Raw genomic sequence first — 72089 nt, 5'->3', positions numbered from 1 at the left:
CCATGGTGCCTTGCCCTCTGCCAGTCCCGCAGCTCTTGCTGCCACCGCTGTCCTGACACCGCTTTCCCAATGTCAGCACCACTGCTGCCACCGCCGCTGCTGCTGCCGCAACAGTTGTGCTCAAGCACTGACTGCTCGCTCCTTGTGCTGCTGTGCAACCACGGGGCTCTGGCACCTCTGTGACCTCAGAGCCTGCTGTGACCTCATGGCCAGGGTGGAGTTGTGTGGGGAGTGGGATCTGCCTTCTTTGGCAGGGAGCTCATCCTGCCCAGCTGCCCTGTCCAAGGGCTGTGACACAGTCCCAGCCCAGCTGATCTCACAGGCTGGGCCATGAAGGGATGGAGAGCAGCCCTGCCAAGATGGACTTGGGGGTGCTGCAAGATGAGAGGCAGAACATGAGCCAGCCATGTGCATCCAAAGGAGAGTGCCCAGCAGCTTGAAGGAGGTGATTCCACCCCTCTGCTCTGGTGAGACCCCACCTGGAGTACAGTGGAAGAGGTTTTACAGTGACCTCTGTGAGCCACTGAGAACTTTGACAAGAGGATCCATGTTTACCCCTGAAAGAATTTCCTACCAAGGTTGTTGACAAAGAAACCAAGAAAGAAAGAAGGATAAATAAGATAAATCTGCAACTGCCTACTCCATGAAGCATTTTGCTTGTCTCTCGTGACCAGTGAGTAAAGTGTAAACCTATGAGCTTTGTAAGAATGTAGAACGAGCATGCATGCTAGAATAAAAACAGTGTTTGAAGCCTTCTGGAAATGTGTGTTGCTTTGTACTATCTTTGTCTGTACCACGACAGAGTACTGCATCCATCTCTGGGCTCCCCACACAGGAAGGCCATGGTCCTGTTGGATCTAGTCCAGAGGAGGGACAAATTGCTCTGAGGGCTGGAGCCCTTCTGCTTTGGAGACAGGCTGGGAGAGCTGGTGGCATTCAGTCTGGAAGAGAGCAGACTCCAGGGAGACCTGATTGCTGCCTTTCAGTACCTTAAGGGGGCTTGTAAAAGAGATGGGACAGCACTTTTAGTAGAGCCTTTTGTGAGCAGACCGAGAGGGAATGCTTTCAATCTAAAAGATGGTCAATTCAGACTGGACCCCATTTTTTACACTAGGTCTGGAAGGCCTGGCACAGGTTGCCCAGAGAGGTGGACATCCATCCCTGCAGACATTCAAGCTCATGCTCTCAGCAACCTGACCTACTTAAAGGTGTCCCTGCTCACTGCAGGGTATTGGACTAGATATCCTTTAAATGTCCCTTCCTAGCCAAGCCATTCTGTGTTCCTGGGCACCATCAAAGCAGTGCTGGATTAGTGCTGGGGTGATTATGTGGCACCTGCATTTTGGTAGTTGTGTCCTTTAGCAATTGGCCCTGAGAGCATTCATGGGCTGGGCAGTGAAGTCTGCAAATAACAGACATTGTGCTCCAGGAGAAACAGGGGAGGAACACTGCTTCCATATCAGATAAATTTTGCTACCCATTCCTAGTTAAGAAATAAAGGAATGCCCTGAAGATCCCTTCATGTGGGCGCATTATTGGCCGTATCAGTACTTGTGTTCTGTATATCATGTAAGTTGTTAATGCTTCTTGCCTCATTTATCACTGCATGAAACACAATTACTGCATTGCTCCTTGTCTACTTGCTTCCAAGTCAAGGCAAATTTTGGTCATGATTGAGTGGGACGTATTCATCTGTTCACAAACAAACTCTTCTTTCCATTCACACAGCGGCAAGATTGCTTTGTGGATTTGCTAATCGGACTGGAATTAAGGTCTACCTCTCACTAGAATTAAAGCTGATGCATTAGGATGTAAAGTTTTGAGTAATTTGTCCTGGTGTCTGGCACTGTAGAGAGTTGTTCTGGAATTAAATGACACTTGAAGACATGTGTAGTCTACCATACTTCTGGCATACTAGAAGTGAAAAAACAGCCTTTGAAACACAATTTTATCCTTTCTTCCTCCTCGTCCCAGGAATTTCAATGTCTGAGGTCTAAGCTCTTCAGCTGCCTCACAAACATTGTTTTAATTCAGACAGGCATCCACGCCTTGAGCCACAAATCTGGCCTGTGGCTGTGAAGCTTGAAGCAATGTAGGTTTATAGCACTAAAAGTAATAATCCATTCCCAGGTTAAACCAATCATTTCCCAAGTAAGCCTACCTATGCTCAGGGATGTTTCAAAAAGGATCATTATAAAAGCTAGGAATGGGCAGAAAGTGTGTCATCAAAATTAAAAAGACAGCTTTCTGAGATTTTTATATTCCGATAGAAAGTGAACAATTTTGAATCTTATATGGAGCATTGACTAAGAAGTGAATGACAGGTTGTCAAAGTAATTGGGGAACAATATACCATAAATAAAAATAAGTTTACATGTAGATAATAGGTAAACCACCTTGCTAAGAAAAAAACCAGACCTGCCAATACTAAAATCACTAAGGCTGTTTCATCTGTCTAAGTACAAAAAAATTGCTGAAAAGTGTCAGAGATCCTTAAGAGCATTACTATATACAGGAAATTCCAGGTATTGGGAAAAATGAAGAAAATTTTAGTATGCAATTCCCAGAGGTAACCTGGAATTTATTGGTGGATTTGTTGCCAAATTTCTGAGAGCAGACTGGAAAAGCATAGGGGCTGGTCAGCCCATGTGTGGGCATTTAGAGCAGTGTGAGGGATGTTTCTGGGATCAACCGCAGTGAAGAAGAGCAGCAGACAATTACTGTGACAATCTCTTTGCTGGCTGTAGAGTTTGTGTCAGTCAGTTCCCTGGGGCGTGGGGAGCTGTCACGGGGCAGGGAGGGCCAGGGCTGGCAGTGGCTGCTCAGGGATGGCTTTGGCCCGTGTCCCTCCAAGCAGCCACTGCCCAAGCAGCTGCGCTGTCCCCGGGCTCTCCTCCCGGCCTGCTGGGCTTTGTTGGGTGGCACAGCCTGTGCCAAGGGGCGGCAAGGTGCCTGCAGGCCCCAGCTCTGGGGGAAACGGAGAACGTCCTGCCCGCATCCACCGTGCTGCCAGCTCAGCAGTGCAGCACAGCACGGGTTTACGCTCCACATTGCTCCCACAGGTGCATCCGGCCCCACCACAAGTGTTCCTGATTCCCAGAAGAGGTGTGAAAAATGGCAATCCCTTGTTTGTAAAGTTTTAAAATTTTATTAATAATAAAATGTTTATAAAAATAGCAATATCATTAGAGTGATAAAAATTTTGGACAATTTTGATTAGGAGAATAGGAGACAATAGAAACAAAGAGTTACGGACATCTGGGTACCTATTTTCTGGGCAACAGAAGTCCAGAAAGGAACACATCTTAACGGAGGATTAACCCTTAAAATCAATAAGCTGTTGCATGTTCATACATCTCATACATGATGCATACATTCCATTCAAACACAGGATTTTGTCTGGTCCTTGTCAACTTCTCCCTCTCAATCCTAACTGGCTTCCTGAGGGCTGAGCGAGGCAGGAGGAAGTTAGTTTCTTCTGATAGGAGAGCAATAAATTCTTTTTCTCTGAAAAATTTCAGTGTTCTATGGCTGCTACGTCGCTATGAGCCCTTGCTTTCAAACAAGTATCTTACATTGTGTAGTTTATATTCTAACATTCTGTTATAACCTAAAATTATATTTATAAGACTACTTGATAAAATTAATACAACATTAGTTCTAAGATAACACATATAATATTCATTTTAATATTTGCAAAAAGCCAATCATAAAACAACCATGTTTCCCAGGGGTTTGGAAGTGATGGCTGTTGGGGAACACTCTTGTTTACTTCTGATAAGGGCAAGTTTGAGCTTCTATTGATGCCAGGAAAGTATCTGGAAGTGCTCAACAGAGCCCTGAGTGAGAGTTTCCCTGTTGTGGTGCATGTTTTTGATTTTAATTCGGTGCTACTGGTAAGTTTTATAACACCCTCTTATTTGATATTGTTATACCATATTTTTTTGCCAATGGGTTGTTCCTTTCCCCTCTGTGTTGTTGGCTTTGCCCTAGTTGTCCATCTCCCCAAAGTCCTGCCCTTTTGTTCCCTGTTCTTGCTCCCATTCAATGCCAATCCCTCCCCAAGCCTGCCCCTTTCTCTAGATACTTCCCTATCCATTTGGTATCCTTTGAAATCCTATTGGTTTGTTTAAGTTGTCCTCCTCCTCTGTAATCCCCTATTGGTTTAAACAATGCATTCCCCGCCTTGTGTTCCACCCTCAGTTTGTCCCAATTGGACTGTGTCCTCCCCAGGGACCTCCCCAGTTTGGAAATCGGTGTATGGCTTTAATTCAGTGTCATTCTGTCGCCGAGTCGGCAGGGAACAAACATACAGAAGAGCTCTCCCTGTTCCGTGTCCCTACCCCAGCACAGTCCACCTGTGCTGTAAAGCAGCTGTGCCCTACAGCCAAACCCCAGAGCTGACAGTTTTCTGGGGGCAGCCCACTCTGGGTGGTGGTGTTGGCAGCTAGTCGGGCTGAAGAAATCGGGCACTGCAGCAGTTCCCAAGTGAGCTCTTCTCTTGCAATAAAGAGATGGAGCTGCCAGCCCAGTGTCCGGGTGGCAGCAGCAGCAGCAAAGCCCACCTGGCAGCAGCATGGGCTGAGCTCCATGGCAAGGAGCAGCCGTGGATGGCCACGGTGTGGGCAGGCAGGAGCCAGGCAGGGGCTGCTGTGACCAGCGGCGGGGCCCCGAGGGCTGGGGGAGCCCATGCTGAGCGTCCCTGGGCTGAGAGCACATTTCCTTCCCTGGCATCAGCTTGGCCTGGGCCTCGTCCAGTGGCATGCCCAGGGAAAGAGGGAAGCCATCGGGAGGTGCTTTCATTGAGAACAATGGAAAGAGGCTGGACTCTGAAGGAAGTCCTTCATAGCCTGAGGGATGAGCTCAGAGCCCGACAGACACTGGGCCTGTGGCAGCCCCAGATCTCTTATCAGCAGAGAGGGGATTTGCCCCCCAGGCCTCATCTGTTCACCCAGGGACACATGGTGAACACAAACAGACAGAAGATGGCTCAGCACTGGTGCTGCTCCCTGAGTGTTATGTTTGGGTCCCTCTAAAGGCATGCAGGGGCTTTGGGTCACCTCTGTCCTGTGCAGGGGACTGGGGACACCAAGAAATTGTGCAGGGAATTTAATGTATGCCCAAAGGTGTACAGGGGCTGAGGGACAGCTGTAAATTGAGCAGGGCTTTGGGGTCTCTTCTGGAGGCCACAGGGGATTTTAGGATGGCTGAGGACACCCATAAGATGTGGACGGGGTTTGGGTGTCCCCTAAAGCGTGCAGGTACCCTGATGTCCCGTGCTGCATAATTTTTGTCAGCTTTGGCATCAAGTTCTTCACTTTTTAAACACGAGCCAAATGGCCGCACAGCACAGAGCAGGGACTCGTTGTTAGCATGGCAGGGCTGCTGCTGCCTGCAATAGTGGGAATCACCAACATGAGTGGAATTTTGGATTTGGCATTGCTGTTGTATGTAGAACCATGGAAAGCCTCACTTGTCCAATGTTTTATAACTCACTTCCTGTGAAAAACAAAATGACATTGCAAATAGGTACCAGGAGGAACATCCTCTCCTCCCTGGAAGGGTACCTCTTGAGATCCATTCCAACAAAATCCTGCCCCAGCCATGAGGTCACAGCAAGCTCTGAGGTCACAGAGGTGCCAGAGCCCCGTGGTTGCACAGCAGCACAAGGAGCGAGCAGTCAGTCCTTGAGCACAACTGTTGCGGCAGCAGCAGCGGTGGTGGCAGCAGTGGTGCTGACATTGGGACAGCGGTGTCAGGACAGCGGTGGCAGCAAGAGCTGCGGGACTGGCAGAGGGCAAGGCAGCATGGCCCTTGCTCTGCGCCTCTTCCTCCTGCTCCTCCTGGCCGTGGCCCTGCCTGCCAGGGCTGCCCAGGCTGCTCCGCTGCAAGCGCGGGGAGCAGGTGAGCCGGCAGCCTGGCTCCCCTTTCCCGGGACAGCGCTCCCTGCTCCCCGGGAAGCGCTGGGGATGGTTTTCCCCAGGCCTTTAGGGAGGGTTTCCTCTGGGGGAGGGAGAGAGCCCCCACGGGCCCTGGGCTGGCCCTGTTTCCTCTCCCGGGATGTGTCCCAGGGCCTGCAAAGAGGGTGCAGAGTGACCAGGAGCCTGCCCAGAGCTCCCCAGGCCCCTGTGCAGCTTTGGCCTTGTCCATTGACATCTGGCCCCCACCGCCTTACCCGACCACCTTGCAGTACCCAGTTCCCGGGGGGAGAAGGGGATGCCAGTGCATCATGGAAATGGGTCTGGTCTTTGCTCCCTTCTAGATTTGGATCGCGACTTTGATGATTTAGAATTGTTGTTGAATGATATTTCGAATGTCTTGAAGAATGCTGGAGGTAAGCTCTCCTCCCGGCCTTCTGGGCTTTGTTGGGTGGCACAGCCTGTGCCAAGGGGCGGCAAGGTGCCTGCAGGCCCCAGCTCGGGGGGAAACGGAGAACGTCCTGCCCGCATCCACCGTGCTGCCAGCTCAGCAGTGCAGCACAGCACGGGCTGACGCTCCCCATTGCTCCCACAGGTGCAGCCAGCCCCACCACACGTGTTCCTGATTCCCAGAAGAGGGGTGAAAAATGTTAATCACTTGTTTTTAAAATTTTAAAATTTTATTAATAATAAAATGTTTATAAAAATAGCAATATCATTAGAGTGATAAAAATTTTGGACAATTTGGATTCGGAGAATAGGAGACAATAGAAAGATAGAGCTACAGACATCTGGGTACCTATTTTCGGGGCAGCATAAGCCCGATAAAGGACAGACTTGAATGGAGGATTAACCCTTGGAAACCATAACCTCTTGCATATTCATGCATCTCATACATGATGCATAAATTCCATTCAAGCACAGGATTCTGTCTGGTCATCGTCAACTTCTCCCTCTTAGTCCTAACCGGCTTCTTGTGGGCTGAGCGAGGCAGAAGAAGTCAGTTTCTTCTGATAGGAGAGCAATAAATTCTTTCTCTGTGAAAGATGTCGGTGTCCTGTGGCTGCTATATTTGCAAAAAGCCAATAATAAAATACACATTTCTCAGAGGACCTCAGAATGGGTTGCTGTTGGGGAACACTCTGTTTGCTTGGGATAAGGGCAAGTTTGACCTTCTGTTGATGCTGGAAAGGATTTGGAAGCGCTCACCAGAGCCCTGACTGAGAGCTTCCCTGTTGTGGTGCATGTTTTTGATTGTAATTCGGTCCTAGTAGTCAGTTTTATCACAACCCCTTATTTGGTATTGTTATACCATATTTTATTTCCAATGAGTTGCTCGATTCCCCCCTGTATTGCTGGTTTTTCCCTAGTTGTCCATCTCCCCAAAGACCGGCCCTTTTGTTTCCTGTTCCTCCTCCCATTCAATGTCAGCCCCTCCCCAAGTCTGCCCCTTTCTCTAGATGCTTCCCTATCAATTTTTTATCCTTTGAAACCCTACTGGTTTGTTTAAGTTGTCCTCCTCCCCTGTAATCCCCTATTGGTTTAAACATTGTATTCCCCGCCTTGTGTTCCGCCCTCAGTTTCTCCCAATTGGACTGTGTCCTCCCCAGTTTGGAAATCGGTGTATGGCTTTAATTCAGTGTCATTTTGTCACCGAGTCGGCAGGGAACAAACATACAAGAAGAGCTCTCCCTGTTCCGTGTCCCTACCCCAGCGCAGTCCACCTGTGCTGTAAAGCAGCTGTGCCCTACAGCCAAACCCCAGAGCTGACAGTTTTCTGGGGGCGGCCCACTCTGGGTGTTGGTGTTGGCAGCTAGTCGGGCTGAAGAAATCGGGCACTGCAGCAGTTCCCAAATGAGCTCTTCTCTTGCAATAAAGAGGTGGAGCTGCCAGCCCATGTCCGGGTGGCAGCAGCAGCAGCATAGCCCACCCGGCAGCAGCACAGGCTGAGCTCCGTGCCCAGGAGCAGCCGTGGATGCCCACGGTGTGGGCAGGCAGCAGCCAGGCCGGGGCTGCTGTGACCCGTGGCGGGATCCCGAGGGCTGGGGGAGCCCATGCTGAGCGTCCCTGGGCTGAGGACACATTGCCTTCTGGGGGATGATCTGGGCCTGAACCTCATGAGACACAATGTGATATTTTGGGGTCTGTGCTCAGAGGTGAAGGGGTCCCTCATGAGGCACAAAGTGATATTTTGGGGTCCCTGCTGAGGGGTTCAGGGATCCCTCATGAATCACAAAGGATTATTGATGGCCACTCCTAAGGTGTGCAGGGATCCCTCATGAGGTGTGCAGCGGGGTTACATTTGAGGGTGTTCTTTACTCTTTTCAGCACAGCGAAGGGTCACTTGGCCGAGGTTTTGCAAAGCTGGGAGAAAGCCTCTTGCAAAGCCTTGGGCCCGGCCTGCGGGCACAGCGGACAGGTGGAGCCCATCCCCTGGGGCCAGGCCGGGCTGCTCAGGCCGGGCCGGGCCGGGCCAGGCTCGGGCCCCGGCAGGGAAGGGCCGCGGCCCTGGGCTCTGATGAGGCTGCTGAGCTCCGCCCTGGCCCTGTGCTGCAGCCCAACACATTTACAGCCAGGGCCGTGCCCTGGCCCACAGGAGACACCCGGGGCTGCAACTGAGGCCGCACCTTCTCCCATTCAAGGGGGCTGGCTCTGTTCCTTTGGGGCACATTAGGAGCAACCGGAACCCTTGAGGGTGCTATACAATAGGACAAATCTTCCTCGACTGAAGGATACAAATTACGCTCCTTTCTTTCTTTACATCCCACACACTCCCTCTCATCATTCACTTCTAAAACCAAGATACCGCACTCCTTTTCCCATTCCTCTTTCTGGTATAAAACAAAAACAAATCCAAATATGGTATTTCATCCCATTTCTCATTTCTCCTTAAAAATTGCATCAAAGATTCCATTATCCCCAATTCCAGTGTACCATTCACTGGCCATCCCACTTCCCCAATCTCATATTCAGGCCACCAATGATTACAATAATCTATCATTTTGCTTTTATCCCATTCTTGATAATACCCCTCACTTTTCCATCGTTCAATATACAACCTAATGGCGTATTTTCAGGTATTTTACCATTGGCTTGCACTAAGGTTTTAAAAGTTTTAAAAAACATCATATTACAGCCTTTAATTCCACCTTTAATCCCAATAAACCAGTACACCTTAAACCAATATACCTTCTCGCCATCTTTCCCTAAAAAAAAAAAAACAGGAGGCGAGTTCCGGTCCTGCGTCCTTAGACGTCTTATGGCCAGAGCCTAGGCTTTTCTACCAACCACCAAATCCAAATCCAATTATCACCTTTTTCCAATATAAAGCACCTTCGGGCTTACCTTGGAAGTTTGTCCGACAGGCGCGGGGGGTCGGGCACGACCGATGACTCCCCGAGAAGTGCTCGGTGCCGGCTTGGAGTGGATCGAGACGTGAACCGCCCCGGCAACCCTCGGAGTCCTGCCGCAGTTGCTAGAAAACTGTTGCCCGATTGATAATGACACAAAACTCAGATAAGTTTTGTGGGTGCTTTATTAAGGGCCTGGGGAGCTGGTGGACTAACGTCCCAAGCCCGAGCCCCCAATTTCACGTATGGGTGCTTCCCTCTTATACATGCGATTCATAACAAAGTCTCCAAGAAACAGTTCCCCATTCCCCTTGCCTAGTCACAGACCCCTTGTGATACATTCCTTGGTTCACAAACAAGATCATTAATCTTCTGCTTATCTTATTCTAAGAGCATTGTAGGCTGCCTCCAGACAGGTTAGCATTCTTACTTTCCTGCACTAGTTTAAATATTTATTAAATCCCTAAGACTACCTGCTAGGTTACACACAAAACCCAACACACTTTCAACGGCTACAAACCTGCTTTTAACAAACCAATTCACACACAACTCACTACAATTAAACATTTTGCTAAATTTCATTTCTTTTCCAACACATTCAAACATGCAATACTTAATCATTTTCGTTTACTTTTTCCCCCTTCAGGATTCCCATTCCATCCCAAAACTGTATCATCGCCAGTGGGCTGTCCTGAGGAATGCTCCCTTCCTGAGAACCCCCCTCAAAGTTCCCAGATACCCTAAACTCCTGCGAATTTTTCACACAATCCGCAGCCCCTGGGTCTAAGGACTTACTTTTTCCCTGACCCATCTCTGGCGGCAACAAACTCAGAGATCCCCGGTACCAGGAGAGTCTTGGTTTTCCACACTCACCTCGTGGTTCAACTTCCTCACTTACTACTCTGTCTCACTGCCTTTTCAATCTACTTGTTCCACTCCTATTTCTCACTCTTTCTCAATCCATTAGCCATGTTCTCTCACCATCTAATCTCATACTAAATTGCCAGCTACCAAGCCCTCCAAGGAAATTGAACCTATTCAATCACTCTCCTTCTCATTCTCCCTACTGAGTCAATCCCTCCTGCTCAAGGACCTTCCCACAGGTGCTTGGACCAGGGACACCCTCCTTCCCCCATGGTCAAACCCTCCTGGGGTCTCCACTCGTTCACTTTTCTTTCACTTCCCTCCTTTACTGGCCAGTCTCCTTGCGGATATCTTGGAAACGCGGTACCGGGAGGCCTCACCCGCTTGAGGGGTGCAGGACTGCCCAGCCTCTGTCCCAGATACTCCACACACACTCACACATGCATACAGCCACCCCCCAGACCCAAAACCTGGTGATACTCACAGCCTCCTTTTCTCTTTGAGGGTCATTTTTGATGAAGGCCTCTCCTCTTCTTTGATGTCCCTAACTCACCCTTGGGTTACACATGTGCACCAAGCCAGTAGAATGTAAGGCAAAACTAACATATTACCACATTTAAGCATCAAAGCAATAAATCTTTTATAGCTGGCATTTTCCTGGGACCCATCCAGATTTTCCCTTCTTTCTGTTAATTTTAATAATTGTTATCTCTTGCTTTTTCATGTCCTTGAACATCTGCAGGAAAGAGGTGGGGGGTGGAAACCCTCCTCTCCCTTTCTTTCTTGGCATGACACGTTTTAACTGTTTTATTATTTCCAAATATTAATTACTGAATGAATATTGATTATTGTATAAATTTTGGCAGCAAAATTCATACCTATTTACCATAAAACAAATCCGGCTGATAGGTGAGGAAGGAGAATTCAAGTTCATTTAAAGCACTGCTCAATTCAGGGTTGGCTTTTTTTTGAGTGAATTGATGCTAAGAACTATTTTCTCACATATGGCGGCGTTTCTCTGCAAAGAGGCTTTGATGAGAAATTTCTGACCACATTTGCTTTTGCTCTTTAAGATAAGTCAAGAACATGAGTAGCTTTGTTGAGGAATGGAGAATTGTTTGTAGCTCAGGAGGAACCTTACATTTTAGCACAGGAGGAAGGTCAGGCACAGGTTTAAATGCTTTCTCCTCCTGGAGTGACACACTTTCAGAGGAGTCTGTGACGAGAAGTCCCCTCAGCCACTGCCAGGGCTGTCTGCCTCCTCTGCAGGCTCAGTATTCTGGGAGTTCCACGAGCCTCACCTGCAACTATATTTTCCTCTGAATATTTCTTGTTGTGCAGTACACAGGAAGAATGTTTGGTGCTAGATTCCCTATTTGGGCTTTGAGGTAAATCTCAGTAATGCTGGTGATTTTTATGTCCAGATCAACTTTTTATGGATAGTAAGGAAAAAGGAAGCAATACCATGGAAAATTAATTGCTGAAAATGTGAGCAGCCCAACCACACTAAAAATGAAATCAAAACTGAATTTTTTTTTTTTTTTTTTTCCCATTGACAGGTAAGGCAAAACATGCAGTGCTAATAAAGTCTTTAAGAGATGCAACCAGCTCCCAACTGTATGAAAAGAAAAGAGGTAAAGGATGAGAAAGGGCATGGGAAGAATCTTCAGCCCTTCCTGTTGAAGGTCCAAGAGTGTGAAAACTGACTCTGGCTGTTGCCCTTAGGTAACATATGCTCATTGTAGAGGAGGGCAGGTGGCCAAGCTGTTGGTGGCCCAAGCCCTGCGTGGCTGGCCCAGTTGCAGTCCTAGTTGGACCAGGGCGGTGGGCTCGGGAGGGGAGGAGGTGGGGGGATCTCGGGAGGCTTCCGCTTCAAGGCCGGGCTGGGGGGCCGTGGGGGAGGCACGGAGGGCTGGTGCTCTGCTTTCTTGGGCAACTGCTGCTGCCGAGGCCTCGTGTGAGAGCTGTCAAAGGCGACGGTCTCTGGGCTCTCTGGGGGCGAGGGAGAGGCACGCCTTCTTGGCCGGGTTGATGGAGCGGCAGCAGCGCGACTGTGGAGAGAGGAGGCGGCTGAGGCCCCAGCTGCCAGAGGCACACAGGGAGCCTCCTGCACAGCAGGGCCCAGAGCTGGCAAGGCTCCCCAGCACGGCTGGAGCTGCTGGCACAGCTTGGCCCAGCTGCACAGCTGCCCCTCAAGGCCCCGGCGAGCAGGGCACGGCTCTGGGCAGGCTCCCTGGCCAGGAGCGGGCCCCAGAGCGCCTCTGCCTTCCAAGGGAAATCTCGTCCCTGCTCTTTCTCCTTCCCGCCTTGCTCTGCCTCTGCCTTGAGCCCCTGGGACTGCTCTTGGCCAGGCAGCCTCAGTGGGAGTCAGCACTGGCTGCAGCCCCAGCGGGGCCCCAAGACAAGGCCCAGAAATGAGGAGGCCAATGAAAGCTCTGGGCAGCAGCAGAACCCTCAGCAGAGTTCTTTGGACAGCCATGGACTTGCCACACCGACACTGCAGCCTCTCTGTTCCCTGAATGTTCCCTGACTGTGTGCGGACTTTGAAGAATCTGGTGGGAAGAGATGAGCAACAACTTACCGTTTCTTTCCCTTCCACCACCGGAACCCAACATAGCACAGCACCATGGAAATTGGCACAGTGAACAGCGTCACTACCGTGCCTATCATGCAGGACCTGCGCACGTCCTGGGGGCAGATAATTCTTGGGTTTTTCCGTGGATTCTGGGCGTCAGTGTCTGACTTGCCAAGCACTTCTGTGGGAGCAATGGGGAGCGTCAGCCCGTGCTGTGCTGCACTGCTGAGCTGGCAGCACGGTGGATGTGGGCCGGACGGTCTCCGTTTCCCCCAGAGCTGGGGCCTGCAGGCACCTCGCCGCCCCTTGGCACAGGCTGTGCCACCCAACAAAGCCCAGCAGGCCGGGAGGAGAGCCCGGGGACAGCGCAGCTGCTTGGGCAGTGGCTGCTTGGAGGGACACGGGCCAAAGCCATCCCTGAGCAGCCACTGCCAGCCCTGGCCCTCCCTGCCCCGTGACAGCTCCCCCAGCCCCAGGGCACAGAGTCAGGCCCTGTCAGGACCCAGTGCAGCCCCTGCCCAGTCGGGAGCCAAGGCTGGCTCTGGCCCTGGGCTCGCGGCAGGGCTCCCGCTCGGGGCTGCTCCTGTGCCTTGGGCCTCTGGGCACTCAGGGCCAGCTCCGGAGCAGCTGCAGCGGGAGGGACAGTGGTGCACGGGTCCCCTTTCCCCGGGGCTGTGAACGAGCTCCAGAGGCCTCCAAGGCTCCAGAGGCTCCTCCAGCTTTGGCTGCTGCTGGGCCGGGCAAGGGCAGGCCCTGGGGGAAGAGCTGCTGCCACACAGCCCCGCCAAGGGCTGAGCCTAGCGGAGCAATTATCTCCTGTACCTGTGCCCATGTCTGGCATCTCCTCCTTTCCTGCATCAGTGGCTGGCACAAAGCCATTGCTTCCTACAGGATATGGCCCCATCTGCATGGACTTTTGCTCCATCGCTTGAGAAAGGAAAAAGCACAGCTCTATCCAATGGAATCATTGCAGGAGGTGGCAACTTCAGGAGACAATACTTGTCAAGTCATGGATAAGGATCAGTAAAATAGCCAGGTTATTGGGGCTGGGCCAGGGCCCTCCCTGACCGAAAAAGCCCCTACACCTGATTTGACTGGAGATTAGGAAATTGCAGGGGATCTCAGGGCATGTATGGCCCGTGGTGCAGTTTGGGCTGCCTGTGAACTGATGCCAAATGCCTTCCTGCAGAGGCTGGGGAGAAGCTGCAGCCAGGCCAGGCTGGCAAACAGCCCTGCAGGGCGTGGAAGCAGCAGTGGGGCAGCGAGGCTGCCATGGATCCCTTCCTGCTGTGCCGGGCACGGCGTGTCCAGATGTGCAGCCAAAGCCCCCGGCTGCTGAGCCCCAGGACAAGGCTGAGGGAAATGCACCCACCACGGCGCCTCTCCAGGTCATTCAGCATCTGGTCCAGATGTTTGGCCGCCTCCAAGGATTTCGTGTCTCCTATGTCTCGGTTCTTCCATTTAGGAGGACCTTAATGGAAAGTTCCATTTCTCCTTCAGGCACAAGTGGCAGTGAGTGCACCTGGGTGATTGGTGCCGTCCAAGGAACTCCCTCGGCTCTGCCTTCCACTCAGGAGCAGGGCCAGGGGGACCTCGTGCCTGCAGTGGCCCCACACTGGGATGGAAGGAGCCCCCTGTGGGGCAGTCGGGGCAGAAAGGACTCCCTGGAGCTGCCAGCAGCTCCAAACCCAGCCGCAGGCAAGGCCAGGGCTTGGCAGTGGCAGAAGGAGCAGCTCGGGCTCCCTGGGGCCGGCAAAGGAGCTGAGAAAGGCTCAGCCCCGGGGCACAGCCCTGGGCCCGGCCCCTTCCCTCTCTGCTCTTCTCTGTGGCTGCACTGAGCGCACAGAAGGACACAGTGGCATTGCACACGGGAGGGGGATGGACAGATAAATGCTCCTTCCTCCCACTGACAGCGATCCTGTGGGATCACAGAAGGGAGAAGGGCAAGATGTCCAGCTTCTTTAAACCCTGAGATTATGTTCAGGGACAGGGCTCATGAATGAGCCGTTGCCACATTGACACTGATTATTTTTCAGGAAAGGCACACAGAGAACTTGCCTGCACCATGCCCTCGAGACTTCATAGTGTCGTTCACCAGCTTTTCCATATAAGCCATCTTTTCGTTCCAGTCTAGAAGAGAGCAAAGACCAGGACATTTCCATGGTGTGCTGGCATCCCCCACTGCCTATAGGAAATGGGCACTGCAAGGGGGTCATGTAAGGCTGTGGGTGCCAGATGTGAATGCACAAGGCCAAACTGTACATGGGCCTGGGGAGCTCTGGGCTGGCTCCTGGTCACTCTCCACCCTCTTTGCAGGCCCTGTGACACATTCCTGGAGAGGAAACAGGGCCAGCCCAGGGCCCATGGGGGCTCTCTCCCTCCCCCAGAGGAAACCCTCCCTGAAGGCCTGGGGAAAACCATCCCCAGCGCTTCCCGGGGAGCAGGGAGCGCTGTCCCAAGAAAGGGGAGCCAGGCTGCCGGCTCACCTGCTCGCTGCGCTTGCAGCGGAGCAGCCTGGGCAGCCCTGGCAGGCAGGGCCACGGCCAGGAGGAGCAGGAGGAAGAGGCGCAGAGCAAGGGCCATGCTGCCTTGCCCTCTGCCAGTCCCGCAGCTCTTGCTGCCACCGCTGTCCTGACACCGCTGTCCCAATGTCAGCACCACTGCTGCCACCGCCGCTGCTGCTGCCGCAACAGTTGTGCTCAAGCACTGACTGCTCGCTCCTTGTGCTGCTGTGCAACCACGGGGCTCTGGCACCTCTGTGACCTCAGAGCCTTCTGTGACCTCATGGCCAGGGTGGAGTTGTGTGGGGAGTGGGATCTGCCTTCTTTGGCAGGGAGCTCGTCCTGCCCAGCTGCTCTGTCCAAGGGCTGTGACACAGTCCCAGCCCAGCTGATCTCACAGGCTGGGCCATGAATGGATGGAGAGCAGCCCTGCCAAGAAGGACTTGGAGGTGCTGCAAGATGAGAGGCTGCACATGAGCCAGCCATGTGCATCCAAAGGAGAGTGCCCAGCAGCTTGAAGGAGGTGATTCCACCCCTCTGCTCTGGTGAGACCCCACCTGGAGTACTGTGGAAGAGGTTTTACAGTGAGCTCTGTGAGCCACTGAGAACTCTGATAAGAGGATCCATGTTTACCCCTGAAAGAATTTCCTACCATGGTTGTTGACAAAGAAACCAAGAAAGAAAGAAGGATAAATAAGATAAATCTGCAACTGCCTAGTCCATGAAGCATTTTGCTTGTCTCTTGTGACCAGTGAGTAAAGTGTAAACTTATGAGCTTTGTAAGAATGTAGAACGAGCATGCATGCTAGAATAAAAACAGTGTTTGAAGCCTTCTGGAAATGGAGTGTGTTGCTTTGTACTATCTTTGTCTGTACCACGACAGAGTACTGCATCCATCTCTGGGCTCCCCACACAGGAAGGCCATGGTCCTGTTGGATCTAGTCCAGAGGAGGGACAAATTGCTCTGAGGGCTGGAGCCCTTCTGCTTTGGAGACAGGCTGGGAGAGCTGGTGGCGTTCAGCCTGGAAGAGAGCAGACTCCAGGGAGACCTGATTGCTGCCTTTCAGTACCTTAAGGGGGCTTGTAAAAGAGATGGGACAGCACTTTTAGTAGAGCCTTTTGTGAGCAGACCGACTGAGAGGGAATGCTTTTAATCTAGAAGATGGTCGATTCAGACTGGACAAAAGAAACCCATTTTTTACACTAGGTCTGGAAGGCCTGGCACAGGTTGCCCAGAGAGGTGGACATCCATCCCTGCAGACATTCAAGCTCATACTCTCAGCAACCTGACCTACTTGGACTAGATATCCTTTAAATGTCCCTTCCAAGCCAAGCCATTCTGTGTTCCTGGACACCATCAAAGCAGTGCTGGATTAGTGTTGGGATGATTATGTGGCACCTGCATTTTGGTAGTTGGGTCCTTTAGCAATTGGCCCTGAGAGCATTCATGGGCTGGGCAGGGAAGTCTGCAAATAACAGACAGTGTGCTCAAGGAGAAACAGGGGAGGAACACTGCTTCTATTTCAGATAAATTTTGCTACCCATTCTTAGTTAAGAAATAAAGGAATGTCCTGAAGATCCCTTCATGTGGGCGCATTATTGGCCGTATCAGTACTTGTGTTCTGTATATCATGTAAGTTGTTAATGCTTCTTGCCCCATTTATCACTGGATGAAACCCAAATACTGCATTGCTCCTTGTCTACTTGCTTCCAAGTCAAGCAAATTTTGGTCATGATTGAGTGGGACATATTCATCTGTTCACAAACAAATTCTTCTTTCCATTCACACAGTGGCAAGATTGTTTGTGGATTTGCTAATCGGACTGGAATTAAGGTCTGCCTCTCACTAGAATTAAAGCTGATGCATTAGGATGTAAAGTTTTGAGTAATTTGTCCTGGTGTCTGGCACTGTAGAGAGTTGTTCTGGAATTAAATGACACTTGAAGACACGTGTAGTCTACCATACTTCTGGCATACTAGAAGTGAAAAAACAGCCTTTGAAACACAATTTTATCCTTTCTTCCTCCTCGTCCCAGGAATTTCAATGTCTGAGGTCTAAGCTCTTCAGCTGCCTCACAAACATTGTTTTAATTCAGACAGGCATCCATGCCTTGAGCCAGAAATCTGTCCTGTGGCTGTGAAGCTTGAAGCAATGTAGGTTTATAGCACTAAAAGTAATAATCCATTCCCAGGTTAAACCAATCATTTCCCAAGTAAGCCTACCTATGCTCAGGGATGTTTCAAAAAGGATCATTGTAAAGGCTTGGAATGGGGAGAAAGTGTGTCATCAAAATTAAAAAGACAGCTTTCTGAGATTTTTATATTCCTATAGAAAGTGAACAATTTTGAATCTTATATGGAGCATTGACTAAGAAGTGAATGACAGGTTGTCAAAGTAATTGGGGAACAATATACCATAAATAAAAATAAGTTTACATGTAGATAATAGGTAAACCACCTTGCTAAGAAAAAAACCAGACCTGCCAATACTAAAACCACTAAGGCTGTTTCATCTGTCTAAGTACAAAAAAATTGCTGAAAAGTATCGGATATCCTTAAGAGCATTACTGTATACCGGAAATTCCAGGTATTGGGAAAAATGAAGAAAATTTCAGTATGCAATTCACAGAGGTAACCTGTAATTTACTGGTGGATTTGTTGCAAAATTTCTGAGAGCAGACTGGAAAAGCATAGGGGCTGGGCAGCCCATGTGTGTGCATTTAGAGCAGTGTGAGGGATGTTTCTGGGACCGACCGCAGGGAAGAAGAGCAGCAGACAATTACTGGGACAATCTCTTTGCTGGCTGTAGAGTTTTTGTCAGTTGGTTCCCAGGGGCTGGGGCAGCTGTCACGGGGCAGGGAGGGCCAGGGCTGGCAGTGGCTGCTCAGGGATGGCTTTGGCCCGTGTCCCTCCAAGCAGCCACTGCCCAAGCAGCTGCGCTGCCCCCGGGCTCTCCTCCCGGCCTGCTGGGCTTTGTTGGGTGGCACAGTCTGTGCCAAGGGGCGGCAAGGTGCCTGCAGGCCCCAGCTCTGGGGGAAACGGAGAACGTCCTGCCCGCATCCACCGTGCTGCCAGCTCAGCAGTGCAGCACAGCACGGGCTGACGCTCCCCATTGCTCCCACAGGTGCGGCCAGCCCCACCACACGTGTTCCTGATTCCCAGAAGAGGTGTGAAAAATGTTAATCCCTTGTTTTTAAAGTTTTAAAATTTTATTAATAATAAAATGGTTATAAAAATAGCAATATCATTGGAGTGATAAAAATTTTGGACCACCTGGATTAGGAGAATAGGAGACAATAGAAACAAAGTGTTACGGACATCTGGGTACCTATTTTCTGGGCAACAGAAGTCCAGGAAGGAACACATGTTAACAGAGGATTAACCCTTAAAATCAATAAGGTGTTGCATGTTCATACATCTCATACATGATGCATACATTCCATTCAAACACAGGATTTTGTCTGGTCCTTGTCAACTTCTCCCTCTTAATCCTAACTGGCTTCCTGAGGGCTGAATGACGCAGGAGGAAGTTAGTTTCTTCTGATAGGAGAGCAATAAATTCTTTTTCTCTGAAAAATTTCAGTGTTCTATGGCTGCTACGTCGCTATGAGCCCTTGCTTTCAAACAAGTATCTTACATAGTGTATTTTATATTTTAGCATTCTGTATAATCTATAATTATATTTATAAGACTACTTGAGAAAATTAATACAACATCAGTTCTAAGATAACACATATAATATTCATTTTAATATTTGTAAAAAGCCAATCATAAAACAACCATGTTTCCCAGGGGTTTGGAAGTGATGGCTGTTGGGGAACACTCTTGTTTACTTCTGATAAGGGCAAGTTTGAGCTTCTATTGATGCCAGGAAAGAATGTGGAAGTGCTCAACAGAGCCCTGACTGAGAGCTTCCCTGTTGCGGTGCATGTTTTTGATTGTAATTCGGTGCTAGTGGTCAGTTTTATCACACCCCCTTATTTCGTATTGTTATAGCATATTTTATTGCCAATGGGTTGCTCCTTTCCACTCTGTGTTGTTGGCTTTGCCCTAGTTGTCCATCTCCCCAAAGTCCTGCCGTTTTGTTTCCTGTTCCTCCTCCCATTCAATGCCAATCCCTCCCCAAGCCTGCCCCTTTCTCTAGAAACTTCCCTATCAATTTGTTATCCTTTGAAACCCTACTGGTTTGTTTAAGTTGTCCTCCTCCCCTGTAATCCCCTATTGGTTTAAACATTGTATTCCCCGCCTTGTGTTCCACCCTCAGTTTCTCCCAATTGGACTGTGTCCTCCCCAGGGAACTCCCCAGTTTGGAAATCGGTGTATGGCTTTAATTCAGTGTCTTTCTGTCGCTGACTCCTCGGGGAGAAACATACAGAAGAGCTCTCCGTGTTCCTTGTCCCTACCCCAGCGCAGTCCACCTGTGCTGTAAAGCAGCTGTGCCCTACAGCCAAACCCCAGAGCTGACAGTTTTCTGGGGGCGGTCCACTCTGGGTATTGGTGTTGGCAGCTAGTCGGGCTGAAGAAATCAGGCACTGCAGCACTTCCCAAATGAGCTCTTCTCTTGCAATAAAGAGATGGAGCTGCCAGCCCAGTGTCCAGGTGGCAGCAGCAGCAGCAAAGCCCACCCGGCAGCAGCACAGGCTGAGCTCCGTGCCCAGGAGCAGCCGTGGATGCCCACGGTGTGGGCAGGCAGGAGCCAGGCAGGGGCTGCTGTGACCCGCGGCGGGATCCCGAGGGCTGGGGGAGCCCATGCTGAGCGTTCCTGGGCTGAGGGCACATTGCCTTCTGGGGGATGATCTGGGCCTGAACCTCATGAGACACAATGTGATATTTTGGGGTCTGTGCTCAGAGGTGAAGGGGTCCCTCATGAGGCACAAAGTGATATTTTGGGGTCCCTGCTGAGGGGTACAGGGATCCCTCATGAATCACAAAGGAGTATTGATGGCCACTCCTAAGGTGTGCAGGGATCCCTCATGAGGTGTGCAGCGGGGTTACATTTGAGGGGGTTCTTTACTCTTCTCAGCACAGCAAAGGGTCACTTGGCCGAGGTTTTGCAAAGCTGGGAGAAAGCCTCTTGCAAAGCCTTGGGCCCGGCCTGCGGGCACAGCGGACAGGCGGAGCCCATCCCCTGGGGCCAGGCCGGGCTGCTCAGGCCGGGCCGGGCCGGGCCAGGCTCGGGGCCCGGCAGGGAAGGGCCGCGGCCCTGGGCTCTGATGAGGGTGCTGAGCTCCGCCCTGGCCCTGTGCTGCAGCCCAACACATTTATAGCCAGGGCCGTGCCCACGCCCACAGGAGGCACCCGGGACTGCAACTGAGGTCGTGCCTTCTCCCACTCAAGGGGGCTGGTCCTGTTCCTTTGGAGGATCCCAAGCCTTGTACCTCGGCCTGATGGTGCAAAGATCCCCCCAGCATCCCTGAGCTTGCAGAAATAAAGGCTTTGTGCTCATTGTTATGTTTCCCCAATTACCCCATCATCAGAAAAACCCAACTATATTAGAGGTATTAGCAAATCTAATTGAATAGTTTAGAAAATATATAAAATTGGATACACTTGAAATATTGACAGTATATTTTGATTAAAAATAAGAGATCATTTGGTTCCAATAATAGTGCATAAGCAAAAGATAACTGTGGGGTACAGGTTGCAAGGTTCATGGACCCTTGCCACCTCACGAACAAGCTTGCCAATTGATGATTCTCCTCTTCTATGCCATATGTCAATGGCATCTCCTCCCATTTTCGATTCATCACACTTCTGCCTCCGCCCTCATCACCACCTTTACCACGCATGCTCCACCATTCTTTTGGTGGTCGCACCCCTTTTTGGGGGTCACCTTTGGATGAAGGCTCTCCTCTTCTTCGATGTCTTTTAATTCACTTTTGGGTTACGCATGTGCACTAAGCTAGCATAATGCAAGCCAAAACGAACATAATATTATATTTAAGCTTCAAAGCAATAAATCTCTTATAGCTGGCATTTTCCTGGGACCCAACCAGATTTTCCTTTCTTTCTGTTAATTTTTAGTACCTGATATCTCTTGCTTTTTCCTGCTTTGAACATCTGCAGGAAAGAGGGGGTTCGAACCCCTCCTCTCCCTTTCTTTCTTGGTATGACACGTTTTAACTGTGTTATTATTTCCAAATATTAATTACTGTATGAATATTGATTACTGTTTTAATTTTGTCAGCACGAATCATACTTGTTTACCACAAATCCCCCATTTCTCTTCTTCATCATTGATTTGTGCTTTATTAAAAATCTGTGCCCTGATATCCTTTATATTCTTCAGAATTTGGATTTTCTTGTTGTCTCATTTCAACTTCAAACTTTTCTAGCATTTCTCTCGCTGCCTTTAGTTTTTCACACTCTTTTTCAAATTTGGTTAGCATTTCCCTGGTTACTTCAATCTCTCCAGGTCCTGCCACAGTTAATCGGTTCCTTGTTCTTTAACACAGGTCGATTTAGCTCTTACTACCATGATAGATCTTGGTTTTTCTTTCACTGCTGATTCTGGATCTAGAGGCATTGTTGTAATCTGCATCCCTTGAATCACAAGTGAATTAGCCTACTAAAACACGGAATCATACAAGGCAGAAACAAAAGTCCCAAAACTGAACATAACAACGTGAATCCTAACTTTTTCCACCAAACACCTCCAAAGAGGTTATCTCACCAATCTGCTTTCAAGATTGAATTCTACTTTTCTACTGACACATGGGCCACCCTTTTAATTTGCTCTGCTTGTTCGGTGATAGCTTCTCCATAATCATCAATTTCTATGCAGCACTCAGATTCATTAAATCTGCCAGAAACTCCTCCTTCTTCTGCTAACAGATAGTCTAGGGCAATCCTGTTTTGGTACACAAACGCCCGCATTTGTGAATATTGCCTGGCCAGCAATTTTAGGGCACCGGAGGTGTTATTTGACACCACTTCCACTACTGCTTGGAGCCTTATCAATCAATTCAACGGGTAAATTGGGGTCCTGTATCCCCATGGCCCATCCTGAGCCCATGTTGCTGGGTCATAATATGCTGTAATTCTTTCTGCAGGCCATTTGTTCTCTCCCCATTTTTGGTTCCCTCCTGCTGTTGGAAAATTGAAATTCAAATCTCTTTTATTCTGCTGCAGGGTTTCATACAATGGAGTTCCTAACGTATTGCTCCTAGACCTCGGTAGAACAAAGAAGGACGGTTGTATTACTCCCAAGGTAGAGGTTCCTCCCCATTTTTGAGGTAACTCACTGTATGCTCGTTGCCCACAAATCTAATATATCCCCTATGGGGCTTTCCATTTCTTATCAGTTTTCTCTGGCTGTTCCCAATAAGACCTCAGGCTGTTGATGGATTGGTAGGGGTTAGCTCCAGGACTTCTGTACCAGCATAAATCAATTTGATCATCCCACTCACAGTTTCTTTCTTTTATTGGTCCCCCATATCCATCAGGAATTTCAGGTCACCAAACTTTTGAACCATTATCCATATTGACTACTAATGTGGACTTAAGAGGAGTATGCTGCACTATTTTATTACATTTCTTTCCTTCTCGGGTTATACAAATGGTTCCAATTACTTGATGGCTTAAAATCTATCCTTCAGGTCTCTTCAATGTTCCAGAAATTTGGGTGTGGTTCCATTTTAAAAATTGCTCTGGAGCTAAGCTCTCACCTTTCCACAGCCATGTTTCAGCCATTTTTAGACCCCCATAAATCCAACATTTGGATAATCCCAATTCTGCAGCAATCTCTTGCATCAATCCCACAAACGGATTCTTTTTGAGGCTGGCAGATCCCAATCTTTGTAGTGCTGTTTTAGTTGTTTATACAATTCGGCCAGTTCTTTTGACTCTTTTTTCTCCTGTTCTTTCTTCTATTCCCCTTTGCTTCCTTTTCTTCTTTCCTGTTCTCTTTTAATTTTTCTCTTATTTCCCGGCCTCCTATGCCTATACTTGGATCATCTCCATTATCATCGCTTTCAAAACAAAAGAATCTTTTGTATTGAGGGCAAATCTCATCGCCATGGGGATAAGGAGCTCGTTCATGGTATTCCAAACTTTTCCTTACCCAATAGATCTTTCCCTTTTTAACACAAACATCTCTAAAGCTGCTGCAATTGTAGCAGGCAGAACTAACACAGATTCTATTTTGTCCCTAATCCAAACAGGGTGATTGCAATAGTCACAAATGTTGAAATTGCTGGGACTTGGTTTTTCTCTGTTTGCTTTTTCATTGCCGATCCTTTCATTTCTTGAACTCTGTCCAGTGTGGCTTTCTGGCTTTGGCCAACTGCCCAGGGTACCATAATAAACACAGTGAAAATAATCCTCAGGAAATCTACCTTTCTACCATTCTCAAGGCCCCTTGGGTTGCAACCAAGGGCCAAGATGTCAGTCTTCTCAGTAGCAAAGGTAATATCCCGGGATCTAGTCACTGGTGGTTTTAGTTTCCTTGGTACCCATAGCCCCACAGAGCTTGCTTTTCCCCTTTTAAATGCCATTTCCCAGTTCAGGCTGGTTAAGAAAAGATAATTAAAATTAAAAGAACAGGGAAAAGGTTAGGCTGAAACACCATAAACCTATATTTTCCAAAATCTCAGGGATGTGCCAACCACAATAGGATTTTTCCAATTATTTTCTGCTTCAAGGGCGGGGAGTTCATTAAGTCACCGCCTCCAATAGGCAAACTCGCAGCACCAATATGCCCCTGGAATGTGCCTATGATGTGGTATATAGACTTCTTCTCCACAACAACTCTTGATTATAAGACACTGGTCTATAAGACCATTAATTGCTCTTTCTCTTATTTGTGCTACAGCCAATATAGCAAGAACCAATTGATCTAAGTTCTCTGTTAATCCAATTGTTGCGGGAAGGGTCCCGTCTCCCAGTGCCAAAGGTATCTCAAAAAATCACTAGCAATGCGTTCTATAGTTAGCCAGCTAAATACATAACCATAGCAAAACCAACAAATCAATTGTCTCTCCTTCTCTTCCCTCTTAGTTACTCTCAACCATAAGTTAAAGCAAAGTGTGCAAACAATACACATCCGGAGAGGACACTTTAAACCATGTTCACCGCACTCCCAACGTTTTACTTGTCTCTGAGGTCTTTTAACAAGAGGTGTTATCAATCTCAGTTTCTAAAATTGCAGTGAAATGCCTACCCTGGTCTGAATCAATGACCCTCACTAATCCAAATCTTGGAATTACATGTTCTAACAATATTTTAGCCACTGTTTGAGCTGTAGCCCAAGCTGCTGGAAATGCTTCTCCCACTGAGTTAATTGATCTATTATAACTAACAAATACTTCCACTGACCCACTTTAGACAATTCTGTGAAGTCAGCCTGGATCTTTTCAAATGGCCTGTAGGCTGTTTTGTGTCCTCCAGAGAGAGGGCTCCAAAACACGTTCTTAGACACCCCTGGGTAATTTGTTTTCCACTTTCAAATATCTCTATACACCCATAAAATTTTAAAAAGTGATCACAAAGGGCTCTTGTTCCCCAGTGTGTCTGTCTATGCAAGTTATCTAAGATCTGATGTGCCACTGGCTTTGGCATCATAATCCTGCCATCAGGAAGAAGCCACTTTCCCTCCTTAAATGTTGCTCCTAATTTCCTTATAGCTGCCAGTTCTGCTAGTGAAAGGGAAAGTGTCTCCTGCTGAATGTCTGTTTCTTGTAAGGTCATGATTTCAGTATCTCTTTTCCTTAAGGCTGCTCTTCTTGCTTCTTCATTGGCCAGATTATTTCCTCTGACTCTAATATCCCTTCCTCTCTGGTGCCCCTTCACATGAACCACTGCTATTCTCTTTGGGCCCTTTAAAGCTTCAAGTATCTGAATTATCCATGTCTCATGTACTAACCCTTTTCCTTGAGTGCTTATAAGTCTCCTTTCCTTCCAAATTTTTCCAGAAGTATGTACTACACTGAAAGCATATCTGGAGTCCATATAAATAGTCCCTTCTCGCCCTTCTAGTATTAATGATGCACGGAGTAATGCATTAAGTTCACAAGCTTGTGCTGACCAGGATGGACTAAGGGGACCAGATTCCTTTACCTCAAGCTGTCCCCCACTGATTATAGCATAAGCTGATTTTCTTTTCCCACTCACTACCCGAGATGACACATCTGTAACTAACTTTCCTCCCCTTTGTAATTCTTGGTCTCCCAAATCTGGACGTATTTTTGTTTGTAATTCTGTAACCTCTATGCAATCATGTACCAGCTGTTCCCCTGGATCCCCATAAAGAAATTGAGCAGGGCTCTGTACTTGTGTCACCTTCAAGTCTAATTCAGGGGAGGTAATCAAGACAGCCTCGTACTTCAGTATTCGTCTATCTCTTAACCATTTTTCAGCTTTCTGTGCTAAAATTCCCCTAATATTGTGAGGGGTGTATACTTCCAAAGGTGCACCAAAGGTTACTTTTTGGGCCTCTTCCACTAGCAAGGCAGGCGCTACCAAAGCCTTAAACATGTTGGCCAGCCTTTACTAACTGGATTTAATAGTTTTGAACAATAGCCCACTGGTTTCAAGCTTCCTGCCCAGTCTTGAGTCAGTACCCCTGTCTGATGAGTTGTACTTAGAAATAACTGAAAGGGTTTTCCCAAATCAGGAAGACTTAGTACAGGAGCCTGCAACAAAACTTCTTTAACCTCTTCAAATTTTTTCTAATCCTCCGTAGTCCACTTAAAATGGTTTGTAGGCAATTTTTCATACAAAAATTTCACTTTTCCACTAAATCCTTCAATCCACTGTCTGCAATAACCCAAAAGACCTAAAAACTGTATTATTTTTTATTTCAGGGGTCCCTCATATTCCTCAAACTCTCTCAGGGTCCAGCTTTTTCTTTCCCTTACTGATCCAATGACCTAAGTACCTGACTTCTGACTCCACAAACTGTAATTTGGATCTGAATATTTTCAGACCATTTTCACCTAAAAAATTCAGCAAATGAATAGTGCTCCTCCTAGTTTTCTCCTCCATTTCCCCTGCTAATAACAAATCATCCACATACTGTAACAACTTGATTCCTTCAGGCAACTCAAAAGTTTTAAAAAGATTTTCTAATGCTCTCCCAAAAAGATTAGGTGACTCGGTGAAACCCTGCAGTAGTACCGTCCACCTGAGCTGTTCTCTTCTACCTGTCTCCCAATCTTCCCACTGAAAAGCAAAATAATCTCTACTGCCCTCATCCAAAGGGCAAGGCCAAAAGGCATCTTTTAAATCCACCACACTATACCACATGTAATTAGGAGGCAATTGACTCAACAAAGTATATGGGTTAGCCACTATTGGAAAATGTGTAATAGTCCTTTGTTTTATTGCCCTTCAATCCTGAACCAGCCTGTAACTCCCGTCAGGTTTCTTTACCCGTAAGATGGGAGTATTAGGGGGTGACGTGCAAGGTTCTAATATTCCTTGCTGTATCAAATTTTCAATCACTGGTTTTAATCCCTTCCGCCCCTCTAGTGATATTGCATATTGCTTCACTCAGATTGGTACTTCTCGATTCTGTATTTCAATTTTAATAGGCGGAATGTTGAGGTTCCCCCCTTCACCCGAATGCCAAACCGTATCATTAATTTCCAGATTGTCCTCTCCAGTTAAAGAATAACTTTTAGATTTTTCTTCATAGGGTTTTATCTGTAAATCCAAGGCTATTATTAGATCTCTGCCTAATAAATTATTCTCGGCCTCCAGTATCAACAATAAATCATTTACTCCAAATTTGTCATCTGTTTCAATTTGCACCCCTTTAATTACAGGAACGGGAAAAGCCTCTCCCTTAACTCCAATTACTGGAACTCGCTCATGACTTATCTTACATCCCTGGGGTAATTTTCTAACTGTTGCCCGAGAAGCTCCAGTATCCACTAAAAATACAACTTCTTTACTATGGGGACCTATCTTGAACTTTATCAAGGGCTCTTCTGGTGGTGTTTTGGTCCCCTTCATTAAATAGAGCCCCTGACCTCCCTAATCCTCCTGAAAATTTTTCTCCTCTTGCTGTTTCTTCCTAAAACTTTTTTGTAGGTGCCCCTTTTTATGACAGTAAAAACAGGTGGGTCCTGCACCCCTCAAGGTAGGGCAAGAATTTTTAAATGCCCCTTCTTGTGGCAAGAAAAACACATGGGTCCTGTGTTCCTAAAAATAGATCCTGACATCTACTCTGTTCTTTCCTGCAGGTTTTTCTGTAATCAAAGCTGCCTGCATTTCTTTAACTGCCGCCACCAAAATTCATGCATCTGCCTTCTGCTTTTCCTCATCTCTCCTTACATACACCTTTTGTGCTTCTCTCAGTAATTCCTGAAGTCCCCTGTCCTGCCAATCTTCTAATTTTTCCAGCTTCTTCCTGATGTCTCCCCAGGATTTTGCTACAAACTGAGTTTTTAAAGAACCTGCCCCGCTGCAGTATCAGTATCTATGCCTGAAAATAATTGCAAGTCTTTCTTTAATCTCTCTAACCATTCTGCCGGGGACTCATTCTTTCTCTGCTGCTGACTCAAAGCTTTTCCTATATTATGCCCCCTAGGCACTGACCCACAAATTCCTTGAACTATTATCCACCGGAGATCACTCATATTCTACCTATGCTCTGCATTCTGATTATTCCAATTTGGATCCTGGATAGGGCATTTCTGATCACTCCGCCCTTGTCCCTCAGTTCTCTGTCCCAAATCCACATTCCTGCCTGTCTGATCATCTCTCTCTCTTCTCTTGTAAACAAAATTCCTAGCATAGACTGCATCTGCACCCAGGTATATGTGTTTGGTCCCAAAAACTGATCTAACTTTTCTGCCTCCGACGGGGTCCTCTATCAGTGTACCCATCTCCTTCCTAAACTCCCTGACATCCCCGGTCTTTAGGGGAACACTCACATAACCAATAGGTGGCCTCTGTCCTGGATTTGCCATGGTGATAGTGGAACCCTGGAAAAAGTTAAAGATAGAATCTAAAATGTTAGGCTTTGTGCTTTCCCAGATCAACTGCACCTGCGTAAGCAGTATGATAAATTATATAATTGTTAGATGTGATGATTGTTTAGTAATTAAATGTAATTATTATATAACCATAAGAAGAATAGTGAGAAGCTATGTTGGAAATTCAGAGAGGGGCTAAATTTATGTATACAATAGAACAATATAAGTTTAATAATTAACATGAAAGTTATGTAACGATAGAGTATAAAACATGATCATTTCGGATGTATGGTCGGAGTCAGATTTGGGTTGAATATACCCTGATTCCCAGAGCTCTTAATAAAAAGCACCGCATATAATCGCTCTGTGATTATGTGTTTTTGAACGCTAACATTTTGGTGAACCCAGAAGGGACCCTTGTGAGTGCTGCTGAGCGAGTTTGCGACTCGATCACGCTCCAGCCGGCACCGAGGGATTCTCGGGGAGCCCATCGGCCGCGACCGCTTCCGCTGCTCACAAACGTCCCTGGGAGAAAGGTAAGGTGCTTTTTACTTTGGTTTGGATGCCTGCCAATAAGACGCAGCGAAAGCTACGCTTGGTTGGGCTAAAGGAATTCCTGTTGGTGTAAGCCTAGGCGCCGTTCCGTAAGACAATCGCGAAAGCGTTACGGGTTCGGCATTTGTGGTATTTTTGAAATGGAGAAACTTAAAGGGATTTTGGGCAGTAACACCCCTATCCTGCAAAATTCTCCTTTGGGGTGCTTATTAGCACATTGGAAACAAGGTAACTTTGGGGAAGGATTACGTAAAACTAAGTTGATTGATTATTGTAATTCATGATGGCCAGAATATGCCTTCGAGAACGGTGAAAAATGGCCAAAATACGGTACTCTGCAATATAACACTATTTCACAGTTAATGTCGTTTTGTAAACAAGAAGGAAAATGGGATGAAGTCCCATATGTTGATCTGTTTTTCTACTTACGGGGAAAGCCAGAATGGCAGGATCAATGTGGATTAATAGTGGTTAAAACATCTGCAAAGTGTGGGGTTTGTGAGGAACGTTGTTTAGAACACTTGGCGTTAAGAGAAAGCTTGAGTAGGGAAAATTATACAGATATTGATTTACAAGTAGCTCCAATAGGAACAAGAGAACCTAACCCTATCCCACCTGTTTCATCTGTCCCTATCCCACTACCTGCTCCTCACCCACCTACCCTGAACCTTTCTCATCTAGTACGCCTTTCCCTCTTTATCCTCCTCTCCCATCATCACCTGATCCCTCTTCCTCGGAAGATGAGCAAAACCTAACTGTGATAGAAAGAGGAAAGAGGTATGCGAGTGAAAAAGATAGCAATGGTAATGAATCAGTGACCCCAATAGCCCATAGAACCTGGGGTCGGGCAAAGCATGCTCCAGTTGTGCATAGAGATGGCATAAGGAAACAAAAACGGACTGTGATTGCCCCCTTCCAGAGTGGAAGGGCCAGTATTTGTAAAAGTGCCTTTTTCCCTGGTAGACTTAGTTATTTGGAAACAGTCAGCCGGAACTTGTAGAGAAAATCCTGATAAAGTGGCACGCGTAGTAAAATGGTTATGAAAACTCAAAATCCTGACTGGGATGACATACAAGTAATATTAGATACTCTGATGGATTCTACTGAAAAAGAAATGGTACTTAAGGCAGCCAAAGACAGGGAAAGAGAAGATATTAGAAATGGGCTGGTAACAGGGAATTTAGATGTGAATTTCCCAATTGAGGATCCAAATTGGGACCCTAATTTATTGTGCGATATGAGGAGATTACGGAAATACCAAGAGTGGATCCAAATAGGAGTTCAGAACGCTGTGCCCAAAACTATAAATTGGTCCAAACTATATGAGGTTCGACAGGAAAAGAAGGAATCTCCCACTGCATTTTTGGAGAGGCTTAAGGAGGTAGCAAGGAAATTATACAGACCTTCAAATGGATACAGAGCAAGCAAAGGTTCAGCTTGCTCTCATATTCTTGGGCCAATCACAGGATGACATTCGTAGAAAATTGCAAAAATTAGAAGGGGAAGAATTAAGGAATTTGGATAAGTTACTCGAGGTCGCCTGGAAGGTATATAACAATCGGGAAAAAGAAGCTAGTAAAAGGCAGCAGCAGAATCTTTTGGCAGTAATACAGGGAAGAAGGAACCCAAATTTCAGGGGGCGTAACAGGAATGGTCGGGGTAGGAGACCAGTTACCCAAGGGGTAAGCAGGAGGGGCATTGGAAGCCAAATTGCCCAAGTTTGAATAACCAGTTTGACCAGGGCAATCAGTTCCAGCAGGCTACCAAGGAGATGGTCCTGGGGGAGTATACCAGCTGACTAGACATAGAACCGGTAGAACAAGTTAAGGAACCTGTTGTAAATATACAGTTAGGGCATAAAGAGGTCAGATTTCTAATAGATACGGGAGCTACTTTTTCTGTATTGAATGATTTGCAAGGACAAATTGGGGACAAGGAAGCGACAATAATCGGCGCTACAGGGAAAGAGGAAAAACGGCCTTTCCTGCAACCCCTAGATTTGTGTTTTGGAAACAAGGTTATAACACACGAATTTTTATATGTACCTGAGTGTCCAATTCTGCTTTTAGGGAGAGATTTGCCAGCAAAACTTGATGCAGTAATTGCCTTTGAAAATGGAGAGCTTATAATGAAAATACCTGAATCAAAGACGAGACAGATATTAATGATCAAAGAAAAACCTGTCCCCTCTATCCCTAGGGAGGTAGAAGATGCAGTGATTCCCTCTGTATGGGAGACAGATATACCAGGGAAATCTAAATTGGCACAACCAGTGCATGTAGAGTTAAAAGAAGGGGCAAGGGCTGTACAAGTCAAACAATATCCCATAAAACCAGAAGTACAGCAAGGAATAGTAAAGATTATTGAGAAATTCTTGAAATACCGAATTTTAGAAGAATGTGAATCAGAATTTATTACACCAATACTTCCAGTAAAGAAGCCAAATGGTGAATATAGATTAGTGCAGGATTTGAGAGCAATAAATAAAATAACAAAGGACATTTATCCAGTGGTAACAAATCCTTATGCATTGCTAACATCCGTAAAGGAGATATATAAATGGTTTACCGTAATTGATTTAAAAGATGCCTTTTTCTGCATCCCCCTTGACAAAGAAAGTAGGAAACTGTTTGCCTTTAAGTGGGAAAACCCAGGGAACGGAAGAAAGACCCAGCTCACCTGGACACGACTCTCACAAGGCCACAAGAACAGTCCCACCCTATTTGGAAACGAACTGGCAAAGGAACTGGAGATTTGGACTGAAAATGGGCAAGTACCAAGAGACCAATACTTATTGTGGCAGTATGTTGATGATATACTAATAGCTACAGAAGAAAGAGCAACCTGTATAAAGGTAACCGTTGAGATTTTAAATTCACTGGGAATGGGAGGCTATAAAGTATCAAGAGGAAAGGCACAAATCACACATCAGACTGTGATTTACCTGAGATGTGAAATTTCACAAGGGCAACGAAAACTAGTAATCGTATCCAAGCTATTTGTGCTGTTCCAGAGCCCCAGAATTTACATGAGCTGCGAGTCTTCCTCGGGATGGCAGGATGGTGTCGCTTGTGGATCATAGACTATGGACTGATTGCAAAACCCTGTATGAAGCTCAGAAGACGCAGCCATTCACCTGGGGCAAACCACAGAAAGAAGCCTTCCTAAAATTAAAGGAAGCACTGACAACTGCTCCAGCATTAGGGTTACCTGATCTGTCTAAAGATTTTCAGCTGTTTGTACATGAAAGGCTGTGCCTAGCACTAGGAGTCCTGACCCAACGTCTGGGAAGCTGGAAAAGGCCGGTGGGCTACTTTTCCAAACAACTCGACAACATAAGTGCCGGGTGGTCCCCATGTCTGCGGGTGGTCGCAGCTACTGTGATCCTGATACAAGAAGCCAGGAAACTTACTATGGGAAGGCACATAGATGTTCTATGTACCACACATGGTAACCACTGTCTTAGAACAAAAGGGGGGCCATTGGCTATCTCCCAGCAGGATGATGAAATTCCAGGTAGTCCTGACTGAACAGGATGATATCACATTAAAAACAACTAACCTTTTGAATCCAGCTTTGTTCCTAGGTACCACAACTGAAGAAGGCCCATTAGAACACGACTGTGTAGAAGTAATAGAGTACACCTATTCAGCAAGAGAAGACCTGAAAGACGTCCCACTAGAGCAGCCGGAGTGGGAGCTGTTTACAGATGGGAGCAGCTTCGTGGAAAACGGATCCAGATATGCTGGATATGCGATAACAACAGTCAATGCAGTAGTGGAGGCAAAGGCATTATCACCAAATACATCTGCCCAGAAGGCAGAACTGGTTGCTTTAACCAGGGCACTAGAATTAAGTGAAGGGAAAAAGGTAAATATCTGGACTGACTCAAAATATGCTTTTGGAGTGGTGCATGTACACGGAGGGAGCACTGTGGAAAGAAAGAGGACTGTTATCTTCTCGGGATACGCACATTAAACATCAGGATGCAGTCCTGCAATTGATAAAGGCAGTACAAAAACCTGAACAAGTGGCAGTCATACACTGCAAAGCACACCAATCAGGAAATTCCAAAATCTGTGAGGGAAATCGAAAGGCAGACTGGGCAGCCCGACAGTTTGCTCGAGAGGTACAAACAACAATGGCATTGATACCTTTGAAGCTTAATGTATCCCAATTCAATTTGCCTCCAAAACCAAAATATTCAGTAGAAGATGAGAGACTGGCACTTTTGCTAAATGCACAAAAGAATTCAGAGGGATGGTATGTAACTACACAAGGACAAATAGTGGTACCCCCCTTGATAATGAGAGAAGTTCTACAAATTAAACATAACGAATGTCACTGGGGAGCAGAGGCATTGGTAAAATTGCTAAAGCAGAGTTTAATTTCAGTACGGATGTTAACAATGGCAAAATCAGTAATGTCAAAATGTGATATCTGCTTGAAAAACAACCCGGTGGCCAGGCGACAGGCACAGCTAGGAAGAATTCGGATAGGAATAGAGCCAGGAAACTATTGGCAGGTAGATTTTGTAGAACTACCAAGGACTCGAGGATACAAATACCTGTTAGTGGGGGTTGACACATTCTCTGGGTGGCCAGAAGCCCTTCCCTGTCGCACGAACCAAGCAAAGGAAACAGTTAAGTGGTTACTACAGGAGATTATTCCCAGGTTTGGGGTACCCCTAGGGGTATCATCAGATAGGGGACCCCATTTCATAGCTACAGTAGTAAGAGAGGTAAGTAGATTGTTGGGGATAATTTGGGACCTCCACACACCGTGGAGACCCCAGTCAAGTGGACAGGTAGAGAGGACGAATCAGACACTAAAAAGGCAAATCAGTAAAATATGCCAAGAAGCCAAATTGCAGTGGCCCCAGGCTTTGCCAATAGCACTGTTGAGGATTCGGATAAAGCCTAGGAGTGGGATGTCAGTCAGTCCTTATGAGATATTGTATGGGAAACCATATGAATCTCCTGAGCCTAACCCTAATGTACATGTCACAGGAAAGCAGGAAGTATATAATTATGTTCTGTCTCTTGGGAAAATTTTAGCTCGGCTCTGGAGTATCCTTGTGTGGAATAGACCACTGACTCTCGAGAACCCAGTCCATAACATACATCCAGGAGACGAGGTGTACATCAAGAACTGCAATGAGGAACCGCTGAAAGAAAAGTGGAGTGGACCCCATCAGGTACTACTGACCACCTTTACAGCAGTCAAAGTAGCCGGCGTGGACCCCTGGATTCACTATACCCGAGTGAAGAAAGTCCATTCTGGATCACAGACTGTATAAACTCTGGAATGAACAAAGGCTGCAGATAAGAAGTGTTTAATTGCTTTCAGAATGCTATCAGTAATTGTGCTAACATTATGGTTATTAATATCTTTGGGATGTGGAATGCAAAATGATCAACTAACCACTCTTCATTCTAGAATGAAGAGAGAGGTACAAATGGAAACACAGGTGATAAAGGTTTCTAATGCAGTTAAGGCTGAGAATGTAATGATTGGATTAGTCAAAGATTTTGCCAAAATGCAAAACACCAGCTGAATAACTGCCTGTCTGCCAATACCAAAGGCAGCAGGAGACCCAGTAAACTGGGGAATCATAACATCAAAACTACCTGAAATACAAAAGAACAAAACAATTACATGTAAACTGGTACCCGAATCAAGGCAAGTTACAGAAACAACTCTGGTATGGGAATGTGAGGCCAAGGATAAGAAAGATCAGATAGAACCTTGGGACAGTGCGTGGTCTGTGAGTTTTCTTCAAAGATTCCAATATATGGCAAACACCGCTTGCTGTATTAAGTGGGAAGGCCCTGAGAATGAAACAGATCCAGCAATAACAAACACTGACACTAGTAGCAGAACGAGGGCAGACAAAGTAAGTTGGTGGGCATGTAATAAAACTTACGACTGCACTTCAGATGATGAAGAGATGAAACAGATGCCACCCCTGGCAATAGCCCTACAAATTGGTTGTGCTTGCAGAGGGATCGAACATAACCAAGGCAGAGTGAATTATAAAGTAATTATAGGGTGTACCAGGATTACAATCCGAGGTCCAAGACAATTTGTATGGGCAGCAAGTGATGGTACCTGGACAACACATCTGCCTGTAGATGGGAAAGTAAAGGAGATTACTTTAGGCCTCCCAACCTTATGTCCAATTTGGAAAAAGTCCCCATTTAATGGAAAACATGAACTTCTGCAGATAAGAGCAAGACGAGAAGTTCTAGACAATGAAAATCCAGATGACACTTGGCAAGAACCCTCTAGTGGAGTGAAATTTGGATGGGCCCTAGAGTCATTGCTTGGTCCTATAGCAAACTATAAGAGCAGAGAGATGCTGTACAAACTTACAGGTCAGGTAGGTAGACTGGCAAGAGTCACCCGGGAAGGATTTAAAGAATTAAATATACAGTTACAAGCCACCACAAAACTGACTTTACAAAATCGATTGGCCCTAGATATGTTACTCCTGAAAGAGCATGGAGTATGTGGATTTTTAAAGGGACAAGTTGATCGTTGCTGCGTTCATATCCCAAATGTAACTGCAGATGTAGAATATGACATCAATCAGTTGAAACAAATAGATCATGAAGCACAAGAAAAGCAAAAGGATTTGGCTACAAGCTGGTTAGGAAAAAAATCTTTAAAGGATTAGGGTGGAATGTGAGCTCATGGATTAAATCTATCATTGAGAGTGTGATAATCTTACTAATTGTATTCTTAGGTATTCTTAGCAATTTGGTTAGTTTACAGCATCTTAAAGGGAGAGATACAGAAGAAAACATCCTGGAACCAGAGGATAATAAAGGCACTAACACGAGATCCACGCCCACCATCTTCTGGTTCTCCAGTTTATAACAGCATCCATGACAACATTTACATCAACCCTGGATTTGAAGAACCAAGTACGAACTGAGGAATAAAGGACTGTATCAAGTGAAAACATTTACACCTATAGTGAAGTGAAAATGCTTTCAAAGGGGGGAGAATGATAGTGGAACCATGGAAAAAGTTAAAGATAGAATCTAAAATGTTAGACTTTGTGCTTTCCCAGATCAACTGCAGCTGCATAAGCAGTATGATAAACTATAGAATTGTTAGATGTGATGATTGTTTAGTAATTAAATGTAATTATTATATAACCATAAGAAGAATAGTGAGAAACTATGTTGGAAATTCAGAGAGGGGCTAAATTTATGTATACAATAGAACAATATAAGTTTAATAATTAACATGAAAGTTATGTAACGATAGAGTATAAAACATGATCAATTCGGATGTATGGTCGGAGTCAGATTTGGGTTGAATATACCCTGATTCCCAGAGCTCTTAATAAAAAGCACTGCATATAATTGCTCCATGATTATGTGTTTTTGAACACTAACAATGGGAACCTCTCTAAGTGGGTACAATTGATTCTCCCTTTCTTCCCCCTCATCTCCATCATTTTCCTCCCCTTGTCTCCCTCTGCCTCTGGTTCTGTGTGCCACCAGCTCCTCTTGAATAGGAGGTGCATTTGGATTTATGGGGGGACTCTCAGGGGCCTGTGGCTGAGCTAGCTGGTTGGGTTGTCCATAAGGGGGTGGGAGTTGATTTAGTGGGTCCCACGGCTCCTGCCTGTTCCTTTTAACCACCTTCCCTTTGGTTAATAAAGGAAACATCGGCAACCCCCAGCTTCCTGCCTCTGAACAACAAACCTACTTCTCCCCTCAGGACTCCATAAGGCAGCATACTCACTCGCCTGCTGATTAACAGGGTTTTTCGAATTCACATATATATTTAGAGCCTGGCAAATCCAATCCTCAAATGATCCAAACTTAGGCCAATATATCTTTCAGGATCATTTCCTTTGTCCATTCAAACATGCAATACTTAATCATTTTTGTTTACTTTTTCCCCTTCAGGATTCCCATTCCATCCCAAAACCGTATCATCATCGCCAGTGGGCTGTCCTGAGGAATGCTCCCTTCCTGAGAACCCCCCTCAAAGTTCCCAGATACCCTAAACTCCTGCGATTCTTTCACACAATCTGCAGCCCCTGGGTCTAAGGACTTACTTTTTCCCTGACCCATCTCTGGCAGCAACAAACTAAGAGATCCCCGGTACCAAGAGAGTCTTGGTTTTCCACACTCACCTCATGATTCAACTTCCTCACTTACTACTCTGTCTCACTGCCTTTTCAATCTACTTGTTCCACTCCTATTTCTCACTCTTTCTCAATCTATTAGCCACGTTCTCTCACCATCTAATCTCATACTAAATTGCCAGCTACCAAGCCCTCCAAGGAAATTGAACCTATTAAATCACTCTCCTTCTCATTCTCCCTACTGAGTCAATCCCTCCTGCTCAAGGACCTTGGCACAGGTGCTTGGACCAGGGACGCCCTCCTTCCCCCTGGGTCAAACCCTCCTGGGGTCTCCACTCGTTCACTTTTCTTTCACTTCCCTCCTTTACTGGCCAGTCTCCTTGCGGATATCTTGGAAACGCGGTACCGGGAGGCCTCACCCGCTTGAGGGGTGCAGGACTGCCCAGCCTCTGTCTCAGATACTCCACACACACTCACACATGCATACAGCCACCCCCCAGACCCAAAACCTGGTGATACTCACAGCCTCCTTTTCTCTTTGGGGGTCATTTTTGATGAAGGCCTCTCCTCTTCTTTGATGTCCTTAACTCACACTAGGGTTACACATGCGCATCAAGCCAGTAGAATGTAAGGCAAAACTAACATATTACCACATTTAAGCATCAAAGCAATAAATCTTTTATAGCTGGCATTTTCCTGGGACCCAACCAGATTTTCCCTTCTTTCTGTTAATTTTTAGTAACTATTATCTCTTGCTTTTTCGTGTCCTTGAACAACTGCAGGAAAGGGGGGAGGGTGGAAACCCTCCTCTCCCTTTCTTTCTTGGCATGACACATTTTAACTGCTTTATTATTTCCCAATATTAATTACTGTATCAATATTAATTAGTGTTTAAATTTTGGCAGCAAAATTCATACCTATTTACCACAAAACCAATCCGGCTGATAGGTGAGGAAAGAGAATTCAAGTTCATTTAAAGCACTGCTCAATTGTTGGCTTTCTTTTGACTGAGCCGATGCTATCTCACATATGGCAGCGTTTCTCTGCAAAGAGGCTTTGATGAGAAATTTCTGACCACATTTGCTATTGCTCTTTAAGATAAGTCAAGAACATGAGTAGCTTTGTTGAGGAATGGAGAATTGTTTGTAGCTCAGGAGGAACCTTACATTTTAGCACAGGAGGAAGGTAAGGCACAGGTTTAAATGCTTTCTCCTCCTGGAGTGACACCCTTTCAGAGGAGTCTGTGACGAGAAGTCCCCTCAGCCACTGCCAGAGCTGTCTGCCTCCTCTGCAGGCTCAGTATTCTGGGAGCTCCACGAGCCTCAGCTGCCAGTGAATATTCTTCTGAATATTTCTTGTTGTGCAGTACACAGGGAGAATATTTGGTGCTAGATTCTCTATCTGGGCTTTGAGGTAAATCTCAGTAATGCTGGTGATTTTTATGTCCAGATGAACTTTTTGTGGATAGTACAGAAAAAGGAAGCAGTACTGTGGAAAATTAATTGCTGAAAATGTGAGCAGCCCAACCACACTAAAAATTAAATCAAAACTGAAGAATTTTTTTATTTTTTTCCCCTTAACTGGTAAGGTAAAGATGCAGTGCTAATAAAGCTTTAAGAGATGCAACTAGCTCCCAACTGTATGAAAAGCAAAGAGGTAAAGGATGAGAAAGGGCATGGGAAGAATCTTCAGCCCTTCCTGTGGAAGGTCCAAGAGTATGAAAACTGACTCTGGCTGTTGCCCGTAGGTAACACATGCTCATTGTAGAGGAGGGCAGGTGGCCAAGCTGTTGGTGGCCCAAGCCCTGCGTGGCTGGCCCAGTTGCAGTCCTAGTTGGACCAGGGCGGTGGGCTCGGGAGGGGAGGAGGTGGGGGGATCTCGGGAGGCTTCCGCTTCAAGGCCGGGCTGGCGGGGCGTGGGGGAGGCACGAAGGGCTGGTGCTCTGCTTTCTTGGGCAACTGCTGCTGCCGAGGCCTCGTGTGAGAGCTGTCAAAGGCGACGGTCTCTGGGCTCTCTGGGGGCGAGGGAGAGGCACGCCTTCTCGGCCGGGATGCTGGAGCGGCGGCAGCGCGACTGTGGAGAAAGGAGGTGGCTGAGGCCCCAGCTGCCAGTGGCACACAGGGAGCCTCCTGCACAGCAGGGCCCAGAGCTGGCAAGGCTCCCCAGCATGGCTGGAGCTGCTGGCACAGCTTGGCCCAGCTGCACAGCTGTCCCTCAAGGCCCTGGCAAGCAGGGCACGGCTCTGGGCAGGCTCCCTGGCCAGGAGCGGGCCCCAGAGCGCCTCTGCCTTTCAAGGGCAATCTCGTCCCTGCTCTTTCTCCTCCCCACCGTGCTTTGCCTCTGCCCTGTGCCCCTGGGGTTTGCCTTGGCCAGGCAGCCTCAGTGGGAGCCAGCACTGGCTGCAGCCCAAGCGGGCCCCCCAGGACAAGGCTCAAAAATTAAGAGGCCAATGAAAGCTCTGGGCAGCAGCAGAACCCTCAGCAGAGTTCTTTGGACAGCCATGGACTGGCCGCACCTACACTGCAGCTTCTCTGTTCCCTGAATGTTCCCTGACTGTGTGCGGCCTTTAAAGAAGCTGGTGGGTAGAGATGAGCAACAACTTACCATTTCTTTCCCTTCCACCACCAGAACCCAACACAGCACAGCACCATGGAAATTGGCACAGTGAACAGTGTCACTACCGTGCCAATCATGCAGGACCTGCGCACGTCCTGGGGGCAGATAATTCTTGAAGTTTTCCGTGGATTCTGGGCATCAGTGTCTGACTTGCCAAGCACTTCTGTGGGAGCAATGGGGAGCGTCAGCCTGTGCTGTGCTGCACTGCTGAGCTGGCAGCACGGTGGATGCGGGCAGGACGTTCTCCGTTTCCCCCAGAGCTGGGGCCTGCAGGCACCTTGCCGCCCCTTGGCACAGGCTGTGCCACCCAACAAAGCCCAGCAGGCCGGGAGGAGAGCCCGGGGACAGCGCAGCTGCTTGGGCAGTGGCTGCTTGGAGGGACACGGGCCAAAGCCATCCCTGAGCAGCCACTGCCAGCCCTGGCCCTCCCTGCCCCGTGACAGCTCCCCCAGCCCCAGGGCACAGAGTCAGGCCCTGTCAGGACCCAGTGCAGCCCCTGCCCAGTTGGGAGCCGAGGCCGGCTCTGGCCCTGGGCTCGCGGCAGGGCTCCCGCTCGGGGCTGCTCCTGTGCCTTGGGCCTCTGGGCACTCAGGGCCAGCTCCAGAGCAGCTGCAGTGGGAGGGACGTTGGTGCACGAGTCCGCTTTCCCCTGGGCTGTGAACGAGCTCCGGAGGTCTCCAAGCCTCCAGAGGCTCCTCCAGCTTTGGCTGCTGCCTGGCCGGGCAAGGGCAGGGCCTGGGGGAAGAGCTGCTGCCACACAGCCCCGCCAAGGGCTGAGCCTAGCGGAGCAATTATCTCCTGTACCTGTGCCCATGTCTGGCATCTCCTCCTTTCCTGCATCAGTGGCTGGCACAAAGCCATTGCTTCCTACAGGATATGGCCCCATCTGCATGGACTTTTGCTCCATTGCTTGAGAAAGGAAAAAGCACAGCTGGATCCAATGGAATCATTGCAGGAGGTGGCAACTTCAGGAGACAATACTTGTAAAGTCATAGATAAGGATAAGGAAAATAGCCAGGTTATTGGGGCTGGGCCAGGGCCCTCCCTGACCGAAAAAGCCCCTACACCTGATCTGACTGGAGACTAGGAAATTGCAGGGGATCTCAGGGCATGTATGGCCCGTGGTGCAGTTTGGGCTGCCTGTGAACTGATGCCAAATGCCTTCGTGCAGAGGCTGGGGAGAAGCTGCAGCCAGGCCAGGCTGGCAAACAGCCCTGCAGGGCGTGGAAGCAGCAGCGGGGCAGCGAGGCTGCCATGGATCCCTTCCTGCTGTTCCGGGCACGGCGTGTCCAGATGTGCAGCCAAAGCCCCCAGCTTCTGTGCCCCAGGACAAGGCTGAGGGAAATGCACCCACCACGGCGTCTCTCCAGGTCATTCAGCATCTGGTCCAGATGTTTGGCTGCCTCCAGAGATTTCGTTTCTCCTATGTCTCGGTTCTTCCATTTAGGAGGACCTTAATGGAAAGTTCCATTTCTCCTTCAGGCCCAAGTGGCAGTGAAGGCACCTGGGTGATTGGTGCCCTCCAAGGCACTCCCTTGGCTCTGCCTTCCATTCAGGAGCAGGGCCAGGGGCACCTCGTGCCTGCAGTGGACCCAGACTGGGATGGAAGGAGCCCCCTGTGGGGCAGTCGGGGCAGAAAGGAATCCCTGGAGCTGCTGCAGCTCCAAACCCAGCCCCAGGCAGGGCCAGGGCTTGGCAGTGGCAGCAGGAGCAGCTCAGGCTCCCTGGGGCTGGCAAAGGAGCTGAGAAAGGCTCAGCCACGGGGCACAGCCCTGGGCCCAGCCCCTTCCCTCTCTGCTCTTCTCTGTGCCTGCACAGAGCGCACAGAAGGACACAGTGGCATTGCACACGGGAGGAGGATGGACAGATAAATGCTCCTTCCTCCCACTGACAGCGATCCTGTGGGATCACAGAAGGGAGCAGGGCAAGATGTCCAGATTCTTTATACCCAGAGATTATGTTAAGGGAGTGGGCTCATGAGTGAGCCGTTGCCACATGGACACTGATTATTTTTCAGGAAAGGCACACAGAGAACTTGCCTCCACCATGCCCTAGAGTCTTCATATTGTCATTCACCAGCTTTTCCATATAAGCCATCTTATCATTCCAGTCTAGAAGAGAGCATAGACCAGAACATTTGCATCGTTTCCTGGGATCCCCCTCTGTCTATAGTAAATGGGCACTGCAAGGGGGTCATGTAAGGCTGTGGGAACCAGATGTGAAGGCCAAAGCTGCACAGGGGCCTGGGGAGCTCTGGGCTGGCTCCCGGTCACTCTGCACCCTCTTTGCAGGCCCTTTGACGCATCCCCTGAGAGGAATCAGGGGCAGCCCAGGGCCCATGGGGGCTCTCTCCCTCCCCCAGAGGAAACCCTCCCTGAAGGCCTGGGGAAAACCATCCCCAGCGCTTCCCGGGGAGCAGGGAGCGCTGTCCCGGGAAAGGGGAGCCAGGCTGCCGGCTCACCTGCTCCCCGCGCTTGCAGCGGAGCAGCCTGGGCAGCCCTGGCAGGCAGGGCCATGGCCAGGAGGAGCAGGAGGAAGGGGCGCAGAGCAAGGGCCATGCTGCCTTGCCCTCTGCCAGTCCCGCAGCTCTTGCTGCCACCGCTGTCCTGACACCCATGTGCAAGAATTGCTAAGGACTGAGGGGCTGGGCATTGTGATGCTGTGACCCCAGAGTCTCTTTGGACGTCAGCCTGCCGTGACCTCACAATCCTGCTGTGACCTCATGGCCTGCTTGGGGATGGACCTCATGGCTGGAATTTTCCTTCTCTGGGAGGGAGCTCATGCTTGCCTGGCTGTTGTGTCCAAGGGCTGGCCTTGCGTCCCCCCAAGTTGAGCTCACTGCTCTGTGTTCTGGGCACTGGCACAGGAGATCACATCCAATGATTTCTGAGCTCCTCAGGCACTGTCAGCCACAGCCCAGCATGCTGAGGAATGAGTGATCTCTGGCTGGAGACAAGTGCCACATTCCCTCCTGTCAGCAGCTTCCCAGCTGGAAATTTGGCACCTTGGGGAGGCCATGGCTAGCACAGCCCTTTGGTTTCATAGGAAAGGTGAAGCTTTTACTTCACCATTTGCTCTTCATATGCAATTTAAGGCACTGCTTCCCCTTGTGGTCCTCAAAGGACACAGTGAATAAAACAGGGGGAAAAACCACCCAACCTCTTCAATGCTTGGATATGCCAAAAAAAACCTTGAGGAACATAGGGTTGGTGTGTGCGGCCTGACAAAGCCAGAGGCCTTCCATGATGGAGTGGCTGCCTCAGTGACGCGGTGCCAGATTTCTTCAGCCTGGGCTGCTCCAAGCACTGTCACCAGGAGGGGGCTGTATTACAGCATCCTGAGTGGGTCGCTGCTGGTGAGAGAGAGACGGGAATCTTGTTTCTTGATCAGAAGGCTGGATTTATTGATATATGATATAGAATACATTATGACTATACTAAATAGAATAAAGAGAGAAGTTGCAGAGGCTGCTGCTAGGCTGAGAATATCCAGAAACAATCTAAAAAAAAGAGAATTCTCTGTCCCTGTGTCCCAGAGAGCTTGCCTTGTGATTGGCTCTTAACCATAAACATGGAACATGAACCAATCACAAATGCAATCCTATTGCATTCCACAGGAGCTGATAACAATTGTTTACATTCTCTTCTGAGGCCTCTGCCTTCCAGAAGACACAGAAATCTGAAAGAAAGGATTTCTGTGAAAAAATGTCTGCGACAGGGCTGCCCCCAAAAAGCCACACAATTTGGGTGCTGCTATAGGTCACATTTGCTCAATGGCACAGGTGGAATTCTTCAAGGGCAGGGACAAGGAATAAGGAGAGGTCTTCTGTATGACTCCCAAAGGTGTTTATGTCCAGGAAGGTCAGGCACAGAAAGATACAAGTCCAGGCTCTAGAAGGGGTTTTTCAACAAGGGGAGGTTCAAGAGGAGAGTACAAAACTTTAACCAAGTGGGAGAAACCTGGGGAGAAGCATAAGGCAGGGAATACAGTGTTTAAACCAATTGGGAATTACAGGGGAGGGGAAGAGGGTAAACAAACCAATGGGACCTCAAGGGATAGAAAAATGACAGGGAAGTTTCTGGAGAAAGGGGCAGGCATGAGGAGGGACTGACAAGGTTCCTCCTGGGAGAAGGAACAGGTAACATTGAGGAACAAAGGGCAGGTCTTTGGGAAGATGGAAACCCAGGGCAAAACCAACAAGAGAGGTGCAAAGGAACAATCCATTAAGGGTTAAAATATGCTATAAAAATACAAAAGCCGGGGGGGTGGGGGGTGGATTTTAGAACTGAACATTGAAACTGAATTGCAGTTGAAAACACAATAGAGACACACTGCAGCACCCCAGTGTGGTAGTCTGTTATTTTACAGTTTGTTCTTCTGTAGTAAGCTTTAAATATTCCTTGTTATATGTTTGTAATGTTTCATTCCACGTATCCCACTTGGTTTCTCTGGTGGTTCAGACCTGAGTTGTTTATTCACCAAGTATATGTCAATGCCCCTGTCCAACAAAGCACAGCCTTTTGTTCTGGTGTGTACCCTGTAGTTCATCCCTTCCTCAAAGCAAGATTGGATTTCAAGGTTTGCTCCTTCCCCTTGTTGGTTTCTATTGGATAGCCCTTGCCCTGCACTCCTTCCCCAATGCCTTCCCCTTGGTGAAAAGTTGTGTCACTCCGTTCTTCCCTCCCTTCCTTAAAAATCAGTGTTTTGCCCTCAGTTATTGTCACTTGTCCCTGACTCCTCTGGGGACATAAACCTTCCTTAGAACTCAAACAAGTGAACTCTCTCGGTTCCTTCACCTTGGTCCCTCGTACTGGGTTGCTGCTGTGTCACCCGTGCCACAGGTGTCGGCTGCAGGGAGCTGTGAGCCCCTGTACGCACCGCCAGCCGGGAAGGTCCCTGTAGGGATCCAGGGGCAGCCTCTCTTGTGACTGTCCATGGGACTCAGGCAGTGAGCTGGCCAGAGAACATATTGCCTGTGACCCAGCCGCGAAGTTACACCCCAGTGCACAAGGGAAGAGCTAGAGATGGCACCACTCTGGACTTCTGCCATGCCCTGGACACATCAGCCCTGCCCAGCATCCTTGTCCCTCCTTTGGTGAGCTATGGATCTGATGGAGGCACAGTTTTGCAGAATGAGCAATTGCCTGGCTGGTCACATCCAGGGGGTTGTGGTCAATGGCTCAGAGGCCCGATGGACGTCAGTGACCAGTGGTGTCCCTCAGGGTGACAGCAGAAGCTCCCTGGACACTGGGGACTCAGTGTCCTGGTGGTGCTGCTGGACAAGAGAGCTGGAGGTGCCTCCAAAGCAGAACTGTTCTGATAGCCCAAGTCTTTCAGACTTGCTCAGTGAATGAGGAGCTGATTGAAGTGAAAAGATACTGAGAAACAACACAGTCCCTTCCCTGGGAAGAAACATTTCCCCATCCAAACTTCCTCTCCCTCTCTTTATCCCACTCCAAGAGGAACAGACATGTATATACATCTATCTATCTATCTATCTATCTATCTATCTATCTATCTATCTATCTATCTATCTATCTATTTCTCTCTTAGTTATTTAACTATCTAGCGATCTAATATCTACCTGTCTTCCTATATATCTATCCATCTATCTATCTGACAAAATAATTTCAGCTTTAAATTAAATCTCTTTATTTATCCTTATCCTTTGAAATAGAGTTTGGAAAGTAGTATTTTTATACAATTACATTTATCAAAGACTTTAATTAACAGATGCTTTTAATCTCTCCATCATGAAACTGCAGCAAATTCCTCCCTGACTGACAGTGATGAGTGCCTGCTGTCAGGGAGGGATCAGAAGGTCCTGTCCAGTGGGTGGGAGCAGATGTATGCCCTCTTCTCCAGGATCTGCTTTCCAGCATTTTTAATGGAATCATCCAGGTTTTCATTGGCATTACTGGAGAAAGAGAGAAAAGTCAACTAAGGGAGCATAAAGAGCCGTTGTAAATTTCTTTCAAGAAGTGGTTTTGAGTATGAGTGCAAGAGTGAGTGCCAGGAAGAAACTGAACATTCTCTTCTGAAAAAGATTGATTATTGCAGACTGAGCTTTGGAGAGCCAATGCACAGCTGGTCAGTACTTCCCCCAGAGTCCAAATCCCTCATTTCTATCAGTCACTTGACAGGAGTATATACATAAAATATAGATTTTATATTGCTCAATAAAGAACCCTGGCAGTTTGCTTTAGCTATGAAGTGAAGAGATTCTTCTCAACAGGTTCCGGCTCTGCCGCTTGTTTGAATTAAAAGTAGAGAAAAACGCTTCTGTTGGTCACATAAACCAACAAAAGTTTTATGAGTCTGTGAAAGACATAAGACGGTAAAACTCATTCCATTTTATAGTACTTACAGTCTCTTAATTCAGCCATGGGATAATTGGGCCACCATTCACTATACCAAAAAACTGGAATAGGCACTGGAAAACAAGTTAGTTTCAAAACTAAGTTTAGAAAAAGTGAATGAATTTCATAAAGAAAAACATGTAGAAAAAACATAGGAATTTAAACTTCTCAAAGCCCTTTGATAATAGAGCCCTGATTCCCAGTCATGTCCAGTGCAGCCTCAGCTGTCCCTTTGAGGCCAGAACTGCCAACGCTCAGGGCTGGGATGAGCCTTCAGCCAGAACTGGCTCCAAGACTGATTGGGAATCAATCCAGAACAGGGCTCACAAAAAGAGCAAAGTTTCACGGCCAAATCCAAACCTTCATCAGGCTGGATTTGTTTTAACACTGAACTGGAGCATATTTGCTTGTGCTGCAACACCGTTGCCATTAAACTTTACATGAGCTACAAAATAAGCATTGCCCTGTCCTGAACTGTGCTGCCCAAACACTGCTGAGAACTTGCTGTGCCTCTGCCCTGTGCCCCTGGGGCTGCTCTTGGCCAGGCAGCCTCAGTGGGAGCCAGCACTGGCTGCAGCCCCAGCGGGCCCCCCAGGACAAGGCCCAGCAATGAGGAGGCCAATGAAAGCTCAGGGCAGCAGCAGAACCGTCCCCAGAGTTCTTTGGAAAACCATGGACTGGCCACAACTCCACAGCAGGACGACTACGAGTCAGGCTACCAATGCTATGGAGCAAAGTTATAAGAAAACTGTGGAGAAAAATCAGCAACTGACCGTCTGATCTCATACAGCTTGCGAATGCCAAGATAGCAGCCTAGCAGCACAAGTGGCACAGTGAACACTATCACCACTGTGCCTATCATGCATTTCCTGCGAACATCCTGGGGACAGACAATTCTTGGGAGGCGCATTGGATCCGGGCCATATATTCCTGCTTCAGTGACAACATCTGTGGGAGCAATGGGGAGCGTGAGCCCGTGCTGTGCTGCACTGCTGAGCTGGCAGCACGGTGGATGCGGCAGGACGTTCTCCGTTTCCCCCAGAGCTGGGGCCTGCAGGCACCTTGCCGCCCCTTGGCACAGGCTGTGCCACCCAACAAAGCCCAGCAGGCCGGGAGGAGAGCCCGGGGCCAGCGCAGCTGCTTGGGCAGTGGCTGCTTGGAGGGACACGGGCCAAAGCCATCCCTGAGCAGCCACTGCCAGCCCTGGCCCTCCCTGCCCCGTGACAGCTCTCCCAGCCCAGGGACACACACCCAGGCCCTCTCAGGACACACGGGAGCCTTGCTCTCCCCCTCTGCCCATTCGCCACCATGGACACCCCATGCAGTGGCTCGATGGTTTCAGGACATGTCTCACATGGAGGGACCCCAGCAGAACTACTCAGCCAGGCTGAGCCTGGCACAGCAATCACCTTCTGTAGCACTGTCTGGCATCTCCTCATGTCCTGTATCAGTGGCTAGCACGGGTACATTGCGTCCTCCAGGATGTGCTGCCTTCCGGAAAGACTTTTGGTCCATCTCTGGAGAAAGGAAAAGGGACAGCCAGATCAGGTAGAGCCATTGCCCAGTGGGGAGGTGGCATCTTCAAGGAGTATCACTTGGGAAAGACATGGATAAGGATCAGGGAAAGGCCAAGGCCCTTGGGGCTGCCTCAGGGCCCTCCCTCCTCCAAATATCTGCCCCACCGGATCTGCCCAGAGACCAAGAAATCCCAGGCCCATGGTGCAGTTTGGGCTCTCACTTAGCTGATGCCAAATGCCTTCCTGCAGAGGCTGGGGAGAAGCTGCAGCCAGGCCAGGCCGGCAAACAGCCCTGCAGGACGTGGAAGCAGCAGCGGGGCAGCGAGGCTGCCATGGATCCCTTCCCGCTGTGCCGGGCACGGTGTGTCCAGATGTGCAGCCAAAGCCCCCAGCTGCTGAGCCCCAGGACAAGGCTGAGCGAAATGCACCCACCATCGGACCTCTCCAGGTCAATCAGGATTTGGTCCAGTTGTTTGGATGCCTCCGGGAGCACATTCTCTTTTTTAGGTTTTTTCCTCCCTCTCAGAGGACCTTAAGAGAAAGTATTTCCATTTCACCAGGAATAGATCCCACAGATGCAGGGCTCAGCTCGTGGGGTCAGCAGGGACACACTACTCACCCCTGCGATGGGAGCTGGGCTTGTGTGCAACATCCACCAAAGGACCTGGGAAGATCCTCCCTGCAGACACACCTGTAACTCAAGTGACACAGGAGCTTCTGTCACCTGGTTCCTGCCAGGTTGCCAGTGATTGTTCTCTCAGAACATACCTGCAGAAGCTCCCAAGTGCTCCAAACCATCTTCCATCCCAGCTGCTGGCAAAGCAATGGCACCACTCTCATCTGGAAGGGAGCACAGATCAGACCCATTTCCATGGTGTGCTGGCATCCCCCTCTGCCTATGGGAACTGTGCACTGCAAGGGGATCGGGTAAGGCTGTGGGAGCCAGATGTCAATGGACAAGGCCAAAGCTGCACAGGGGCCCGGGGAGCTCTGGGCTGGCTCCTGGTCACTCTGCACCCTCTTTGCAGGGCCTGTCTGACATCCCTGGAGGGCAGGCACTGACGCACAGCCAAGATGGCAGCTCAAGCCTCAGCAGGGCTCAGGCCCAGAGGCACAGCAATTACCTCCTGTGACTGTGCTGGGCATCACCTCCCTTCCTGCAGCAGAGGCTGCCAATGAGCCCCTGCTTCCTGCAGGAAATGCTGTTTTCGGCACAGCCTTTCGGTTCATCTCTGGAGAAAGAAAAAGAGACAGCTAAATTAGATGGAGATGTTCCCCTTTCTGGGAGGTGGCATCTTCAGGAGGCAATACTGGTCAAACTGATGGATAAGGAGCAAGAAATCATAAAAATTTTTGGGATTGGCCAGGATTTCCCCTTCTCAAAACTGCTGTCATTCCTGATCTCCCCATGGTCCAGGCAATTGCAGGGGATCTCAGGGCATGTATGAACCATGGTGCAGTTTGGTCTGCCTGTCAGCAGATGCCAAATGCCTTCCTGCAGAGGCTGGGGAGAAGCTGCAGCCAGGCCAGGCTGGCAAACAGCCCTGCAGGGCGTGGAAGCAGCAGCGGGGCAGCGAGGCTGCCATGGATCCCTTCCCGCTGTGCTGGGCACGGTGTGTCCAGATGTGCAGCCACAGCCCCCGGCTGCTGAGCCCCAGGACAAGGCTGAGGGAAATGCACCCACCATCGGGCCTCTCCAGGTCACTGAGCATCTCGTCCAGAAGTTTGGCTGCCTCCAGGGATTTCTTGTCTCCTGTCCCTTGGTTCATCGAACTAGGAGGACCTTAATAGAAAGTTGTTCCATTTCTACTTCTTGCCGGAGTGGCAGTGAGGAAACCTGGGTGATTGGTGCCCTCCAAGGCACTCCCTCGGCTCTGCCTTCCACTCAGGAGCAGGGCCAGGGGCACCTTGTACCTGCAGTGGCCCCACACTGGGATGGAAGGAGCCCCTTTGCGGGGCAGTCGGGGCAGAAAGGAATCCCTGGAGCTGCTGCAGCTCCAAACACAGCCCCAGGCAAGGCCAGGGCTTGGCAATGGCAGCAGGAGCAGCTCAGGCTACCTGGGGCTGGCAAAGGAGCTGAGAAAGGCTCAGCCCCATGGAACAGCCCTGGGCCCAGCCTCTTCCCTCTCTGCTCTTCTCCGTGGCTGCACAGAGCGCACAGAAGGACACACTGGCATTGCACATGGGAGGGGGATGGACAGATAAATGATCCTTTTTCTCTATGACTGAGATCCTGTGGGATCACTGTTTGACACAAGGGCAGAAATTTGGAAGACAGGATTCCCACAATTTAGCAAACTTAAGCGGATCTTGACAGGAACGACACAGGAATATTACTCTGAGCAAGGATTTCACTTGGACAATGATTACTCTGTTAGGGAAGGGGTTTTGGTAGCCTACCTTCACCAAGCTCCAGCATCCTTAAGTATTGATTTACCAGAATTTCCAATCTACGCAACTCAGGATCCCAGTCTAGAAAGGAGCACAGATAGAAACCGTTCCATGCTGTGTTGGGATCCCCTTCTATAGGGAACCCAGCACTGGAAGGGGGTCAGGTAATGCTGCGTGCCAGCAATGCCAAGCAGCAGAGAGGGCAGCTCAAGCCTCAGCAGGGCTCAGGCCCAGAGGCACAGCAATTACCTCCTGTGGCTGTGCCTGGCATGTCCTCCTTTCCTGCAGCAGAGGCTGCCAATGAGCCCCTGCTTCCTCCGGGAAACTGTGCCTTCAGCGCATCCTCTCCTTCCATCTCTGCAGAGAGGAAAAGGGACAGCTGGATAAGGTGGGGCTGTTCCCCAATGGGAAGGTGGCATCTTCAGGAGGCACTGCGTGTCCAAGTAATGGATAAGATGCAGAAGAAAGATCAGGTTATTGGGGCTGCTGCAGGGTCCTCCCTCCTCCAAAGAGCTGCTCCTCCAGATGTGCTCAGAGACCAGGAAATTGCAGGGGATCACAGGCCCATGGTGCAGTTTGGGCTCTCACTTAGCTGATGCCAAATGCCTTCCTGCAGAGGCTGGGGAGAAGCTGCAGCCAGGCCAGGCTGGCAAACAGCCCTGCAGGGCGTGGAAGCAGCAGCGGGGCAGCGAGGCTGCCATGGATCCCTTCCCGCTGTGCCGGGCACGGCGTGTCCAGATGTGCAGCCAAAGCCCCCGGCTGCTGAGCCCCAGGACAAGGCTGAGGGAAATGCACCCACCACGGCGTCTCTCCAGGTCACTCAGGGTCCTTTCCATGTATTGCGACGCCTCTAGGGAATTAGTGCCTCCTCCAGGCTTGTTCCTCCCTCTCGGAGGACCTTAAGTGACGTGTTTGCATGTCAGAAGAGTGGATCCCACCGAAGCGGGGCTCAGCCCGTGGGGTCAGCAGGGACACAATACTCACCCCTGCGATGGGAGCTGGGCTTCTGAGCAGCAACCCAGAAAGGAGCTTGATAAGTCCTCTCTGCAGAGACTCCTGTAACACAACAGCCACAGAAGCTTCTGTCACCTGGTTCCTGCCAGGTTGTCAAGGATTATCCACTTAGGGGAACATTGGCAATGTACCTGCAGGAGGCTGAAGAGACTGGAAATCCTCATGGAGCCAAGCTGCTGGAGAAACCTTCCTAGCAAGCTCATCTAGAGGGAAGCAAACACACAAAACCATTTCCATGGTGTCCTGGGATCCCCCCTCTGCTTTTGGGACCTGGGCACTGCAAGGTGGTCGGGTAAGTCTTTGGGAGCCAGATGTCAGTGGAAAAGGGCAGAGCTACACAGGGGCCTGGGGAGCTCTGGGCTGGCTCCTGGTCACTCTCCACCCTCTTTGCAGGCCCTGTGACTCATCCCTGGAGAGGAAACAGGGCCAGCCGAGGGGCCCGTGGGGGCTCTCTCCCTCCCACAGAGGAAACCCGTCTGAAGTCCTGGGGAAAACCATCCCCAGCGCTTCCCGGGGAGCAGGGAGCGCTGTCCCGGGAAAGGGGAGCCAGGCTGCCGGCTCACCTGCTCGCTGCGCTTGCAGCGGAGCAGCCTGGGCAGCCCTGGCAGGCAGGGCCACGGCCAGGAGGAGCAGGAGGAAGAGGCGCAGAGCAAGGGCCATGCTGCCTTGCCCTCTGCCAGTCCCGCAGCTCTTGCTGCCACCGCTGTCCTGACACCGCTGTCCCAATGTCAGCACCACTGCTGCCACCGCCGCTGCTGCTGCCGCAACAGTTGTGCTCAAGCACTGAGTGCTCGCTCCTTGTGCTGCTGTGCAACCACGGGGCTCTGGCACCTCTGTGACCTCAGAGCCTGCTGTGACCTCATGGCTGGGGCAGGATTTTGTTAGAATGGATCTCAAGAGGTGCCCTTCCAGCAAGGAGAGGATGTCCCGCCCAGGACCTATTTGCAAGCTCGGATTTTTTCACAACTGAGTTACACGATATTGCAAAAGTGAGACTTTTTGTGGTTCTACATATAAGAGCAATGTCAAGTCCAAAATTCCACTCATGTTGGTGATTCCCACTATTGCAGGCAGCAGCAGCCCTGCCATGCTGACACCAACTTCCTATTGTGCACTTTGCTGCCCTTTGGCCCCTATTTAAAAATTAAGAACTTGATGCCAAAGCTGACAAAAATAATGCAACACAGGCCTTCAGGGTAGCTGCACACTTTAGGGGACACCCAAACCCTGTGCACATCTTATGGGTGTCCTCACCCACCCTAAAATCCCCGTATGTCCTCAAAGAAAGACATACGACCTCTGCTCAATTTTACAGATGCCCCTGCACAACTTGCAACATACATTAAACTCCCTGCACAACTTCTTGGTGTCCCCAGTCCCCTGCACAGCACAGAGGTGACCCAAAGCCCCTGCATGCCTTTAGAGGGACCCAAACATAACACTCAGGGAGCAGCACCAGTGCTGAGCCATCTTCTGTGTGTGTGTGTTCACCATGTGTCCCTGGGTGAACAGATGAGGCCTGGGGGGCAAATCCCCTCTATGCTGATAAGAGACCCGGGGCTACCACAGGCCCAGTGTCTCTCAGGCTCTGAGTTCATCCCTCAGGCTATGAAGGACTTCCTTCAGAGTCCAGCCTCTTTCCATTGTTCTCAATGAAAGCACCTCCCAATGGCTTCCTCTTTTCCTGGGCTTACCACTGGAGGAGGCCCAGGCCCAGCTGATGCCAGGGAAGGAAATGTGCCCTCAGCCCAGGGACGCTCAGCATGGGCTCCCCCAGCCCTCGGGGCCCTGCCGCTGGTCACAGCAGCCCCTGCCTGGCTCCTGCCTGCCCACACCGTGGGCATCCACGGCTGCTCCTGGCCATGGAACTCAGCTTGTGCTGGTGCCACGTGGGCTTTCCTGCTGCTGTCACCTGGACAGAGCTGTGAAAACTCCATTTCTTTATTGAAATATAAAATGTGGGCCAAGCTCGGCCCTGGAAGACAGGAGCTGCCCACCTTCAATCCTGGCTGGGGAACAGGACAAGGGGGCCCTGAGGTTTAGGGTCTCGTTTTGGGGGAGAGTAATTTGGGAAGGCCTCGTGATGGTGCTGCAGCCGCAGCAGGCCAGATAAGGGCATAAGTGGAGACCTGGGATAACAGGCCAAGTTCTCTTTGCCCGAGTTGCTAGGCCTCTCTTCTGAAGATGCACAGGAGCACCTGTGGAGAGAGGAGGTGGCTGCGGCCTCAGCTGCCAATGGGACGCAGGGACCCTCCTGCACAGAAGGGCCCAGAGCTGGCGAGGATCCCCAGCATGGCTGGAGCTGCTGGCACAGCTTGGCCCAGCTGCACAGCTGCCCCTCAAGGCCCCGGCGAGCAGGGCACGGCTCTGGGCAGGCTCCCTGGCCAGGAGCGGGCCCCAGAGCGCCTCTGCCTTTCAAGGGCAATCTTGTCCCTGCTCTTTCTCCTCCACACCTTGCTTTGCCTCTGCCCTGTGCCCTTGGAGCTGCTCTTGGCCAGGCAGCCTCAGTGGAGCCAGCACTGGCTGCAGCCCCAGCGGGCTCCCCAGGACAAGGCCCAGCAATTAAGAGGCCGGTGAAAGCACTGGGCAGTAGCAGAACCCTCCCCACCATTCTTTGGACAACCATGGACTGGCCACACCTACACTGCAGCCTCACTGGGAATGTTCCCGGCCTATGAGAACCATTTAAAGGAAGCTGTTTGAGGTAGAGATGAGCACAACTTACTGTTTCTTTTCCTTCCACCACTGGAACCCAACATAGCACAGCACCATGGAAATTGGCACAGTGAACATTGTCACTACCGTGCCAGTCATGCAGGAGCTGCGCACATCCTGGGGGCAGATAATTCTTGGGGTGTCCGTGGATTCTGGGTGTTTGTGTCTGACTTGCCAAGCACTTCTGTGGGAGCAATGGGGAGCGTGAGCCCGTGCTGTGCTGCACTGCTGAGCTGGCAGCACGGTGGATGCGGGCAGGACGTTCTCCGTTTCCCCCAGAGCTGGGGCCTGCAGGCACCTTGCCGCCCCTTGGCACAGGCTGTGCCACCCAACAATGCCCAGCAGGCCGGGAGGAGAGCCCGGGGACAGCGCAGCTGCTTGGGCAGTTGCTGCTTGGAGGGACACGGGCCAAAGCCATCCCTGAGCAGCCACTGCCAGCCCTGGCCCTCCCTGCCCCGTGACAGCTCCCCCAGCCCAAGGAACTGACTGACACAAACTCTACAGCCAGCAAAGAGATTGTCCCAGTGATTTCTGCTTTTATTCCCTGCAGCTGGTCTCAGAAACATCCCTCACACTGCTCTAAATGCCCACCCATGGGCTGACCAGCCCCTATGCCTTTCCAGTCTGCTCTCAGAAATTTTTCAACAAATCCACCAATAAATTCCAGGTTACCTCTGTGAATTGCACTCTGCAGTTTCCTTCATTTTTTTTCCCAATAGCTGGAAGTTCCTGCATATGGTAATGGTCTTGAGGGTCTCCAATTCTTTTCAGTAATTTTTTTGTATTGAGACAGATGAAAGAGCCTTATTGGTTTTAGTTTTTGCATCTCTGGTTTTTTTCTTAGAGTGATGGTTTACTTATTATCTACATGTAAACTTATTTTTATTTATGTCTTTGTTTCCCATGCAATTATTTTGACAATCTGTCATTCACTTCTTAGGTAATGTTCCGTATATGAACAATTTTTAATCTCTTTATAGCAATATAAAGATTTCAGAAAGCTGTATTTTTAATTTTGAAGACACTCCTTCTCCCCATTCCCAGCTTTTATAATGATCCTTTTTGAAATATCCTTGAGAATAGGTAGAGTTATTTGGAAAATTCTTGGCTTAGCGTGGGAATGGATTATCATTTTTAATGCTATAAACCTACATTGCTTCAAGCTTCACAGCCACAGTCAGGATTTGTGGCTCAAGGCATGGATGCCTGTCTGAATTAAAACAATGTTTGTGAGGCAGCTGAAGAGCTTAGACCTCAGACATTGAAATTCCTGGGACGAGGAGAAGGAAGAAAGGATAAAATTGTGTTTCAAAGGCTGTTTTTTCACTTCTAGTATGCCAGAAGTATGGTAGAATACACGTGTCTTCAAATGTCATTTAAATCCAGAACAACTCTCTACAGTTGCAGACACCAGGACAAATTACGCAAAACTTTGCATCCTAATGCATCAGCTTTAATTCTAGTGAGAGATACGCCTTATTTACAGTGCGATTAGAGCAAATCCACAAAGCAATCTTGCCACTGTGTGAATGGCAAGAAGAATTTGCTTCTGAACAGGTGAATATGTCCCACTCAATCATGACCAAAATTTGCCTTGACTTGGAAGCAAGTAGACAAGAAGCAATGCAGTATTTGGGTTTCATCCAGTGATAAAAGAGACAACTTACGTGTTATACAGAACACATGTACTGATACGGGCAATAATGCACCCACATGAAGGGATCTTCAGGACATTCCTTTATTTCTTAACCAGGAATGGGCAGCAAAATGCTGGCATTTATCTGAACTGGAAGCCGTATTCCTCTCCTGTTTCTCCTTTATTGGAATTACCAATATTGCTGTTATAAATGATCAATCAAAAGCAAAATTATAAAAAAATGAGAAAATATTTATTTATCTTTTTCTGCAACCAAAATATGGCCTTCAAAACCACCATAGCCAAAGAGACAGCGTCGAGCCTGGGTTCGGTGCTGGGTGAGCCTGGATCAAATCTCTATCACATCAGAGCCCTCCTTGTTCACAAGAGCCGCTTCTAGCGAGGATGTTTTATACAGTTTATTGTGCCTGAGGAGAAGGAGTCCAAGTTTCTTCTGGAATTCTTCACATTCTTAGTTGGTTCTTTCACTGTGCAGAGCTGGACAATTGCCGTTTCCTGGTAATAGCCATCATTGCTCGAATCCCGGGAAGTCGCTTATTCACATGTATGTTCCTGGTGACTTTGGCTATCTTGATTGATGTTATCAACAGGGCAATGATCGCTCTTAGGCATCTTCCGATGGCTCAGGACGCGGTGATCATCACGCTGGGCGCGTTTATTCATAAGCTAAATGCTGAGCGTTATCCTGCCTCCTTCAGGAATTTCGGAGTTTGAATAGACATCTGCTTCTTGGGCTGCTTGTGGTCAGAGACCTGTTTGGATTTCACAATCTTTTTAAAATACATTCTTTTATAGCATGAATTATTTCCCAACATATATTACAATCCCCCTTCTTTAATTTCAACACATTAATTTATGCTCCCTCTACATCCCAAATTACCATTATCTATTTACTTCCTACATCTACCCTCCACTGTTAAGGGTCCCCTACAAAGAGCAGGCTTTATTAAATTCTCATGCCATGCACTCATTGCGGGATTCCCTAATAGCCATTATAATTGTTCCCATTTGTTTTGACCTGTTTCTCAAATTTTGCCAAGACCTCAGCAGCATTGCTTGTACACTTCCCGTCTCCCAGGTTCATGATCATGGACATGTTGTTTCTGGAAGCCAACTCCAGGTCCACTATAGCTATCTGCATACCCTCTACCACGGAGTGTATCAGTCTATTAAAACAAGGTATTAGACAAGGGAGGAATATGACTCCTGCTAGTGAACACAGCACAAAATATATTATTTTGTTCCACCAGGCCCCCTCAAATAATCTGTCCCACCAAGATGACTGCAAGATCAAATTCCATTTCTGGACTGGGACATGGGTTACTTCCTTAATTTTGGCTGCCAATCCTCTTATGGTTTCCCCATAATCATCAATTTCAATACAACATTATGATTCATTTAATTTTTCACCGACTCCCTCTTCATCAGCCAGCAAATAGTCTAAAACTATTTGATTCAGGTACACAAAAGCCTGTACCTGAGTGTGCTGCCGACTCAACAATCCAGAGCCTCTGAGGTGTGATTCAACACAATTTCCTCCACTGCCTGCAGCCTGATCAACCGGTTCAGTAGATAGATTGCAGTCCTTTATCCATAGCTTCTGTCCTGAACTCATGTGGCCGGCCCATAATAATCAATTATCCTTGCTGCCAGCCACTCCTCCTCCTCCCAAGTTTGCCTGCCACTTAGGACAGGTATCATTTTCTTCAAGCTTCTTCTCTGCCTCCTCAGGGTCTCATACAGAGGAGCCCTGAGTAAGTTGCTTTTTGTTTGAGGAAGAGTGAAGAAAACTGGCTGGATCATGCCCAAAGTGCATGACCCCTTCCACCTTGGAGGTAACTCACTGTAGGCTTTCTTTCCACAATCCAATAAATTCCATCTGTGGCTTTCCATCTGATATTAGATTTCCCTGGGTCTCCCCAATATTCTCTCAGTCCTGCCAAGGATTGGTAAGGATTAGCTCCGGGACTCTTGACCCAACAAAGTGCCATCTGACCATTCCAATCACAATTTGTTTCATTCTTCTGACTCCAGTACACCATAGGAGGTTCTGGTTGCCAGACTTTGCTCTTGCTGTCTGAATTCACCAACAAAGTGGTTATATACGGTGTGTGTCCCACCATTTCAGTATATTCTTTCCCTTCTCGACTGATGCAGATGGTCCCAATCATTCGCTGCTCCAACACCCATCCCTTAGGTCTTAGTGCCAATTTTGAGACCCTTGGGTTGTCCCATTTCAAAAGCTGTTCTGGAGCCAAACCTTCACCCTTCCAAGGCCACTTCTCTGCCAATTTCAACCCCCTACAAATCCAATAGTTTGACACTCCCAATTCCATGGCAATTTCCTCAACTAAATCAATGAGTAAGTTTCGATCTGGGGAAGGTAGTTCCCCAGCAGCATATTGTCTCCTGAACTGTTCCTACTGATCACTCAAAGTTTTCAATCTTTCCTCTTCCACCCTTTTCTTTCTCGGTTCTGACTCCCTCCTTTTCAGCTCCTGAGTAATCGCTCTCATTTTTCCCTCAGGATCTATTCCATCTTTGTTCCTTGCAAAACAGACAGCCCTAAACATATTGCAGGCAGACTCTATCATCATTTGCCTGTGCTAAGTCCAACATGGTTGGCTCTCTGTTCAGGGTGAATTTGCTATCAAATTTCATATTTCTTCCCACACAGTACATTTTCCCGTTCATCACGCACATTCCCAGATTCAAATTGTCATAACACAATGGATTCACCTGGTGATACACTACAGAAATTGATTCTGTCTTTTCCCCAACCCACATTGTTTGGTTACATTGACTGCAAATGGGGATCGACATTGGTTCTACATTTCTTTTCAGCACTCAGTGTTGGTGCTTGTCTGACTGCTCGTTCAGCGTCCCAGCCTTCAGATCTAAACACAGGATCTCCTTGCCCAATCTGCACAATTTGACCCGAGTGCCGTTTATCAAACAGTACCTGCCAGATTCCCTTGATGCATTTCTCCGGGGCTTGGCATGCTAAGATCCCCTTGTCCCTTCGCTCAGTCAGGACCATCTGAGTGCACTTACTGCACTCATCCACGGAGCTCTGATCTCCCACAAGTATCGGAGTCTCACTGTGCAGACTCTGTGGCCCGCACATGGCTAGGCTCAGACCAATCAGGATTCCCACCAGGGGCGAGGAAGACCATCTTTGCGGCAGCAGGAGTATTCTTCAGGGAACACATTCTCTGACCTAGCCACATTCCTCCTCTTAAAGGAGATCTTGACAGCATCTGAGCTGCATGGTACTTTGATTGACTTCCGACATTCCACATCCAATATTTCTGCCTTAGATTTGAGTTTTCCATGCACGCCCTTCTGGAAAATGTGGAACCACTCTTGTGAATCTAATTCGATAATTCCTAAATTTGCGTCTAGGGTTAGATTGCGGTCAGTCAGCTCAAGCTCCTCTTCCAGACACTGGGGGCACAATCCATTTGGTCTCTGCCCCCTCCTACAGTATACAACAAAAACCCCTTGACAATATTCACACTTGAAGTGTACAAACGGATAGCACACACAGTCAGACAGTATACAACCTATCCGTTCACCATCGGTCATTTATGAGGATGTTGGAGTTTGATCTTTAGGTCGCCTGGAGAAGAGGTGATCCTCTACTCGGGAGCCTCCTCCTGATGCTCCACTTTCTTCACCCTGGACACGTGAGTCCAACCTTTTCCTGCCATCCAAATGGCTATGTCTTTTGTCAGGACAAGAAAGGGGCCTTCCCAGTGAGGGGAGAGGGGTAAATCTTTCCGTACTTTCACAAGAACTCTGTCACCTGGCTGAATTTTGTGGATAGCAAATCCCAGAGTGGCACTCTGAGATACTATCCTCTGTTCTCTCAATTCCTGTAAGTTTCTGTTTATTGCTACTAAATACAGTTGAATTTGGCTGTCCTCCAATCTGGGGTGTCCCACTGGTGTCCTGTGCTTATATGGCATTCCATATAGCATTTCAAAGGGTGAGAGCCCCGTTTCTGAATGAGGCATCGTCCTGATACTAAGCAAGGCCAGAGGGAGGCATTTCAGCCAGGATATCCGAGTTTCTAAACTTAATTTAGTGAACTGTGCCTTCAAAGTCTGAGTCATCCTTTCAACTTGTCCCAAGCTCTGGGGATGCCACGGAGTGGTATTCCCACCAAATGCCCAGTGCCTCTGCCATCTGCTTAATAATTTTCGAAGTAAAATCAGTCCTTTGATCCGAGTCAATGTAATTCACCACCCCATATCGGGGCACAATTTCTTCCAGCAATTTCCTGGACATTGTTTGAGCTGTTGCCCTTGGACTGGGGGAAGTTTCCACCAAATGGGTCAATTTGTCGACTTTTACAAGCACAAATTTGAACCTTCTCAGCTGGGGCAATTCAGTAAAATCAACTTGAATTCTCTCCAAAGCTCAGTACCCAATGTGGCGACTCCCCAGGATTGCCTGTCTTGCCTTGATTTTGTTAACTTTCTGACAGATCAGGCATCCTTGTACTTCTTTGTTTGGCCAATTCATAAATTCCTCTGCACCAGAAAAATTTCCAAAATTGTTCAGCCAGGGCCTGAACCCCCCAGTGTGTTTGCTGCTGCAGTCTCCTCAAAATTCTCCTGGTAAAACCTTCAGAGGCTAGTTCTCTCCCATCCAGTAGTTTCCACTTCCTCCAATTTTCCCCCAATCTTCTCAGAACTTTCAATCTCCTTTGGGGAGGATTGAGGAGGGCCATTTGGGACCTCGATCCCTTTGATCTCCGGGGTACTTACCATCATCAATGCCGCGGTTTTTGCCTCTTGGTCTGCCAAGTGGTTTCCCAAGGTCTGGAACTGCATCCCTGCCTGATGTCCCTTCACATGGACAACCGATATTTCCTCCGGCTCCGTTATCGCTTCCAGAATTTGCCGGATCAATTCCCTGTGCATCAGTGCCCATCCCTGGGTGTTGATCGTCCCCCTTTCTTCTCAAATTTTCCCAAAGATGTGAACCTTCCGAAAGGCATACCTAGAGTCTGTAAAAATTGTTCCTTTCTTTCTCTTCAGTTCTTTAAGGCTCTCGGAACTGCATACAATTCACAAGCCTGTGCTGACCAACCCGCGTTCAGGAGGTCTGCTTCTATCACTTTTCCTGTTTGCCTGTCGACGACTGCATATCGTGACTTCCTTTTCCCTTCAATCACTCTGCTTGAGCCATCTACAAGCCCTTTTCCTCCTTCCTCTAATTCCTCTTCTTCCAAATCTGCTCTTTGTCTGCAATTCGACTGCTTCCACACAATCATGGACGAGTTTTTCCGAAGCTTCCCCAAACAAAAACTGAGCCAGGTTTTGCGCGGTTGATGTCTGCAATTCCAAGTCCGGTGAGTGAAATAACGTGGCTTCATACTTCAGCAATCTAGCATCCATGAGCCATTTATCTGCCTTTTGTTGTAGTATGCCCCGCACATTGTGCAGTGCAAATACTACCAAAGGTGCTCCAAAAGCTTCTTGGCTTCCTTGGCTTTCTTGGCTTCCTCCAGCAACAATGCTACAGCTACGATCGCTTGCAAGCACGCAGGCCAGCCCCTGCTTGCAGGATCCAAAAGCCTAGACAAGTAAGCACCCGGTTTCCTGACCCCTGCCCATTCCTGTGTCAGCACACCATGTGCTGTGTGATTGCTCACATCCATAAACAACTGGAATGGCCGTCTCACATCGGGGAGCCTTAGCACTGGTACTGCTGTGAGCACTTCCTTGACTCCCCTAAATTCTTCCTCATCCTTTTCTGTCCATTTGATTCTGTCCATGGTGATATTTTCATACAAAAACTTCACCTCCTCACTGTATCCTTCCATCCACTGCCGACAATATCCCAACAACCCCAGAAGTTGCCTAACTTCTCTTTTTGTCCGTGGGGGTGGTAGGGCAATAATCCCCGCCACCCTTTCAGGATCCAACTTCTTTTTCCCTTTTGCTAACCAATGTCGCAAATATCTGACCTCTGGCTCTGTGAACTGCAACTTTGACTTAGACACCTTCAATCCTTTTTCCCCTAAAAAGTTCAAAAGTTCAATGGTACTCGTCCTCACATCCTCCTCCCTAAGACCTGCAATCAACAAATCATCTACGTCTTGTAGCAATTGTGTTCCCTCTATTGGTACAAAATGACTCAGCACTTGATCGAGTGCTTGCCCAAAAAGTTTGGAAAATCAACGAAACCCTGAGGCAACGATGTCCATCTGAGCTGCTGCTTTCTGTTTGTTTCTGGGTCTTCCCACTGAAACGCAAAGTAATCTCTGCTGTGCTCTGTTAAAGGACAGGTCCAGAAAGCATCTTTCAAATCGATCAGGCTGTACCATGCGTCCTTGAGAGAGATGTTATTCAGCAGGGTGTAAGGATTCGAGACTGTGGGGAACAGTGTCTTAGTCCTTTGATTCACAGCCCTTAAATCCTGCACTAGCCTGTGGCTACCATCCACTTTTCACACTGCCAAAGTCGGGGTGTTGTGTTGGGGCATGCATGGCTCCAACGTTCCCTTTTTTATCAATTCATCAATCACCGGTTTCAGCCTCCTCCTCCCTTCCATGGGGATGGGGTACTGTTTGACCCGAATGGGATCTTCTGGCCTTTCAATTTCAACATGGATTGGCTCTATGTCCAACTTCCCGGCCTCCCCCTGGACATACCAAACCTGTGGATTAATCATCTCCTCATCCTGAGTGGTGAGTTTATACAATCTCACTTTGAGCTGGGAATCTTGCACTGCTAAACCCATTTCCAATGCCACCATCAAATACCACCCCACCAAATTCAAGTCTGCATCGTTTATCAATAACATTTTTCCTTTAGACTTTTTACTTTCTGTCTCTATTTCAACATTCCTTATGATCGGAACCTTAAAAGGTTCCCCTTTGCTCCAATTACCATCATTGCATCATCGCTTAGAGAGCACCCTCGCAGTAACTGCTGCACTGTGGTCTGTTCAGCCCCAGAATCTACTGAAAACCAAATTTCATGTCTGTGAGGTCCCACTCACAATTTTATCAAGGCCTCCCCTGGTGTTCCAGACCCCAAACTGAGAAGCCCCTGACACCCCTAATCTTCCTGAAACATAGTTTGATCCTTGACCTTGTTGGGACAATTCCTCCAAATGTGCCCCTTTGGCTTGCAGTAGTAGCACTTGAAGTCCTTTTTCTGGCTGTTTGAACCTTTTCCTTGGGAAGGATTTTGTTTCTTCACCGGCGCTGTTTGTGCCAAGTCTCTGACCTCTTCCTGTTCTTGTGCCTCCCTCACTGCAGCCGCTAGCACTTTCACCTGAATCTTTTGCTTTTCTTTGTCTCTTCTAATGTAGATTTTTCTGGGCTTCTCAGAGAAATTCATGCACTTCCCTGTCCTGCCATCCATCTATCTTTTCCAGTTTCTTCCTTATGTCTTCCCATGATTTCACCACAAATTGCGTCTTCAGCAAGACTGCCCCAATTGGAGATTCGGGGTCTGTCCCGGAATACATTCTCAAGCTCTTTTGGAGCCTTTCCAGACATTCCATGGGGGTTTCTTCTTTTCCCTGGCATTCCCTGAGTACTTTTCTCATGTTTTGTCCCTTTGGCACTGCTTCCCTGATACCTTCTATTATCATATTTCTCAAGTTTATCCGTTTCAGCCTTCCTTCCTCCATTTGGGCATTCCAAGATGGCCACATCTAATCTCCTCGCTCCCCCTGGGGATTCCTGTTCTCCCAATCCCTGATCACGGCTTGTCTGATCATTTCTCTTTCCTCATTGTTGAACAGTGACCTCAGGATCGCACTGAGATCCTTGTACGTGTAGGTGCTGGTTCCTAGAAATTCATCTAGTCGTTCTGCCACCCCCAAAGGATCATCCATCAACTTCCCCATCTCTTTCTTGAAAGCCCTCACATCCCCGGTGTCGATCGGCGCATGTGTCAAGCCCCTAACCCCTGGAGCCGTTGGTACTTCCCGTAAAGGGAAGAGTCCAGGCTTTTCCTCGTCGTCATCACTATCTCCAGTGGTTGCCCTCCTTGTCCTCCACCTTGTTCAACTGGCCGGAGGAGAGTTTGCTTTCTTTAGGGAAATTATCTGTTTCTCCTTGATTTTGGGAAGGGTCAGTGGCTGGGACTGCTCGCATGGGAGTGGAGGCGCCAATACCTGCTCACATGGGAGGGAAGGTGCCACAGCCAGCTCCGGTGGGAGCAGCGGTGCCGAAGCCTGTCCCCATGGGATCGATGCCTCGGGAGGCAGCGTGGGCACCTGAGGTACCTGGGCTGGCACGGGTTGGGGCAAAGGGACAAGGTAGGGCGGCGGAAGGTTTTCCAGCAGTTCCCACTCCTTGCCCTGGTTTGCCAAGCATCTGAGAGCTCTGATCGGGTATAATCCCGAACAAGCGTATTTCCACATCTCAACATTCTCAATTTCCTCAAAATCCTTGAAAGTGCCGAACACCGGCCAAACCACATATTTTGCAATCTCCTTCCCCCCACACTTTTCCATACAAAAATGGATCATCTTTTCCTTGGACTTTCCCACCCTCCTGGGGCTGTCATCCCAGTGTTCTAATATCCATCTGTCCTGGTTTAGGGCAAAATTGTTAAAGAATCTGCAAAGGAGGGCCCCTCCAGAAAGCAAAACCCACACGGCCCCACCCTCCAACCGGTTCGGGAAAAAATTCCTTGGAGAGAGGTGGAAGGAACCTGTTTATTTCAGGCACAGCACCCCCCAGCACACAAAATTAACAATACCCAATGACACTGCTCTGAGAAAGATGACAAAATCAGAAAGTCTCTTTCGGGGGTGGTTGCTCCGTTCTCAGTCCCTCCGGCGCTGGGGCAGCTGCTGCAGGCCAAAACAGTGCAAACCTTTGGTGTTCCTGGGTCCCAGTCCAGAGCAGGTTCGAGATGGTCACAGAAACAAGAGAGGAGAAACAGTCCAGGAAGGAATGTGGACTGTTTAGCTAGACCTAGCTAATAAGCAGAGGCCAAAGCAGAGCAGAAGCGAGAGCAGAAAAGAGAGCAAGCAAAGCAGCAAGCTGAAAGCAAGAAGTGAAAAACAGCCCTGTGTACTGCTCATCTCTGTGCCCCTGATAAGAGAAACCCAAACAAAACTTCCACTCTTCAGAGTCAGTCTTAAAGGCACAGAACAGATGAATGGGGATACAAGCATCATAACGTCACCCCAGGACACCATCCCAATGGGCTTCCCCTCAAGATTTCAGGCATAACCTTCCCGGGATCTTGGGGAGGTTTTTCCTGGGACTTTGTCCTGGTTTAGGACAAATTAGGGGAAATCTCCAAAAGGGAGCCCCCCAAACAAAACAAACCTCCAACCACCCCTCCCCCAACACCTGGTTCGGGAAGGAATTTCTCGGAGGAGCAAAGTGGAAAACAAAACCTATTTATTTACAAGTAACAAAAGAACACTCCCCAACACAAGAAAAGAAAAGAAAAGAAAAGAGGCAGTGTTGTGAAGGGCGCCAAGCTTCTCTCGTGAGCTCCAGGTGTCCTGGACGTCTCAGGTCACGTCCGGAGCTGGTCCAGTATCTTCAGGGGAGGGTAAGAAAGAGGGAACAAAAGAAAAGGAAAAAAAAAAACAGTGCAAAAAGCAGAAAGCAAGCAAGCAAAGCGGCTAGCCAAGCCAAGCAGCCAAAAGCCAAAAGCAAAGAGGATCTGGTCAAACACTCCCTCCTCTCTTCCCCGCCCCACCGCAGCAAGATGGCCGGCGGGGGGGGGAAGAGAGAAAAGGCACAGCTGCCAGACACAACACACGATATTGGGATAAAGGCTGTCAACCCACGACAGGCTTTTTCTAGCACTTACACTTTTTCAATCCCATTTTCCCAAAAACCCCATTCGCTAATTTTCTCACCTTGTGTCCTTCAGCTGGGATTCTCGACGTGAGTCCCAGGTTTTTGTCCAATGTCGATTTCCTAAGTCTGTGAAACACTACCAGTCTACTCAGCCACGTGGAGAACTGTTCTGCGGGTCTTTTGACTGTTATCAAGCTCTCTTACCTGATTCTCTAGATCAGAAGGCAGACCAGCTCCCAAAATATTTTGGGAACGTTCTTTCCCCTCCTGACCCCAACCATGATTGATCCCCTGAACTCACAATAAGTCCCAGGTCCCACGTGTGACAAGAAAAAGCACTTGCTTCCCCTTTCACCAACCACTTTCCCCACGGGAGAGGGGAACTGCAATCGTGGTATCCACACTTGCTTCATGATAAAATCACGTCTCACACACGCTCAATCACACCCCGCTCAACCACATGGTACTCACGGTTCCTTTTCCCAGGTGGATTCCTTGTGCACGTCAATTTTCTGAGTGAAGAAAAAGCACCACAGCCTCGGAGATCCCTCTTCGGATCGTTCCGAATTTCCAAGAGCTCTGGGCTCATTTTATCCATCTTTGGCTGTGGTTCTGGCTTCGGTTTGGTATTTGATTGGTATCGTCGGCCAGGGGCTGTGTACAAATCACAAACGGGACAGGACTGCTGTGGAACATGCCTTGAGCTGTTTCATTTTTCAGCATCAGTCTCATTACATGGTTATGACAATGGGAAGATGCCACCAGCTCACATCCCAGGCAGTTCTTTGTGTAAAGAACTTAATAATAAAATTTACTGTATATGTTTTTTGACCAATCACACAAAGCAAAAGCATATTGACAGTAGTTCTATCCAACCACTATAAGCACACGTACCTTTGGTTGCGACAATGCTTGCTTATTTTGAATACAATACCTACTTGTAAGCCTGAAAACACAATGCACAGAGCTCCATTATTAAGCTTAAACTTTCTAATATCTTGTTAGATAAACTTTTCTGTAGCTTCGAGAGTTATTCTAGACAAGCGTTAATACACAGACCATTGTTCTATTTGTCCTTGCCTTTCTTCCTTTGAAATAATTTTTCTGCTGACCTATCTAGTGACTGCTGCTTAGGTCTAATCACAGTTCTACTGTCTCTGAGGCCTGCCTTTTGCAGCTTTCCCAAAAGCCTTTAATTTTTGTGGATTCCCACAGATTGGTTTCGTGAACTCCCAAACCCGTCACCCCGCTGAAATCAGCAGGGAGCCTCCTGACAGGAAAGGGGTGCCCGAACCCAAAATTCAAATCCCATCAGGGTGGCCCTAATTGTTATAAATGATCAATTGAAAGTCAAATTATCAAAAAATGCGGAAATATTTATTTAACTTTTCCGCAACCAAAATACGGTCCTCAAAACCACCACAGCCAAAGAGACAGCGTTGAGCCTGGGTTCAGCGCTGGGTGAACCTGGATCTAACCTCTATCACATCAGATTCCCCCTCGTTCACAAGAGCCGCCTCTAGCAAGGATGTTTTATACAGTTTATTGTGCCAGAGGTGAAGGAGTTCAAGTTCTTTTCTAACTCTGCATATTCATAGTTGGCTGTTTCACTGTGCAGAGCCGGACAAAGGCTGTCTCCTGGCTGATAGCCAGCGTTGATCGAGTTCAGGGAAGCCATGTATTCACATGCATGTTCCTGGCAAATCTGGCTATCTTGATGGATGTTATCAACAGGGCGATGATCACTCTTAGGCACCTTCTGATGGCTCATTATGGCGGTGATCATCGCCCTGGATGCATCTATTCTCAGGCTAAAATGCCAATCGTTATGCTGCCTCCTTCAGGAATTTCAGAGTTTGAATAGATGTCTGCTTTTTGGGCTGTCTTCGGTCAGAGACTGGTTAGGATTTCACAATCTTTAAAAAATACAATCTTTTATAGCATGGATTATTTCTAACATATATTACATAGCTGACGGGACGTGCCTTGGCTTGTCTGGCCCCCGCAGCTGAACCAAATAGCAGCAACTGTGGTGTTCCACCCCAGAGACACTTGCGGCCAGATGGATGTTGCAGCTGGGCGCGTGGGGACAAGTGCAGACATGCCGGGACTCTGGTGCGAGCGGGATGGAGCTTCCTCCCCTGGAGGGTCTGCTCCTCAGGCTTCCCTCTGCCAGAGAAGCTTTAAGGCGGTAGTGAAGGAAAGGAGTCGGTTCTGATGGAGGGTTTTAATCCAGAGCTTTATTCTGGCCCACAGGCCACTGAATCCAGCAACTGCTCCAGTGGAACTCCTGGACCGCATGGTTACTTGACCTTTTACCCGAGGGAGGGGAGGAGGGAAGGGATAGGGAGCCCACCAACCTGGGACAGGAGAGGAGATCTCAAGGGACAAATGACACATGGATGCATGGATGGCCCAATGCCCCCCCCCCCCCAGAGGTAGAGGGCATCTTTTAAATCTGCCAATCACTCAATGACGTTCTGGAATTGCAGGATTGAGAGACAGTGCTCGGCAGCGGTAAGACTGGGGAAAGGAGGGATGATGGACACACCTGGGAGGGAATCTTCAGGGGAGAAACCCGGGGTTTTGGGGTAAACCATGAAATCACACTGCAACACTCCTAGAGCACACTGTCTGTTATTTGCAGACTTCCCGGCCCAGCCCATGAATGATCTCAGGGCCAATTGCTAAAGGACACAACTACCAAAATACAGGTGCCACATAATCACCCCAGCACTAATCCAGCACTGCTTTGATGGTGCCCAGGAGCACAGAATGGCTTGGCTTGGAAGGGACATTTAAAGGCCATCTTGTCCAATGCCCCGCAGTGAGCAGGGACACCTTTAAGTAGGTCAGGTTGCTGAGAGCATGAGCTTGAATGTCTGCAGGGATGGATGTCCACCTCTCTGGGCAACCTGTGCCAGGCCTTCCAGACCTAGTGTAAAAAATGGGGTCCAGTCTGAATTGACCATCTTTTAGATTAAAACCATTCCCCCTAGGTCGGCTCACAAAAGGCTCTACTAAAAGTGCTGTCCCATCTCTTTTACAAGCCCCCTTAAGCTACTGAAAGGCAGCAATCAGGTCTCCCTGGAGTCTGCTCTCTTCCAGGTTGAACGCCACCAGCTCTCCCAGCCTGTCTCCAAAGCAGAAGGGCTCCAGCCCTCAGAGCAATTTGTCCCTCCTCTGGACTAGATCCAACAGGACCGTGGCCTTCCTGTGTGGGGAGCCCAGAGATGGATGCATTACTCTGTCGTGGTAGAGACGGAGACAGTACAAAGCAACACACTCCATTTCCAGAAGGCTTCAAACACTGTTTTTATTCTAGCATGCATGCTTGTTCTACATTCTTACAAAGCTCATAAGTTTACACTTTACTCACTGGTCATGAGCGACAAGCAAAGTGCTTCTTGAAATAAGCAGTTACAACTTTCACTTATTTATCCTCCTTTCTTTTTTGGTTTCTATGTCAACAACATTGGTACAAAATTCTTTCAGGGGTAAACATGGATTTTCATGTCAAACTTCTCAATGACTCACAGAGGTCGATGTAAAACCTCTTCCACAGTACTCCAGGTGGGGTCTCACCAGAGCAGAGGGGTGGTATCACCTCCTTCAAGCTGCTGGGCACTCTCCTTTGGATGCACATGGCTGGCTCATGTGCAGCCTCTCATCTTGCAGCACCCCCAAGTCCTTCTTGGCAGGGCTGCTCTCCATCCCTTCATGACCCAGCCTGTGAGATCAGCTGGGCTGGGACTGTGTCACAGCCCTTGGACAGGGCAGCTGGGCAGGAGGAACTCCCTGCCAAAGAAGGCAGATCCCACTCCCCACACACCTCCACCCTGGCCATGAGGTCACAGCAGGCTCTGAGGTCACAGAGATGCCAGAGCCCCGTGGTTGCACAGCAGCACAAGGAGCGAGCAGTCAGTGCTTGAGCACAACTGTTGCGGCAGCAGCAGCGGCGGTGGCAGCAGTGGTGCTGACATTGGGACAGCGGTGTCAGGACAGCGGTGGCAGCAAGAGCTGCGGGACTGGCAGAGGGCAAGGCAGCATGGCCCTTGCTCTGCGCCTCTTCCTCCTGCTCCTCCTGGCCGTGGCCCTGCCTGCCAGGGCTGCCCAGGCTGCTCCGCTGCAAGCGCAGCGAGCAGGTGAGCCGGCAGCCTGGCTCCCCTTTCCCGGGACAGCGCTCCCTGCTCCCCGGGAAGCGCTGGGGATGGTTTTCCCCAGGCCTTTAGGGAGGGTTTCCTCTGGGGGAGGGAGACAGCCCCCACGGGCCCTTGGCTGGCCCTGTTTCCTCTCCCGGGATATGTCACAGGGCCGGCAAAGAGGGTGGAGAGTGACCAGGAGCCAGCCCAGAGCTCCCCAGGGCCCTGTGCAGCTCTGGCAGTTCTGGCCTTGTCCATTGACATCTGGCCCCTACAGCCTTACCCGACCCCCTTGCAGTGCCCAGTTCCCGGAGGCAGAAGGGGATGCCAGTGCATCATGGAAATGGGTCTGGTCTTTGCTCCCTTCTAGAATTCGATCGCGACTTTGATTATTTAGAATTGTTGTTGAATGATATTACGAATGTCTTGAAGAATGCTGGAGGTAAGTTCTGAATTTCCCTTTCTAGTGACATATTAATCAGTATCCAAGTGGCAAGAGCTCGTTCATCTGCCATTGTCGTTCGAGCTTAAGTCAGGGCAGAAGGGTTCTGAAAACCTTGCCCTGCTCCTTTCTGGAGCCCTGAGTGATCCCACAGGATGACTGTCAGTGGGAGGAAGGAGCATTTAGCTGTCCATCCTCCTCCCATGTGCAATGCCACTGTGTCCTTCTGTGCGGTCTGTGCAGTCACAGAGAAAAGCAGAGAGGGAAGGTGCTGGGCCCAGGGCTGTGCCCCGGGGCTGAGCCTTTCCTGCAGCCTGAGGATCTCCTACAGTGCCACGGGTGCTGTTCTGTCCTGCCTTTCTTTGCAGCTGAACCTGTTGGTGAAGGTGATCTGGCTTCCCAACCCATGTCCATGACTGAGTCTCTGGGAGGTGGTGAGGGTAGGTCAGGGCCTTTCCCCTGGGAGAGCTGCCAGCTCAGAGCCCAAAACTCGGCCAGGAGGGCATCACTGCGGGTGCCAGGACAGAGCCATGCACGTGTGTGCCCTCGCCCTGCACGATCCCCTCACCGCTCCTGCAGCTCAGTGGTGCCCGTGCAGCTGAGTAGAGGTGGCAGAAGCTTCTGTGGCTGTTGTGTTACAGATGTGCCTGCAGGGAAGACTCTTCCTGATTCTTCCCTCATTCCTACACAGAAGCCTGCCTCCCATCTCAGGGGTGAGTAGCATGTCCCTGTTGACCCCACAGGCTGAGCCCTGCTTCTGTGGGATCCATTAATGGGAAAAGGAAACATGTTTTTCTAAGGTCCTCTAAAAGGAAAGAACAAAGCTGCAGGACAGAAGAAAGCCCATGAGTTATCTGAACACATGACGCAAAGGACGAAGGAAATGCAGCAGGCAGGAAAAGGTGGGTGTATTTCCCTCAGCCTTGTCCTGGGGCTCAGCAGCCGGGGGCTTTGGCTGCATATCTGGACACGCCGTGCCCGGCACAGCGGGAAGGGATCCATGGCAGCCTCGCTGCCCCGCTGCTGCTTCCACGCCCTGCAGGGCTGTTTGCCAGCCTGGCCTGGCTGCAGCTTCTCCCCAGCCTCTGCAGGAAGGCATTGGGCATCAGCTGCCAGGCAGACCAAACTGCACAATGCACCTCACATCCCCTGCAATTTCCCATCTCCAGGCAAATCAGAAGGGGCAGCTGTTTGGAGTACAGAAGGCCCTGGCCTAAACAAAAATTTTATAGGGATTTCCTAACCATTCTTAACCATGTCTTTGACAAGCGTTGCCTCTTGAAGATTCCCCATCCGCAATGGGGAACAGCACTACCTAATCCAGCTGTACCTCATCCTTTCTCCAGAAGCAGATGGAGAGGCTGTGCAGAAGAAAGGCGGTGCATTTCCCGGAGGAAGCTGTGGCTCACTGACAGCCTCTGCTGCAGGAAGAGAGGCCATGCCAGGCACAGCCACAGGAGGTAATTGCTGTGCCTCTGGGCCTGAGCCCTGCTGAGGCTTGAGCTGCCCTCTCTGCTGCTTGGCACTGCGGGCACAGCCCGGACAAGACGGGCACAGCCCAGAGGAACTGTCCCGAGCAGGCTCAGGGCACTCGGGTACTGAGCTGTCCTGCTGGGCTCCCTCCGTGGGAGACACGTCCCCAAACCTGGGAGCGGCTGCACGGGGTGCCCATGGTGGGGAAAGGGCAGAGGGGCAGAGCAAGGCTCCACTGGGTCTTGAAAGGGCCTGGCCACGTGCCCTTGGGATGGGGAAGGGGTCCCAAGGCAAAGAGAGATGGAGAGATAGAAGAAGGTGGGAAAGGCAGGAGAAAGGGCAGGAGAGTCAGAGGGACAGGGGACAGCTGAGGGACTGCCTGCTGCAGCTTTCCCCAGGGCTTTTCCAAGAGTTGCAGCTGTGGGAGTGAGTGCACCCAGGGCCTTGGGCTGCTGCAGCTGCCCCACCAAGAGTGTCGCACAGGGCACGGAAAGAGGGTGCAGAGTGACCAGGAGCCTGCCCAGAGCTCCCCAGGCCCCTGTGCAGCTTTGGCCTTGTCCATTGACATCTGGCTCCCACAGCCTTACCTAAACTCCTTGCAGTGCCCATTTCCCAGAGGCAGACGGGGATCTCAGCATGCCCTGAAAAATGTTCTCATCTGTGCTCTGTTTCAGATGAGGTGTCTGGAAAGGCTTCCCCATTACATGGGCGGCATAATGTTTTGAAGCCTTTGAAACCTCCTGCAGGTTTGTTCTCATTGTCCCACCACGGAATAATTGTTGACAACCTGGCAGGAACTTGGTTACAGAAGCTTCTGTGGATGCTGTGTTACAGATGGGTCTGCAGGGAGGACTTTTCCTGTTCCTTTGCTGGTTCCTTCACCAAAGCCAGGCTCTCATCGCAGGGGTGAGTAGTGTGTGCCGGCTGACCCCACAGGCTGAGTTCTGCTTTTGTGATATCCATTCATAGGAAACCAAATCATGTTTTTCGAAGGTCCTCCAACAGGAAAGTACAAATCTACAGCACAGAAGAAAGCTCATGAGCCATCTGAATACATGAGGAAAAGGACGAAGGAAATGCAGCAGGCAGGAAAAGGTGGGTGCATTTCCCTCAGCCTTGTCCTGGGGCTCAGCAGCCGGGGCTTTGGCTGCACATCTGGACACGCTGAGCC

The sequence above is a fragment of the Melospiza melodia genome, chromosome 10 (genome assembly GCF_035770615.1).
Source record: "Melospiza melodia melodia isolate bMelMel2 chromosome 10, bMelMel2.pri, whole genome shotgun sequence".
Taxonomy (NCBI): Eukaryota; Metazoa; Chordata; class Aves; order Passeriformes; family Passerellidae; genus Melospiza; species Melospiza melodia.
This window is presented reverse-complemented; position numbering follows the sequence as displayed.